The sequence below is a fragment of the Betta splendens genome, chromosome 10 (assembly GCF_900634795.4).
Source record: "Betta splendens chromosome 10, fBetSpl5.4, whole genome shotgun sequence".
NCBI classification, from domain to species: Eukaryota; Metazoa; Chordata; class Actinopteri; order Anabantiformes; family Osphronemidae; genus Betta; species Betta splendens.
In genome coordinates, this window is record NC_040890.2 from 4,137,461 (window position 1) to 4,209,391 (window position 71,931).

The following is a 71,931-nucleotide window of genomic DNA, read 5'->3' on the forward strand; positions in this document are numbered from 1 at the left end:
TTGCTGGGATCTGCACCACGTCCACCTGTCTCTCTCTGTCTCCTTAGAGACTGAAGGGACAGTTTAGTTCTGACGTATTTCTGGATTACATTTTGTCATCTGCAACTTTCGTTCTACACTGGACTGGATTTTAAAAGTAAACCTTCCTGCTCGTTAACTCGTTTGCCTTCAGATGAATACTAGCTTCCAGGAGTCTTCGAGTTCAGCCCTTGGATCAATATGCGTACTGGTCTCAACAGCGCCCTCTGTTGTCAGTCTTAGTACTCACCTGCAGGGACGTGCACAGGGGGGCGAGGGCCTCGAGCCACTGCCCGTTTGTCCTCACAGTCCGAAGTGCCCTTAAAATGGGAATGTTATTTTTTCCTACTCCACTCCGGGTTTTACTTTTCTCTCAGAGGCCGAACGGCCGCTGTCTGTCTGTCTGTCACGCTATACACCGCTTTTTTATTTCCCACTCACTCCCAAACACGAGCAGTCAGTCAAACAGTCACTCGCTTCGGTCAACGCTCGAGCTTTTTTGTTTTGTAACGAAAGCAAGGAAATTTTCGAGTCTTGTCTACTCAAAGTGTTTTTGGATGTGTGTGCCTTCACGTGTGTGTTGTATAGCAAATGAAATTGCACGCAGTTGACTTCATTAAATATGAGGCAGAGGGCGAGTCAGAGAATGAGGCATCAGTCAGAGCAGGCAGTTACACAGAACGCTGTAGCTCACACGTCCAAAGTCCAAACACACATTTGCTCCACACTGTCCTTCTGTCTATCATGTCTATCATCTCATCCGTCCATCTGTCTGCGGTCAGACTAGTTTATTTCTTTTTGTCTGACGTGAAATCAGATCAGTTCTACTTGAGTCTGTATTATCAATATAATTTGTTTGCTCAATGTCAGAATAATGACAACAAGAATTTATTAGAGAAGTTTTATTTGTACTTTCTTCTAAGTCAGAAGTTTACAAACAATAACATTTCCTCATAATGACTTAGGAACCTTCTAATAGGAATAGAAGCATTTACTATGGAAGCCAAAAAAGTTCATGCATACAGGGACACAGATGATGAACTAAACTAGAACCTAACTGTTATATTTTGAAGAAAAAGTGGAAGCGCACAAAGATGAGAATGGGAATTGGAAAAAAGTAATGTCATGTTTCCTACTAGCCAGGTTTTCTGCAATACTCCACATCAGTTTAGTTCCTGTTTTATCATGTCTGGCAACACAGAAAGCAGCATATGTGCTGTAAGTTGTTCAGTACGTCCTACAGATGATTGATCAGACTTGATCAGCTGGTAAGTGGCAATCAGATCCATCCATCCATCCTTTTTCTACTGCTTATTCCCATGCGGGGTCTAGGGGGTGCTGGAGCCTATCCCATCTATCTATAGGCGAGAGGCGGGGTACTTCCTGGACAGGTCGCCAGTCCATCGCAGGGCGGCAATCAGATCAACAATGTTATTAAAGGCACAATAACGCTGAATGAATGCCATGGGTGTCAAACATGGGCCAGAGTAACTTCTATGTGTCCAGCTCTCTCCTGTTTTCACTAACAAACCCCAGATCTGCAGCTTCAACCAATCAGCAGAGGCAATAAGGACTTGCACACAGCATCACATAGGGCTGTGGAACATTTGGTTCTGGTTGGAATCTGACCAATGACATAAAATGCACCATGCAATGTTGTCCAAGAAAATCAGTGACCACAAATGTAGTTTAATCCTGCACACATTTAACATGCTTTGCAATAAGTCTGTTTGTACGCATGCGTGTTTGCTGCCTGTCCTTTAAGCTGCACCTCCTGCAGTGGCATCTTCCTAAATGCTGGAATAATACATTATGATGACACACTGCATTTGACAAGACAAATGTGGCCTAAAGGTCCCGTCCTGAAGGGCCTTGCCGTCTGGGTGAGGAAGCACCTGGAAAAAAGCTCTGGTTCAATAATGTTAGACACTATTGGACCAATCATGTCCTGCGTGGGCCTGGGACCACCACAGTACAGTTACATTACTGGATACATTAACACTTCACTAAACTGACTAAACTGATTACTATTACAGTATATGTTGCTGCTCATACACCAATGATTGTTTTCCTGCACTCAATCTTTGGCCGTTGTCTTTTAACTCCTGCTGCAGAAATTATAAGTCGGGCAAATGTTATGGGCAAAATATGTTTTGTATCAAAAATTAAAAAAACAAGAAAACACAAACCAAAATTCTGATAGCTTCAACTAAAATACTGAGAAATTACAACAAAGATGAATAAATTAAAAAAAAAAAACACAAGCTAGCCTATAAGTAAACACCTGATGAGGTGACGGTTTGCTCTCAGACTGACTGCACGAGGCACTGGACCCGGTCCACTTCAAAACAATAACTCATCAGTTGAATCAACGGACTAATGTTAACAGGAGTCAGACACGCTTTCACTGGGTTTTCTGCATTTGACCCTCTCTCCTTAAGGTCTGACTACTCCCTCATGTGGCGAGAAATTATTTATAACATTTCACATTACAGCCGCTCCATCTGTTCTGTAGTAGGTGAAATGTGACTGAAATCATAACTGCATTTCTTCCAAACCAAAGTTCCACATAGATCATGATGTAACAGGAAATGCTGATAGTCCGCGCCCCCAAGAACAGTATTTCCAGGAATCCCCCTTTCTGATAGGTCAAGGGATTCCTGGGAAAACTGGACCCCAGGAGAGAGGAGAGATGGCAGGCAGGTACTGCAAACCTTTTCTGATTTCTGATGAGATAGTTAAAAGAGTTTGTGGCATTGAAAGCATGTGATTATAATTTCCTGTGTATGGAGACATTTGCTGTCCAGTGTCCCGAGCTACAGTGCTTCATCTCAGACTACAAACTGACCAGAGATGCAGCACTGCACCATGGGCCACAGGAATGGACGAGGTGAGCTGCAGACAAACAGACAGCATGAGCATCATTCCCTACACGCAGTAAAGAAGGAGGAGACAAGTAGTGTAAATGTCACCATCGGCTGTAAATGTGAGGCAACGGAAACATTTTAACACTTAGCAGGTCTCTGGTCTGGACGGATCAGTGTGTTCATCCTGTCCGCCTGAAACCACAGCATCTGGATCTGAAAGAGACAATAACAAACAAATGACTTCACCTGCACAGACCAACACGTTTCACTCACCAAGGCTGAAAAGACTAAAGTCACAGCAGTGGGAAGGTAAAAAACAAAAGCAGGAAATGACTGAATCCCAGCACGTCTAAGTAAAACAAAGCTCCTTAATAAAATCCTTAAAATGATCCTGATGCTGATCTTCATCACACCACAGTTTGGCATCTCTGGGTTCCTCCATGTTCCCACGATGAGCGTCTGTTGCATTATGTGACAGTGTGGATGTTTGTGTTTTATGTTGAAGAACTCCCTCGTTTTAGCTCAGCGACACTATTCGTCCAGATACGTGTAATTTATATCCTCTATCTATCTAATAGCTGGTAAAGTAAAGAATTCTGGTGCAGAACAGAGGTCTATTGGGATTAAACAAGGTTCAGTGTGGGACACTAGTTTTTTCATGCTATTAATAAAATAAAGCAGTAAAGTTTATTTTTGATAAACAGCTATATTCAGAGACAATAGCAGAAGTTCTACTAAAGTTCAAGTAAACTGACCGAAGTATAACTGCAAAGCAGACGTCTCTTATCCCGGATCCACACGTCTGCTTGTCCATCTGCCACAGCAACACCTGATATAAAAGAGCAGTCAGCCAAACCAAACGTTACACAAACTGAAAACCGTATCCTTTGACATTTGGTCTTAGTGACTTTGTTTGAGTTCAGCTGAGGAGAAAGAGATAAACAGAGGCAGAGCAGGAGTTTTCCAGGAATGCTCCCCTCGGCTCCAAACTTCCAGCCGGCCCATATAAGGCCTGAGAAGCTCTTTTATTTTGAGGATCATGGAAAATGGGATCGCTGCTTTAGATAAACATTCCCTCTTTTAGGCTGCGATTGCTCCCACTGATAGCCTGTCACCAACACCCCACCCCCTCCACTTCCTCACAGCTGGCTACATACATTCCCTTTTCTAGGCACAGCCGAAAAAGACTCTCTTAAAAGGCAGCAGCTCCTCAGCGCGTCTCCCACTGCCCGGACCCACCAAGTCCATATTAAGAAGAAAAATCGGTTCTCTGTGACATCAAGCTGCAGGCATTCCTCTAGGGAATACTGTCCACGTGAAACTTCCTCTGGAATTCTTCTCATTAACTTGTTTTCTCTATTCCTTGAAGGTTGACTGCTTCTCTGGATGGTTCCATGATCAGTTCCCATCCACTCAGCTGTTGTGTAGTAACATCTGGTTCAAAGCTATGCCGTGCGCAGCAATCATTTCCTGCATTGGCTGTGTCGTCCTCATGGATCATACTTTTATATTAATTCGTTATTCAATCATCAGCAAACACTAACCCATGATTGGGCCTAAATCAGACCCAAAGCCTGATGCGGACAGAGAGAACGTACAGAGAATGACCTAGTTCATCCGGCTGGTGAAACGCTGCCTCGCTTCCTTCAGTTGTTTATATTATGAAAAAGCTTCTGACAAAGAATAAACCTCAGCTTCTGAAGGGTCAGTCTATGCTGTGGTGGATTGTTTTTACGTGCTCAGTCTGTGATTCATTTTAGTTTCCATTTTTTAGCCCTGACTAGCAAAGAAAAGGTATGATTAACATGTAAGAGTCATCGTTTGAAGCTAATACAGACACAATAAGATAATTTCGCTTGAATGGCAACAAATATATGTTAAATACACTCTACTATTAGCAACTAATACTTTGTGAGTTGGATTATTGTTCCATCGTGTTTTTATGAACCTCACTCACTCACTCACTCACTCACTCACTCACTCACTCACTCACTCACTCACTCACTCACTCACTCACTCACTCACTCACTCACTCACTCACTCACTCACTCAAAACACTGGTTCACACCAGTTCACACATTTTACTGTTAGATACTAGAACTTCTAATATATTTTTTAAAGACACCTTCCAAATAAAATCTCCATTGCTGAAGAGAGATCCCAACTAGACCCCATGTGTGATCTTAAGACTGATAAGTGTAGTTTTTCTCCCTCCTCATGACTTAAAATTGTGTAGCATGTACAAGCAGAGTAAATAAAAAACATACACTGATACTGATATTTGACAGAACTTGTGTAAAAGCTCATTGGACCTTGGTGTGTGTGTGTGTGTGTGTGTGTGTGTGTGTGTGTGTGTGTGTGTGTGTGTGTGTGTGTGTGTGTGTGTGTGTGTGTGTGTGTGTGTGTAGAGCGAGCTAGGCATTGCCTAATATGGTCGTCTTTCTCGTTTGCCCTGTCTCTATGAAGTTACTCAGACAGATGCAGCTCAAGACAGACGTGACAGAGGACAGAAATGTTTCAAATGACAAAACATGACGAGTTAGACGTCAACAGAAGATGGAAGCGTCCAATAATCTGTTAGACCAGTTGGATGTGTCAGTGTTAGACACTGGATGGACAGGAGACATGTGTGGCTGTGCAGAGAAACGAGAGGGGGCTCAGGTGTAAGATCCAGATGCAAATCTCACATCTGGAGCTGAATCCTTCAGATTCAGAAGACGATCCTTCTGACTTTTTGGGTTTTAAGCAGGAGGTGTCAGAAAAGTGACCTTTTCAGAACAACAACGTTGTTGAAGCAGTGACTCAGAGCTGATCTCTTCCTCTTCTCTGTCCATCCTCACACTTCTCTCACCTTCCCTGCCTCCCTCTCCCCCCTTCTCCTCCCGTGAGACATGGAGCATGGGAATCACGGCGCTTCACTCCCACAGTGGACTGATGTGTGTGAGAGGTTATGTGAAAGTCTCCCTAAGCCAGCACCCTAAGACCTTGGCTGCCTGATAAATAAATACAGCATTTCCTCTTCTACTCCCACTTTCTCATCGTCTGCTATTAGCTGGGGAGCACAGCGCTGTGGTTAACTGGAGAGAAAAGGGTCAGCGGTCACTGCACAGCCCCAAATATGTCACATACGTCTCAGAGTCACACGACAATAATGGAACACGTATGCGTCAAGAAGCAAACTGTAGCAACACACACACACACACACACACACACACACACACACACACACACACACACACACACAGACAGACCTATAGGAAACAGGCTGAGTGAGTGGTCACGCAAAGGTCAAAGGTCAAACAGAACCACCACTGTCATTCTAGTTGCATGCTAAATGGTTTTATTTGAGGCTGATGCTGGAGAAGTTAGAATCTTAGGACAGAAAAACATCCTGTTTATATGTATAGAGGAGAGAATTTCCCTCATTAGTCCCACAGAGGGGGAACTTCCTCTGCATTTGACACGTCCCCTAGCGTAAAGTGTCTTGCTCAAGGACACACCTGGTGATTGAACCGACCCCATGTTCTACCTGCTACCAGGCAGCTAGAAGCTGCTCACAAGCAGAGGCGGCGTCAGCTGTAGACTGATACACGCAGCCACGTAATTGGACAGGTTGGATCTATTATCAACATTTGGCATCAATTCCTTGACTTTACAAAACAATGTTTCTTAATGTAGATTTGATCAGCATGCAGGACAAAGAATGCACATTGCGATTATAAATATTTCATTAAACTGTGGAGTTACTTTGCATTGTGAAGCGCGGACATTTAGGTTGCACCTCATGGTCCGACAGCGAGAATGACAAACACGATCAATGATCCCTTTAGAAACAAAGTGTCGCCGTACCTCACTGCGTCTTCTGCTGCAGGTCAGTGGTCTGATGAGGCTCCCACTGCTGGTCAGTGAAGCAGAGGGCTCCACCAATGTCCTACCGATCTACTGCCAGTCTATGAAGGCGTCCAAGGGCTTTGACTTGGCGGCCGCTCATCAGTGTGGGACACCGTCGCTCCGCGCGTCTCTCTCTTATGAAGCACATGCAGAGCCAAGCCAGGCATTTCTCCGTTACCTTGTATGGTCAGTGGGGGGAAGGCCTAACAACAGAATGTCCCCCCAGACATGAGTGATTGGCTGATCTCAGGAGTAGCAGGAAGCCTGGGAAAAGTAGGAGACGGGAGCCTAAACAGAGGAGAAGCCGTGACAGAAAAGCTGAGGTGACGTGAAGACGGACGGGTGTTGGAGCGGAGGAGCGCTGCTCATCCCTGCATTCCTCCCTGCCCCGTGCAGCTGACTGGATGCTAACGGTAACGCCGCGCGGAACTTATTACATTGAAGGTGGGGGAGGGGCAAAGAGCGAATCAAACAGCAGTTTGTGGATGTCAGGGGAGCAAACAGGCAGCGTTTAACGGAGATCCTCCATCAGGGGATGTCACACATCCACTCATGTTATAGAACAGGAGTCATTCAGCATTTGAGTAAAGAGTAAAAGTGTTTCATTTATTTTCATTTACATAGTCAAATATGAACTAGAACTATGGACTGCCACTTCAATTTCTATTAATGTAGAAGAAATGCTTTATTATTTATTTATACTTAATAAAGAGCATGACCTTTGACACCAAATCAATGTGTACTTAAGGAGAGTGGTCCTTTTCTAAATGACTCTTTTACCGTTTGCTTGGTAACGTTCACTGTAAATCAGTTGCTTTGAGCTTTGAGCTTTGAGTGCTCACAGATTTTACTGTCTGTTTTGTTAATGATTCAAACCTTTCACTTATAAAATAAAGACAATAGTCTTTTTAAGTCTGTGTCTCTGAGTTTGCGTCAGTAGAACTCCAAGCAGACGGTTTCCTTTCTAACGCCTCCACGCTCAGTAATGCAGCTCTGACCTTTAGGGGATCTGGGTTATTCCCGTAACTAACAATGGACCAAAACTAGTTTCTAAAAGCAAATGTCCAGAGGTTCTTTGCCACATTTCCTTTTTTAGTAACGTCTCCTTGTTCTAATTTAGCTTCATTTGCCAGCCAATAGTGTGTATGTACTGTAAACTATCACCAGTCTACTTGTCCCCACTGCTCTGTACGGTGGAGGTTTACAGGCACACACAAAGATTGTTCTTTTAAGCATGTTATAAAAATATTATATCAGTGTAATTGTGTGTTTTGTTACAGGGCTTAAGCAAATACGATCCCTCCACCTTCAGCTCAGGCCTGAGGTGCCTCAGCCTTCATCATGGAGGTCCATGCAGAGCGATGGCTTCTCCGTCTCGTGTCTTAATATGGTCATGTTTGGAGATGGTGCTCACAGTGTCCACACAGACACACACACACACACTGACTCGTTCTTCGCTGTCAGTATATGTAAACAGGGTGAAGTTGTCCAAAGGCCTTTGCTGTTCCACTGCACTTCCTGTGAGACTAAACAGCTTCTCAGGCCGTGGCACAGTATTAGTCCTTAGAGTTAGAATGGAGCTATTTGAGTGATTGGCAGCATAAAGGGCAGGTAAAGGTCAGAGCTTTAATGGTAATAACTGCTCTCAGGATTCGGGGAACGACACAGCTCCACCTGCCAGCACAGGTGGAGGGGAAGTCCAGCTCAGGTCCATTCCTGTAGAGCCACTTCACAACAAACGTTATCTCAAGGTATTTCAAGGTTTAAAACTTGACACAACGAAACCCAACCATCCCCCAATCAGTAAATCGTACAGGGGACATGGGTCAAATTCAGGGGACACAATTTCTTTAAGGGAATCATTAAGTATGTTTTTCTTATTTTATTCAGCTTTATTCAGGCAGAAGATATTTAACCTGTATGATTGAAGATACCTGTAGGTTTTGATCCTTAGTTGGATCGCCTCCACTGGCCTTCCTGAACACGTGCGCTTCACACCCTGACACAGCAGGCAGCTTCTAGGGTGTGTCAGTTAGCCTATAGATGAGATGTGACCCCACGCCTCTCTGAGGAAACTCACCCGCCGTAGGAGAGGTCAGGTCGCAACAAAGCAAACGTCAAATATACTGGGTGTCAAAGGTGGGCGTGGCATAAAAGGGAACCTCTGATATTATAAACCACGGTTCCTCTAGTGTGGAAAAGGTCCTGGTTGGCAAACTTGTCCTCGTCTTACACTTTCTGTCTTTGCCTGCAGACAGTTGAGCCCTATGCAAAAGATTTGAGGTTGGGCCCTACACTATAGAAGGTGTACTGACCATTGCTGATTAACTGAGCATGTTGGTGTAGTTGGTGTGATGTCAGTAATACCAAGTGCAGGATTTAGTTATTTGTTTTGAAACCACTTATCGGCGAGGAGAAACGCAAAGCAGCGTCTATAGTAAATGGGAGGAATACAGCGTAATTTAGTCTTGTTGATAACTATTTCATATAAACTTGTGATATCCTATATATTAGTACTAATAATGTTATTATTAGTTAAGCTGGTCTCTGTGGGCCCCTTAACGTTCTCCTCCTGCCTGAATGTCACGACCTTTGTGGCCTGTGACAGACTGTCTGCGCGTGGACCTGGTCTCAGGCTGGCGACAGTTGCAACAATAAGATTAGTGAATGTGTCAATGACACCCACACGTCTTTTCACTGCCACAGAAATACTACAGGTTCAGGGCCAAAACAAGAGTCAAAGACATGAATCATGCGATGCTTCTTTTCTGAGCATTGGAAGAACAGAACACTCATCTTTAAAGTCCAGCTCCATCTGACAAACAACACAGAACCTGACACTGGTCTGTTCACCACAGCAGCACCTTCCTCAGTACTTTATATTTGTGAGTTAACAGGAAGTTCTCCCCTTCTTCCAGTCCCAGCTGTTACAGTTCATCAGAACCAGATTCAGTCACAGCCTGGTAGAGACTTTATAAATAGGACGTTCTTCAAACTTTGATTGACATCTGTCAAACTGCCACGCGTAAAAGGACACACGCCTCACGCACCGCCGGGGCTCCATTCACGCGCAGGGGCTGCGCTTTAAAATGCTGTAATACAACAAATGTAATAATAGATGTGTTTGGCGATGTTTAAACCGAAGCCCGATATTTACTCAATGTCACGCTGAAGGTTCAGCGGAGGGTGAAGGTGACGTCACGGTTTCCACGCTGACGGTCCCACGATGTTACGAATACAGATGGCGCCGGCGCCTCCGCGACACAAACGCTGTATCCCGTTGTTAAGACGTGAATGTTTGACTACAAACGTGGCTCAAACAATACAGCGCTTGATGAAAAACACAACCCTGGCACCAACACCTCACGTTGTTAATGAGGACAAAAGCTCGTGCGTGACGCTGCAGTGTCTCTGGGACCCCCGCCTCCCAATGTCTGGGCTCGATTTTACGTTTGGATGAATGCAAAAAGTTCTCCGGCACGAGTTTACTCGCGCGCTAACGAGTCCAGGTCTTCAGCGGGACTTCCTGGGACATTTCATCATCTACGTAGATAAACGTTGAGACGTACCTTCAACCACAGTCTGGGGACAGGAAGCAGCCGCGTCCCAGCTGATGACACTCACCTTCAGGAGCTCGGACGTGATTTAACCGCAGCTTGTTTGAAGGCACAGCTGCAAAAGGATGTTTGAGATTCTCACCAGCAGCAGCATGAACGTTTAATGGACGTGTTCAGTAAAGTAGAATAATGGTTGTTGAGCATTCATAGTTTAAGATTCACATTTCCATTCAGGCTCTGTACATGTTTAGGATCCTGCTGGTGGCTGAACTATGGCTGGACCCTGAACTGACCGTAGTTCTACCTCACCTACTGTATTATTCAAACAATTATATTTTATATTTGAGTCACAAGCACAGCTTCGGCACAAAATAGAAGTTTCACTACACCTGCCGATCACACCACTACTCACTAAAGCCTAACCAAACACACAGAGTCTGTGTGAAATCAGCTTTGAGTGCTGTGGCCTGATCAAACATTAGAGCAAGTAAGTTAGTTGATCACTGAATGCATGACGCATTTATGCTGAAAACCCTGATCTCTGTTCAGACAGGAAAAGGAGCCTGTCTTCCTGTTTAAGACACTCTATATGCAAAGATAAGTGGTACTTTAATGAGTCTTCTCGCTTAGTCCTGTCAAGCCATCCGCACTGAGGTAAACCATGTAGATTGGCCAACATGCCTGCATGCTGAAACAAAAACAAGGAGCTAAACTGAGGACACTGGACATCTTCACCACAAGTGGTTTAAGGCCATTGATGTTGGTGACTGGTGTGGACAGAGGTAGGCAAACTGTGGCAGTACACACACGGACACACACACGGACACACACGCATACACCTCCCTCTCTGTGCTCAGTGTGTGTTCAACATGACAGTTGGGGTCAGTCCTGTCAATAGAGGCCTGAAACAGAAAGCTCCAGGTCTTAAGTGAAACCAAATTAAACACAACTTATCAGATGCTTTCAATCAAGTCAGTTCATTAAATCAAAACGTAACTTAATACTGAACTTGGGCTTCTCATTTCTAGCCTCACACTTTCATAATAAAGTAAGACATGTGGAACAGAACTCTATCAAACAAGGAAGCAGATTATTTTCACATGTACATTCTTTGAACAAACTTCCTGCTGTCCAACTCATCTTCACAAGTCACCCCCATGAAGCTAGTCCCAGAGACAATGTGGGTAAGACTCTGCAGATTCACAGGGGACAAATCAGTCAGTGCTCCATGAACTGGTGTCCGTTATGTGGCGTCTAGATGTAGTCGTCATCTACAGGTTCTCCTCGTGTGTCACAGTGATGAAGGAACAGCACCACCACTCTCTGAAAGACTCCTCTTTTGCTCTGTCGCCGTTCTGAGATCTCCTCTCCAATGGTCTCCATGCAGATGTCAGCAGACAACTGGCCTTTACGCCGCGGGGCATAGATAGTGGCTAAACCGTAATACAAGAAGACGCAATGAGCTTAGAGCAGAGAGGGCATGCAATCACACCCACTATGTACATAATCAGCACTCACTGCTTTCATCATCCTCAAAGTCATAGCGGGCGTAGCTGTTGGGATTAGCTGCTCTCAGAGTCCGTAGCCAGGGGAAATCTGTCACCATGCTGTAAGGAGCTCCATCCACCACTCCTACACAAGACACATGTTTTGATAATCTGCAAGATCTGGTTTTAATGGACCTACGGAACCCAGGAGAGGACAGCTGCCTTCTATCCACATGCAACAGGGAGCCACCTGATTTACACTCTGCTCTGTGGGAAATATGTCTACAGGTAAACAGTTAGAACTCTGAAATGTCTACTGGACAGTTTCAGCTTTAGTCAGGATTTAGGATGCTGGAGTATGGATTTACTGAACTTGTCAAGTTAAAGGTAAACTTCACCGATTTTCAATGGGGGTTAACCCAAACGATGGCGGGTAGTATATAAGAATGAAAGGACACTCAGATTCCTCCATATTTTCTATCCGGAGAAATTATCATTTATTCCACTACAAAAGTCCCTTGAGACGTCTCAGGGGATTGATTGTCATGTGCTTCCAGACTACAACCAGTGCTTCCTGTTTATGACAGGTAGGTCTAATCCAGAGGTTTTCATCCTTATACTGCAGCTCTGCGTGGCTTGGAAAACTAAATTGAAATGTGTTTTTTTTGTAGAAAACAGGTTTAAATGGCTCTTTGGGTGTTTTGGGTTGCTGAATCCTGGTCTAATCACTGACGAATCGCCGAGCTGCAGAGTGCAATGCATTCTGGGTGATGTAGGATATGACCATTTTCAGCCACAACACACATTACTTCTGTTTTCCCTGTTTCCTCTGGACATAGACCATCAATGTTAAATGTTGTTGCACATTTTTGCTATTTTCCATAAAATGTACAATTATAACAACTTGCTTTTCAGTGCTTATCGCTTTAAGCTGTATCATAAACATCTATTTGGCCAAAAGAATCCATACCTGTGTAGCAACTATCCTTGAAGTGAAAAGTCACTATGCTTACAGGACACGCAGACATAAAACTGAGCGGGGAAAGAAAACAACCCCTCTGGTTATGGGTTGCATTATGGGTGACCTGTACGTACAACTGGAATGTCTTGCCAAAACATTAGCACATATTTTCCCACTACTAGTCACTTGTACACATGTATAGTGGTTGATATATGTATACATTTAGGAAACCAAATAAACATGCCTGGTACGCCAAGGGGAGACACTGTGCTGTGATGGGTATGTACCACTGCCTAAAAAAGTAAATTTATACTCCAGCATCCTAATTTCTGCCTTGTCCGTCTACAGCAACCTTATGATTAAAATCAAAAATTATCTACATGGTTGCACCCAGTCTGGTGGTGCTCATAAAACACTCTTCGTGGTGTAACTGTTTTACCCTCCAGGGTGTAGATGTCTCTGCCCCAGGGGTATCTGGGATACTTTTTCACATCCTCTTCGGTTCTGGTGGCTTCTGGGAAGAACTCGTACTTTATTAACTCCCTAAGACACAAAAAATGCGGATAATTAGTTAATTTACTCAATCAATTAATTATGAATTAATGATGTAATCAATAAGCAAAACTAATTCATTATTTAGGCTGGATTTTTACCTCCCATCTATCAGATTTGTCAGGCTTCATTTTTATTAGTTTTGGCTACATTTACTTCTATTTGTCTGTGTATGCATTTCATTTGTGCATAATGAAAGCCTGTGAAAAATGTTTTCACAATGAACATATGAACTTCATGACGAGACAAAAAAAATGAATGCGGCCATGTGCAACGAATAAATAAAGATCTCGGGTACAACTAAACATGACTGCAGCGTTATTGTACACAAAGTCTAGTCCATAATCCATAATCTAATCCATAAATTTTATGTTCATCACACAAAACTGTCACACATGGCAAAGTCCCACTTCTTCCCACAACAGAACTATAGCATAGTCCAAAGGAAAATGCTTCCATAAAACCAGTAACACATGAAGAGTCAGCTTTGATCGTTCCTGTTCAGTCAGACATGCATCTAGCAGAAACTAGCAGGAGGCTGCTTTATCTATACTCACTGGCTGATGTTGGCTATGGTGTCCATCCAACTGCGAATGCGAACTTTGTTGCGTATATTTGGGGGGTTGCTAAATTCGTGCACTATAGCGATGTGGTAGGGATATGGCCCCTGGAAGAGCTGCCGCTCCAGTGCTACAGAATCAATCTGCAGGAACAGGAGTCACACAAGCAAAGACATAAAATACACTGGTAGACCTGTAGGTTCAGTATCTAACCTGCAGTTCATTGTTCAGCCATGAGTGGTCACAACTACAGTAATGATACACAGTATGCTGTGGCTGCACATGCAGGAAAGCTGGCTGGTGAACAGTATACCAGATTCCTTATCTCTTACAACAGTGCAGTGCAACTAAACTTCAATTGAAAAATAACTTTGTACATAACTACTGCGATGTTGCACTTTATTAAAAAGGTGTAGAGACCAATTTATGAAAAATGGAAAAGATTTATGTAAAGACATGAAATGATTGGTGTTGAAGTCTTCCAAAGTTCAAACAACTAAGTTTGGATTAAGGTCCTACTAATTTGTCTGTTTCAATCCTATTACTGATCAAAGTAATATTAAGAGGTTGCCACGTTATTACAGGAGCAGACCCAATCTATAACAGAAATGAATTCTAAATGATCTTAACGTCTTATATGGAGACAGAGTCTGACAACCTGCCCAAAAGTGACAACTGTTCTGATCAAAAATCTTATCGAAATGTATAAAACATATTTCATGCATTTCAATTATTATACTCATTACTTATTAAAAAAAAAAGCATGAATAGCTTTCTAATGAAACAGACAATACCACAGAGAGGCCGACCTGGTGCATAGGACGCATGTAGATGATGCGGTTCCTCTCAGGAGGCATCCTCAGGATCTGATCTAGGACCTGCTCCATGTCCAGCTTCTTACACTGAGCATAATCAAACCGGTTCAGTATGGGGGTGCTTTCTACTTTCAGCTGCTTCAACACTCGACATCTGGTTGCTGCAGAGACAGAGAGGACTTGCTGAATGTGGTCTGAAAAAAACTTAACATCTAGAGAGAGAATGGGTTTATTTCACTTGTTTCACAGCACACACACTTAACTTGGTCACATGAGCATCACTCCACATGAAATCAATTCTAGGTACGCTATGAGAGAAATTATTAAACTGTACTCTAGTAAACTTCATGAAAATGCCTTAAAATGATACTGATCTGCTAAAATGCTGAAATGAAGGCTATTATTTATACTAACAAAACCATTTGACTGAGGTTACATAAAAAAACATTTAATACAATGACTTGCTCATCATTAGCAGTTAAATTGATAGTTTGGTTGAGTACATTACACAGCTGAGAGGACATTAGTTTGGATTACCATCGGTGTTACTGACAGTGGAACGTGTACATTACACAAATGCCAACAAGATGCACTAACTTCAGCATAAGGGCTCAAGGCATCAGCTCAACAACTGGGTGTTAGACAAACCAAAGCATTTCAACAGAACATTGATGCATTTTGTTTTATTCTTACGGCTGGCTGGATTTCACCACTGGCTCACACCTCACACGTACACCTCAGGGTCACCTTTACGCTAGCAGAGCTGTGTGTTGTGTGATACCATACATACTACTTAATCAAATACCAGTGTTCTGATCTGTGCCTTACCATGAATGAACATCATCTTGGGGCATTCTTTCAGAACCAGGTCAGTAATTCCGCAGTTGGTCAGAGTGATGCCAACCAGATTCTTACTCTTCAAAGACAAAATCTGGAGGCAAACAAACACACCAGGCATGGTAAAAACGTTCCTGAGACACAGGATAAACTGCTCTTCACATGTGCCCCATGGCTCAGCAAATTAATCAAACTGCATCGGTATTGTATATTTTTCTAAATACCCTCATCACTAGTTTCTTTCTCTAACTATCAGATTCCTCCTCTGCCTCCCACAGTAGGAAGCTCCCACTGAACTTGAATAAACACTGAATGGGGACTATACCTGGACATGGTCATCCTCAGTGACAGGGTCTGAAGTGCTCGTGGATTTGTCAGCCATTCGTTTTCTCTTTATTCCTACACGAGGCCTGGCTCTCGAAAGATCTTGAAAGTATAAACACAAAACACCTTAAAGACAATGCCTCCCAGAAAAGCTCGTAAAGACACAAACACAAAAGCAAAAATATAAACAACTATTATCACGAACGTACACATTTTACAGACAATCAATAATCATGAACCACTGATGACGTATCCAGCAAAGAGCATGGAGCCAATTTAGGGACAATAAATTTGTGCGTGCGTAACCAAATCTTTATTATTTAATGTGACCCTAAATCAACTCCTTAAAAGGAGCTTTGAAATGAAACTTTCTGTAACGGTTTGAAAAGTCATCATAACAGACTAATTCAGTCAGCTCTATATGCCCCAAAAGTTGAACATAGTCAACATAGTCAAGAATTTGACATTCAATAAATGAGAAATAAAAAAGACTGCTGGAGAGTCTTGTGTGCTTTTATTTGTGAAATCTAGCATTGCTGGGATTGTTTTGAATTTGGTTTGTGGAATAAAATATATGCAACAACCCACGCCAGGGTAATATAATAAGAATACAGAAACAACCATACCATTTAAAACATAAGCCAATGAGCCCATTTCTGGGTATAGTCCTGTTTTGTTTGGTCCAGAGGACTGTACCAGAGTTTGCCTAATGATTTGGCTCAAGGTTGCCTCTTTAGCTGGGTGTCAGAGTGGCTATCATATTACCACGAGACAAAAAGGCCAATCAAACCCTGGTCATGAATTTGTTAACTGTGCTAGGTTGAAGTGACCAACAGGTGACCAAAATAACCAAAATAAGCAAAAAAGCTGATTCTCACCTGTCTCAGGTACCAAAGGCACGGAGGACATACGGGTGCACGACCGGGTCAGAGGGCGTCTGGGGAAGAAGTCCTCATCCCGGGCCAGACTCTGCTGTGAACTGGAGTCAGTCACAGCAGGATGTCTCTCCCTCTGTCTGGGCAGTGGTGCTGGTCCCCTGGCGGCACAGTTGATGTCCATGCTGCCTTGATTGGCGCTCTGCCTCACTCTGGCATCTCTCGTACAACTGCTACCCGCCTCCACGTCATCATCAGCCCAAGCAGGTCCTGTAGCTCTGTTACTGGTTGTGGTTGTTCTATGGGTGGTTGCTGGCACCACCCTTCCACATGCACTGACCGGCCTGGACACGGCTGGACCAGCGCCGCTGCCACATCCAATTATTGGTCTCATACCGGTCCTTCCTCCTGTTCCCAAGTTAGCAGCCTGTACCACCCCATTGGCCGCTGCTGGCCTTGACATGGCCTCCCTGGGTTCAGTGGCAACTCCTTTACAGCTGGTCCTCCTGCTGTTCTCTGCGGCAGCTTTCATGTCTGCCTTGATCTGTTCACTGGTCACCTGACAGCTCTTCTCACAGGTGCTCTTTGACACAGGCGCCTTCGTCTTATTCACGGACACAGGCACAGCACAGCTGTTGCGACGCAGAGGAGTCTTTCCTTTACCTGAAAGAACATTCACGTGATGTCAGTGATGCTGCTTATTTTTTTATACATTGACATTGAGTTAAAATGTGAAAAAAAGCCTGCAAGAACCAAATCAAAACTACACTTAAGCACTTCTTCACATCCCAACAATAAATCATAAGTCTGGTGCGCTTCAGGCCTGAAAAAAACAGACGCAATGTATAGATGTGAGCCACACAAGCCTTATTTTTACAGACTGACGTTTTGTTGTTTGCTTTATTTCACATACTTTGTTTAGTTAGAGATGGAAAAGCAAATTCATCAGATACAAAGCATATCTGTTGATGGTTTGTTCAACGTCTGCCTCATGCATTTTGATCCCATCTAATCCAGTCTGTATACTTGTTAAACCTTCGATCTAGCCATAATTAAAAAAATAAAATGTTTCTGTCGTGATAAACCTGGGATGTTCAGAGCTAAGGATTTATTCAGTCTGGTGCTCCCCTTGAAACAGTGCATTCTGTTGACACGGTTGTGATGGGACATGTTCTGTGCCTCAGGAAGACGCCTCTGTCCACATGTACAGTCAGTCATCTCATGTGCCAATGTGAAGAGTCTTCTCAACTCCTGCTTCATGCTGACTTGAATGGATGGTCTGACAGCTATTTGTACCGAATCTCACAATCATAGTCATAGCTTATGAACCTCCCAAAACTAACAGAGTCTTAAAATCACTTAGCATTCATGACGCATCTGTCCACACTCTCCCCTAGTATAATGCTAAAATTTACACTGGCAGCTCACTCAGGAGGCATGATCAAAATGACAAAGTTTGTGCACTTTCTGCACATCTAGTATTGTTCTGTAAGACAAAACCCTAGCCATCTTGTATCGTGTCCCAACATAATATCAAGGATGTTAATACTGACACTGTATTACTGGCCGTCTTTTTTGCATGAAGTGGCCTCCTATTACAACAACAGCCTTCATACTTTCTTAAATAACCAGGCTTGACGTAAGGCTCCATTTGTTACTTTTACCTGTTCCACCCATGTGTCTAAAAAGAAGGCCTGACTGTGCATGAGAAAATGTATTAGAACCATGTTCATTCATTATAAGAATTGTGTTATCATTGGCTGCATTCAGCTGAAATCACTCACTTCACCCCCACTCACAGTTACCACAAGTGTGCCCCGTGGTTCTGTACTGAAACCCCTGCTTCTATCATTTGCATACTCCTCATGGTCATATTTGTTCACTTTCACTTGTATGTGGCGGCCCTCCAGCTCTATATTTCCAACAATCCAACCATCCCTTTTACTGACTGAATCACTGAAAAAAACATAAATGTTACTTATAGGCACAAAATCTACCCTTAACTAATGTGGGTTTTACAATATCAACTACTTCCAACCTGTCCCAGCCTTTGTCTTTTTCTTACACCCCACACCTCAAAAAACCATTGACAGCGGTTGTGTCGTACAGTCACCTTCTGTATGGGCACTTTGCTGCTGCACACAGGAATCTGGCCTTGAAGGAAGCCGGTCGTCTTCTTCGCTGTCCGAGTCAGAGATGACCAATGGGTGCCGGGGAACAATAACACCAGCTGGCCTGCACTGCTGGACTAAACCACTGGGACCTGGTGATGCAGAGGAATAGCGAACAAAATGTCAAAATAATAAATATGGCACACACGTTGACAGAAAAAAAGAGCCTGACTAAATCTCTGTAATTAGGAGAGGAGCAAACAAATCTAAACAAAGACGAGCAGCCTTGAACCTGCTTGCTCTTCATCAGGAGGTTGTGGAGTTCCAGCTGGACAACTGGGCCCTGGACACACAGCGTCTTCCACTCCCACCTCCTTTTCAGATCCTTTTAGCTCTTTCTGAGGCACATCCTCCATGATCTCCTCTTCCAACATCACTTCATCCTCGTCTTCCTCCTCCTCCTCATCTTCCATCCTATTTACCTCTACTGGGGTTGTGAACAGAAACAAAACGTCTTTACTTACTCCTAGCAAGGTTTTAACTGTCGTCTTATACATCCATGTTAACTGGATTTCTTTAAGCATACCGTCATGAGTGCTGCAATCAAATATCTCAGTTATGAGGAGCCTGACCTGCCTTTTTAAAACCGTACTACTGTATGTACTAGTTGTTCTCTATAGGTTGCTGACACCAAAAAGTGAAGACAAGCCACAGTTAAGTTGTTGTGCTTTTACTTCAGCTGCTCCAATAATTACGAATGGAGGTGGAACTTGCCATTATTCTGCTGCTGCTGTTGTTGCTGCTGCTGCTCGAGCCTTTGGTGGTTGTTGTTGTTGTTGGCAACAGGTGGAGGAGCAGGGGGCAGGTGGGCATCGTTATTGTGATGATGATGATTGTTGTTATTGTCATTGTTTGAGTTCTGGTTGCTGACAAGTGCTGATGAAACACCAATACCAGTTCCTGCACTCAGGCCCACTCTGGCACAACCCTACATAGAAAAGATAGTAGAAAATGCATGAGCCTTTAATAAGCATAACAAGTATTATCAGTGGTTCATACAAAAAAAAAAAGACGTTTCTGCATTTTCATTTTAAATTATTTTCCAATTTTACCTATTGAAAAAGTCCATTCTTACTTTCATCTGTGTATGAAAGAGATTCAGCACTTTTTATAACCTTTGAAACCGTTGTGATAAAAATTCGTAATTAAAATTAAGATGAATTATTGATGAATAAACTACCCTTCGGTACATGAATTGATTAAACTTTGACTGTTATGTAGACAAAATGTTGCTTTACATTTATATTTTTCTGTTTATTCTATCTTCTAATGTTTATTCTATCTTTTCGTTTGTTAATGTACTATATTTTATAAATAAAACATTATAAACTTCATTCTAACATGTAAAATGCATCTCTTTGTTTGCTTTGTTGCGGAGCTCTAACATATTTATAGAAACTGTCCTGAATTGAACTCTGTACAAATTAAACAAAAAAGGGGGTAGACAAATATACGTATGCACTTCCTGGGTGGAGCACCTAAACAAACTCTATGCATTATTCAAAATACATTTTCAAATTGGCCAGTTGTCAACTCAGTGTTGATGCAAAAACCTCATATGGTACAGCATATTCACCACCATAGAGCATGACTGAAAGTATGGGTGTGGGTTCATGAACAATACCTTTGGTGGTTCTCTGAACATCTGCTCTAAACAGATGAACTCCAGGCTGGGCAGTAACTCGATGAACTGGGAAAAGGACTCCAGTTTTATAGCATGACAACGAATAAGAGTGAGATCAACAAGACGGCTCCATCTCGACTGATCTGGTAAAAAAGAAAAGTAGAATATGATGGTTCCACAACCTATATGGGCCTTTGTTCTTTTAAGTCTCAGAGTAAAATATGAAAGACAAAAGCAAAAGGAAGGGTCTACAAAACATGCTGAATATTCAGTCTAGCTGTCAGATAAGTGAGTATGGAGGTTGCATACCTGTGACCCAGTGGTGGGGGTTATGCAGGTGAGGACAGTTGTAGATAAGCAGATGTTTAATGTTAGTGAACACCTCATTCACCACTTTTATGCCAATATCAGTGATGATGCCTGGGTTTTCAATGACGTCGGCCAGGCCGTACTTCACCAGCTCCGAATGGCTCATCTTACCTGAATTGAATTCACACAAACGTATGTTGCACTGAGAAAATAGAAACTGCAACTAAAAAAAAAAAAAAAAAAAACCTGTGACAAATTCTTTTTTAAAAGTATCCCCAATGGACAGAACGCTGAATATATGTACTTGTGTTTTCTTGGTTTAGTATAAACCAATGTCGACTAAAGGTGAATTGATCATGCTGCATGTTAAAATTACTACAAACACTAAAGACAGATATCTCATATCTCACATATAAAAATGTGTAGACAGCAGCACATCTATTCCCTCAGATATACAAAGCAGATCTGTCCTCTACCTTTTTACACCTTTATCATATGTGAAAGCAAAATGTACAAAAAAAATGCCTAATGAAGTGTCCAGCATTAATTACCCTAGTAATGAGTTTTGAAAAAGGAACTAACATTGTAGCAGGAACTCATCCACGTATCCCAGATGTAGCGTCTCAAACTGAGGAAATTCTAGTTCGGCCATTTTGAGAGCGGAAAAAACACCATCTTTGGTCAGCGATGGCTGGATACGCAGCTCATGAAGCCTTTTAAAACACACAGAATTTATGTCATTAAATACATGACTTTTTTACATTCTACAGTCTAATAAATCACTCAATGTCAGCTATTTTCTATAACTTGAGATTGTGCTTTACTGTATCAACTGTATACAGTACGTGATGTGAATAGATAGCTCAAAAAAACTCCAATGTGAGTGTTGAGCTTGACAATCTCAAATGTAGCTAAAAGTTTGATTTCCGGATGATCTTATTTAAATCTGGTATAAAAACATTGGCCGACGTGTCCCACAAAGAACAAAACAGAATTGAGTGGTTACCTGCGAGCAGCGGTGATGGCCAGGTAACCCAAGTCCACCTCCAGGGCGTTCTTACAGGCTCCAAACACAATAGTGTGGAGGTTCCGAAACCCCCCTAGAACACAAACACAGAACTACAATTAAAATTAAATTCCACTTTGGCGTACGATGCAAATGATCAGAAATATAAAGTCCAGACACTTTGACATCAAACACATTAAACATTAGAACATGTCAATAATCAGATTGTTTCCCCTGACAGTGGTATTCTGATTAGACTATGTAAAGAAAACACAATACACCAATGCCAATAACAGGTATGTGAGTAAATCCACAGCCTGATAGCAATAGTATCACTCCATTGAGGAGTTTTAACACCTACTGTTGTCCCCCTTGCTATGTACATTAAAGATAGAAACCAGATTAAGCCCCTACTGCATTTGAGTCAGAGGAAACCTACAGATTGGAAACACGTGTTTGTCTCACCTGACCTCCAGCTGTCCTCCACTACATGCTGAATCAGCCCTCCAAGGAAGGGAACTCTCACTAGCTCCAGCTGCTCCAAGTTCCGAGCTGATGCTAAACCAGTTACGAGGGGAACATATTTGAGGGAGTTGGTTGGCCCTGCACAGTTACGCATAACAAAGGTTCTTAGGCTCACACACAGAAAGTCCTTAAATGGTTGTGGCTTTGTGAGACGGACCCACTTCAGGTAAAGATGACGCAGCATGGACACACAGGGGATCTCTGGGACGTTCACACCTAAAACAACCACAAATACTATGTAAGGCCTAACAATAAAACTGTGACACGGGATGTCTGAGTAAGCATAGAGTCTTCAGGCCTGTTGGTTCAACACAAATGTATTTATTAACAGAGATGATGGCAATTTACAGCCAGAATGTTTTATTTGTTTACTCTATTGTACTTTAGGCAACGGTAGAAAGAGTTGGTTTACTGTAACTGAGCTAGGGATGGTGTGGGATTATTTCAGTTCACTATATCTCATCACACTAGTAAAACCAGTTTCTAGACAGCTGCAGGGAAGGCAGCTTGCCCAGTAGCTCCCCGTGTCAGAGACCACAGTGAATCTCAAGCTGCAACCCCTGGTTTAAGAGAAGCAGGCAGTGAACTGTGACTCTTACTTTTGTTGAACAAGTTTGGGTTTATTTTCCATGAAGAGAAGCCAAGCCTCCACACCACAGGGGCACTGCATCGAACAGCTGATCAGCACCACTCAGAATAGAATGAACTTCAAGTCTGAGATTTCCTGCATTGCTGCTGCTTGACATTTCACTCACTCAATGTAAAGTTAAGACAGGCGTTTGCTGATTAGATCATTTGGTGGCACTTGTCAAACTAATAATAATCTAATGTACATGAACCTCCAGCTTTAAGACTTTGAAATTAAGACACCAGCTGTAATGTTTTACTCACCAACTAGATGTAAGGTCTGGATCTTTGCTGTTATAGGGATGGTCAGTTTATTCTCAGCAGGAATGGGAAAAGCCCCATTACGATTGCGAAACTTCCCAAGTATATGAACTTGGGGCATGTAATTCCATATGGCTTCCACAAGCTCCAGATGGGAGGTCTCCACACCCTGATACAGGTTCAAAATGAGTTATTAGCCAAACAAATCTTAACAAAGACTCAAAAGGTTTCTCCATTCAGATGGGTTTGCAGTTTGATCACTACTCTAAACTTGCGTAGTTGTAATGGTGATAAGTAGGATGCACCTCTCCAACTAGTACAGGTTCAGACTGTTCATTTTCAACTTTCAACAAGAGACTAAATGGAATAATTTTGTCAAAAGAATATCTATACAAGCAAAGACAGTAGCACAATACACCTGTAGACGCTTGGTATATGTGAAGTGTGACTGTAAATATTCCACCTACTGACCAGTAGATTGGGACATGCTTGTAGTGCCTCTAAGACGCCAGGAATACTAAAAGCCTCATAGCCACGGACCCTTCTTCTTGCTAGATATCGAGGGTGAAGGCCATATAGCTGCTCCAAATCTGGCATCTTCTTCAAAAGCATCAGAAAGCTGTTGTCGGTAAAACCTAAACAAGAAAACAACAAGATGTACCAAACTCCTTCTCATACTCCGCTCACAATCAAACACTGCTTGGGGCAGGGAGAAATGGAAAACCAGCAGGACACTGGCTCATCGAGAACCAAGGTTGCAGACCCTTGTTCTATCAGAATAAAACTTGGTCCTGTCCATGACTAAAGCTACTCTAGTGTTGACATCTAGCTCAACAAAGTGTCCTGTTGAGTCCATGCTTTGCTCTCCTGAGAACAGCCAAGTCATTGGTAACTGATGAAAGCAATTGTGCTAACCTGCTCCTCACCAGAAAGTGTTTATGTGGAAATATACATAGAGTTCCTTAGATTCATGGCTTAGTTTGTGCTGACATCCAGCATGTAGCATGGAACTTTGTATACATGTGTGCTCTTAAAGGATCAGTTTTCTCCAGGTGGGCTTCAGTAAAGACTGAAGCGACTGGTCACAAGGGAGAGAACAGTTTGTAATAGGGAGATTTTCATTCTAATATTCAATACAACTTGCAAAATGTACAGGGTGCGCTTATTTCCTAATTCTGTTTGTTCTTGGGTCTCTGTCTAATCATACATTCAGTGTAGCCTAAGTAATCTTTTGGTCAATTTCGTACAAATACCCTCTGAGCATTTGCACATGCACATGCATTGAACTTTATGTAACCGGTTTGTTTTTTATAGATGTTTTACCTGAAGGCATATACTCCCACCAACGACCAGCACATAAATCAACTACTTTGACCACTCTCAAGTAAAGAGTCACAGCTTCTCGAAGCTTTCTGGAAAGGCATTCCATACACATGATGTCCTTCATGGGAAGGTACCTAAAACACATAATATTTCATGGATTAAACCCTTTGTAGATTACATCACATGTTACTAGAAAATGTTTGGTACTAGCAGCAGACCTGAAGATATGGCAAAGAACCTCATGGGACAGCTCGTTGATGTGGTCTTTGTGCTCGCTGGTTCTTAGGACCTCGCTGGATCTCAGGACCAGCTCCATGCCTACACTGCCCCCTACAGGTTGCATTTTAGAGGCCTTCCTCCTTGGGCCCATGGCTGCAAGGGTTTAGGTTTTAGGTACACAAACTCACACTTCCTCCCTTCTTCAGCCTAGAAGCTCTGCATTTCAGTGCATGGCCCTCAGTTCTGGATAAATAAAAAAGGTTAATGTGTAAGTGAGAGAAGACAATGCACTTGTGCCATTTGTTCAAAAAATTGTAAAACATGAGATTGTTCCTGTACTACATTAGACCGCCACAAACGACATATACAATACAATCTATGCAACCTGGATGCCAAACAACAAAAGTATACAGAGATTTGATTTGGACAACCAAATAATGAGTTATGATCATCTCTGCTGTGCGATGACCCTATCCTTAAAGATCAGGTTTGTTAAATCAATCTCCTTTTCAGAGACAGAGAAATGTTTAGGGAGAACAGATACTTTGCGTCTACTAGACTTTAAAGATGTATTGCATTGGAAATTCGTGTCTCAATATGTCTAGAAAGAGAGGATGGTATCACTACTGGTCAAATGTTTTGGATACATACACACATGCATTTAAAATGACCAAAAACCCCAATTTACAAGCAATACAGTACAAAATACTTCTTAGAACACAATAGACAATCCAGATTCTCCCCACTCACTTAAGCACCTGCTCACACTGTACAGGCAACACAGCAAACAGCTACATGGACATTCTAGTCATGTCCACCTATGCAAAAGGTCTGACAGGGAGTATGTGAATCATCGTGGTTAAGGTAGCCTATCCCAGTGGTTTCCATGTTATGCTATTTAAGCTGACACATCACATTCAAAAGAGCAATCCATCCTGAACCAGCTGCCTGAATTAGAAGAAGCAGAACAAATGCTTTAGGGTGAAGATGCAATAGATAAGTAGTTCTGATAAGTACATGTATAATTATTTAGCCACTTTGTCAATTTGGGAGGCATTGGGTGTTGAACAAGTAAAGCCAGGAAAAAAAAGGTAATGAAACCAGTAACCAGACATCACAGGCATGTTTAGTAATTTTGTCAGTAAAACTTACTTACTACTAATTAAGTAATTAATGAGTTTCAGTGGTGCCTAAATACAAACTAACAATTATAGACTTCACACTTCTCACTACATCATAATATCTTCAAGTTCTGCAGATTACATTAAGGGCCTATTTCCAGTTGCCCTTATTTTTTTCCCAAAACTATGCTATTTGTATATAGCAATACCATTAACTACTACAGTAGGTGAAAATCTTTTCAGTAATTGATATTTTAGTGAAGCGTTCTTGTAAACCAAAGGTAGCTCAGAAGACAGCTCCAGCATCATTGCCCTGTTTCTACAACACATCCAGTGTTATTCACTCTCACACTATCGTCTAGTATGCATAATTGGCAACATCAACATGAAAGTGAATAAATACGCTTTTATGTTCGGATTTACAAAATATTTTCTTTACACACACACACACACACACACACACACACACACACACACACATTGTTCGATTATCACATTTGTCCACGTGCTGGAAGCGGATGAGTGGTGTGTGCCACTGTTAATACGTACATACGCGCCAGCGACTCCAAAACTAAGCAAAAGTCTCAAACAACAGCAGAGAATGCTGCTGGTCGCTTTGCAGAAAAAGGTCGGAAGGAGACTTTTGTAAGTCGCCTGGTTAGCGACACAACTCTACAGCCTAAAGTGAGTCAAAAGTCCTCTTTTGGTGTCCCAACACAAACTAAACCGGTGACTGAATTGATCACGCAAATACTTAACCACTGTGTACGCCAGAACATTTGGAAGGACTGCTGAAACCTACATGAAAACAATAGAAAGTCAACAGCACCAGTAAGCAAGGTATGCGCACTAGTGTACGTTCGCCATACAACGACAGGAGATCTGTTTTCTGGGACGGACAAACGCTCATTTACAGTATGAAAACTCAAGATCTACATAAACGACACTTGATGTTTATTGTTTTTATGCTAAAACTAAAGTTGAGCCATTTCTTCTTCAAGCTAACACTAGCTTAGTTAGCACTAACAGCTAGGACTACATAAAGATAAAACTACACCAATATGGCGAACGCACTGACTAGACAAAGCGTAGCAGTGGCGGTAACGTACCGTCTTTTTCAAGTTGCTGTGGCTGCTCTGTACCCATGCCGCGCATAACTTACAATAAGATGAGTGCTATAAACGATGATCTGTTCATGAACACTACTGTCATCGTTAATACAATCTTCCTCTTGTGTTGTTACCAGCTTTTAAACCAACAGAACGTTGAATTACCGCCACCTACCGGAGAAGTGTGGGGCGGGGGGAATGAGCCGAATCAGGTTTATGACAACGTTTGTCATAAAACGTCAACGTTTGAAAAAATGTAAAAAAAAACTTGTATTATAAGATAATGTTTGCAATATTGGTTAAGTTTTTATTATATCTTTGAAAAGATTTGGCCTCATCGGAAAGTATAGCCGCTGAAAGTTGAAAAGGTAACATACCAGTAGTTGGCGGTAACGTACATCTACGCTTGTCAACCGTCAAACAAAACGACGAAGAGGAAAACTCGCTGTGATTGGCGAAAAAATGACCAATCGTAGACTGACAGGAGATGGTGTGTGTGTGAGTCGACATTAGTGTCACAAAATGTTTAGAAAACTTTTTATTTGTGTGTTTGCGCTCGTATTTTTCTACTATGGTCCTACTGACGCTCAGAAGAAAAAAGAGGTAACACGTCTTTAATAAAATCAGCGGATACGGTTTTTCCAAATGGGGTCTAATGTTCACGACATTTTAGAAGTTGTCTCCAGCGACAATCTCGGTGGCTACGTTGATCACAGTCAGCGCTAATCGTTTAGGGTAGGTGTTAGCTGGTTAGCAAAAAACCGAAGTTTGAAACGAAAGACTTTAGTTGGTCTTTACGTAAAGACTAGGACGTTTGCATGTCATAGCACTGTAACGTGGCGCAAATGAGCCATTCATTGGAATTCCACCTGGATTTGTTTTCAGGACACATCGACCGACCAACTTAACGTTAGCTACGCAACTAAGTGGACACAGCGAAACAACAAATGGCAAAGTAACCGAATCACTGTAGACGTTTAAAGTATTCTCGCTCTAAATAATTAATTCCTTTGCTTGTTTAATTCCCTGTAAGACCTGTCAGGTCAGCGAATGTGTGTCCGAAACCGCTCACCTCTGTTGACTGCGGTAAAATTAACCGTCACTTCTCAGATCGCTGTCACAGCAGCCGCCGCTTTGTTTTTAATGCGCCTCTGTTGTAGTTGTTACGGTACGGATGCTTTGAGCGACCAAAATGCAGACGTTCAGACTTTCAAAAGAGCGGAATAATTATAGAATAAAATATAAGTATCAATTCGTATTAAGGGCAGTATTTTATTACAGAAATCTGGTCGTAACTGAGTTTTCAGAATGTGTTCATGTATTTAGTGATGTCATCCATTTTCCACTGGCACTAACTACTGTACAATAACACAAGTGAAAACTATTATTTATAGGCAGACACCCATTTCCAAGTCGCTGGTCTGCCCACAGCATCATTCCTCATACAAAAAATTACACCTGTTACTGATTCACACATGTATATAGAGACATACATAGTAATATACACCATTACAACATACAATCTCAACCGTTTACCCACAAACAGTGTCAGTGTTACTGACTGAGTTAAGGAAACACATATAAGACACACAGTAATGTACACCATTTAAACACATCAACTGAATAAAAATAAAGTATAAAATATAGTAAAGTAATTATAAAGCAAGTAAAAAGCTAAATACTCTGAATTTAACTCTTGCATTTATTTACTTGTACTTCTGCCTAGTCCTGCAAAAAAGACTAAATGAAGATATTCTTAAATAATGATTATAATGCTTATAGTACATTTTATAATTACTTGTGTCGTGTACATCTTTACATCTTCGTAATTGGGCTCTAGATTGTTTGACACATTAGTGCAAAAAATGCAGCAAAACTGCTCCTAAAAATTTTCCTAATCCTTTGAGCATTAACTGCCAGGATTATTCACTCCCTTCAGCCATAATTTTTGTTCATGTTCGCCTTTAATTAAATTCCCTGCGTCTCCTGAATCCTTTGGATGTCTCAATTTATGTTTCCCTATAATGTCACACCCTTCTATGGGACTAGCACAGGTTTAAGGATGAATCTGTTTTAAAATGTCATAGTTGAGGTGGAATGTAGTTGGTCACGTAGTGCCTTCATAGACTGTATATTGTGTTTATCCTTCTGATTCTTGCTATGTAATGTGCATTAATGCTAGTTTATATAATTGGTGCTCCCTTGTATTTGTCCTGTAATGAACTAAAGATCATTCAAATGATCTTGCCTTACTTCTGTCTATTGTTGTTCTTGTGTCATTTCATACCCAGCATTGTTTTTAGTTCTGGCTACATGATCCTTCCCTTTGTCTTTATATGACCCTCATGTTGAATGTATTGGCTGATTTGATGTGTCATCAGTGTCAATCGCTGTCCTACGCCCATTTTGTTTTTTTAGATACAGTTATGGCTTCTTTGTGCCATCACTGTACTTCTGATGGGAAAATGATTCTGCATTCCTTATAGCACCTAAGTGTATTACTGTCACACTCTCTTTCACAAAAGGTTTGCCTCTCACTGCACAGAAGGGTAAGGTTACATTAAATGGTCTCTCAATATAAGGTGGCGACATCTTTCATGGAGACATCTGTTTCTGGAACATCATTTCCAGAGGTTAATGTTTAAAAATGTTCCTGTAGCTAATCTTTGTTTTTTCCTTGTTCTTATTGCATTGCCTCCTATATTATCCTGTCCATTTAGTTTCTCCAGCACTAGCAGCTACTTTCTTTGTGTGTCTCTTGTAGACTCTGCTGTCAGAGAAAGTGACACAGATGATGGAGTGGACCTCTAAGCGATCAGTCATCAGGATGAATGGAGATAAATTCCGCCGCTTTGTAAAGGCTCCTCCAAGAAACTACTCAGTGGTCATTATGTTTACAGCGCTGCAGCCACAGAGACAGTGTGGGGTCTGCAGGCAAGAAACAGAATAAATAATCACAGTTACTTTTCATTTAATGTGATTTCTTACTAATAAACTGTCCTATTTTTCAGACAAGCTGATGAGGAGTTCCAGGTGCTGGCTAACTCCTGGCGTTATTCCTCTGCCTTTACTAACAAAGTCTTCTTTGCGTCTGTTGATTTTGATGAAGGATCAGATGTCTTTCAGATGGTGAGACAACTTCTTATTTCACAAATAACCTTTTTAAGAAGTGGAGTGCACTGACACAAAATAAATACAGTTACGTCAATACAGTTGTATTGACACACTATGCCAAGTAGCTGCTTTGTTTTAAGCCTGAAATAACAAAAAAAAAAAAAAAACTCTTGTTACATTTTCTGGGTAAACAAATCAATAAACTGGATTTTTGTTAAATATGTATTAATAAAAATATCTTGAACAGACAAATATACAGGTTTGTGAACACTAGGTCAAACTAACTAACTTTTAAATCATAAACACTATTTCAGAGCTGGAGCTTACCATCACCACCTGACCACAAGATGGCAGTGTTCCGATAAGTTTAGGTCCCACATGCACAGGCAGAGGTTTTAATAAAATAATTAGGAATTATTGTTCAGAAATCTACAAATGAAAACAGAAATATACAATAACAAACTAACTGAAATAATCAGGAACTAAAAACACAGCAATAAACGAAGGAATATGGAATAAGAACCAACAGGGCACAATTACTGAGCTGAAGCTAAAGCAGGAAACAGGTTACTTAATGTTAAGTTACTTAATGATTGAAGTAAATAGAAAATATCAAGATACTAAAAAGAGCAAAAACACAATTTAATTAGAAGTGTACAAACAATCAAAGATGAACTGAGAAACAAACCTGCTAAGCGATTAAAAGCAAACAAACAAGGTGGTGAAAGTAAGAAGTCTTCAAATCATCTCTTCAATCCAGGTGTATGCGATTCATTGATTAGTCCAAAAAACAGGAACTGACGTCAGAGATGAGTAACCAATGGACACAAACGAAACACAAGCACGTCCAACGGCCAGAGGACCGACCTGTCACAACTATGCCTTAGTATAGTACAGTAATAACAATCGTATGATATGTGACACCATGTTTTAAGGAAAATCTTACTGAATAATAAAATTAATAATTAAAATATTAATAAAAAACAAATCTTTCTTTTATCATTCATTGGTTTGTGCTGAATGTGTATGTGGTGCATTGATGTAACTAAAGCCCCCATTCACCTGTCAGCCAAATACCCAAGGACCCAAATACATAAAAGTTTCCTGGCTGTTGTTGCTATTACAAAACCACAAATTGCTCATTCAACGAAAGGAATCTCAAGTTATCTAACAATAAGAATTCAAGCATACAATCAAATAAATACATTTTTAATTTATAAACCAATAAATGCATTTATTGAACTTTACAGCAGTCGTTTGCAAACAAAGTGTAGTTAGCGTGATCTTAAGGAAGTGTGGTCTTTTAGTCCACACCATAACCTTTACATTTCCTGTGTTGTAACTAATCTCTCACTAGTCTCTCCTTTTTTTCTCTAGATAAACCAGTCACTTATTTGCAAATGCAAATAAGTACAAATAACTTCCTTGTATGAGCTGTGCTATTCCTAGAACGGAGATAAAACCTGTGACTTCTTAAAAAAACACACATGTACAGGATATCAAACCTTTGTCTATATCATCCCCCCAGTTCCAACTTGTTTTGGATGCTAGACTTTATGTTACTAATGAATGTGGGCTTCAATATAGAGAAACTGTTCCTTGGGGGCTCTGTTCATTGGCTATAGAAAAGAATCAACCCCCTATAAAACAATTATATTTTGTTGCTTTAAAGTCTGAAATGATGGCACACCATTTTAGTTGTTTTCAGCTATACATACTCACTGCAACTGTACCACCAACATAAGAGAAGAAAAATACCTGAGTTACTTAGGGTCAGCTTCAGTTTCACTCCCTCTGAAAGGGGGAGTGGTTGTAAGTTTGCTCCTTGCAGCCAATTGGCCACTGACTCCGTTCGTATTTCCTGACTGGTTGTACATAGATTATGCAAGATGTGCAGTGAGGCCAGTGTTTTCTCTGGTAGGACAGGTGACTATCCAGTCCTGATATTACAATGACTGTTGAGTGTTGCGTGTATACTGTATGCTGGTCCCTGTCCCATTGATAACTTCACGTGGAACACTAGCATTTGGTCTTGGTTGAATGCACAGTAAGAATCAGTGGCTCTCAAATCATGTTCACAGATGCTTACAGACCAGGGTTAGCTTTACAAAGCTGCTTCCATGAAGATTGCTGTTTAAATTGCAGCACTCCACAGTAAGCAGGCTATGATAAGTCAGTTCGGGAACAAAACACAGACTACTGGGCGCTGTAGCCTCCACCAGAACAACAATACAGTACCATTACATTTACTATACGCCTCCTGTTTTCTCACCTCAATTGTCCTTCTGCCGGCATAACCACAACAAACCTTTCTCCCTCTGCTCTCATCTAATCACTGTCCTCTGTTGCTTTCAACCAACGCTATTAGAAGACAAAGGTCACTAAAACGTGTGATGTGTTCAGACATTATAGAAAGGGTTATTTTTACGTGAACAAATGTAAAATTAGGGCAAAAGTTATTATCATTTGTTCATATTTTGTGTTATTATTAGTAGTTCTCATGACACAGCGTGGTAGTGGTTAGCATGGTTGCCTCGCATGGTTGGCCAGGTGGCTTTCTGGGATTTCCATAAAAACAAAACCAACCAATCCCTGGAGGATGATCCACAAAACTCTGTAATACATATAAAAACAACGAGGAAGCTAATGTAATAATATAATAAACTATTGTGATGCATGTAGTTATTCAGCCATCAAGCATATTGTATTTAAATATCATAATAATATTACATTTATCATATAATAGCGCAAAAAAAGTGCTTGGGGTTTTCTTTTGTTCAGTAAGTTCAGTATTACAGACGTGTATGAGTTACTTCCTTTGTTTGTATTTTAAAATGCTGTTGCTGTCCAGTGCTACACTTTTAAAATGTTCACATTTGCGTGTTGCAGCTGAACATGAATTCTGCTCCGACATTCCTCCACTTTCCATCCAAAGGAAAACCTCGCAGGTCTGATACGTATGAGCTCCAAGTCAGAGGATTTGCTGCTGAGCAGCTGGCTAGATGGGTGGCTGACAGGACTGACGTGCAGGTACGGTTGAAGAATGAAATAGAAAAGGTGCTAATCGTGACAATAAAGATAATAGTTTAGTAGTTATAAACTAAATAAAATAGTTTAAAGTTAAAATAATGGTGGATCTGTGTGTGTGTGTGTGGGGGGGTTGTTTTGTGGGGCTTACTATAGAGAATAAACCTTGTTTGTCAATAATATGAGCAAGAATGTGAGAATTAATGCACCTTCAGTTCTAGCACAGGGACCAGGTCTAATTCAAGGTGACCATGGATCCTGTGTTTGCTGGAGTTAAATAGACTAATAAATCTTCACTCATTCTTAATACCCACCCTCAGGTCTGCTGTCTTGTGTTTTAGATCCGGGTGATTCGTCCTCCTAACTACGCTGGGCCTCTCCTGCTCGGCTTCCTCCTGGCTGTCATTGGTGGACTGGCATATCTGCGAAGAAATAATTTGGAGTTTCTTTTTAATAAGAATTGCTGGGCCTTTTCTGCACTGGTAACATCAGCACACAATGAGCAGATGTGAAATGGCTCCACAAGCCGACAATACTTCACTGTAGAAGTGACTAGAGAAACTGGACAAATTAAACTGGATGGTTAGGGTGCTTAAATACAGTAGCAACAAAGTCAATATTTTGCAAAATGTGTAACTTCTACAGTACATACACGGTAACTGTTGTCATAGGTCAGAAACACGTAAACTAATGATACATCTATTATCATATTGTGAATGCCTATAATGACATTGAAAAAGCAGTCATCCATTCTAGCTTCCAGTGATAACATATTTTGTGTTACAGTGCTTTGTGCTGATCATGACTTCAGGCCAGATGTGGAACCACATTAGAGGACCACCGTATGCACACAAGAACCCAAGTACCGGACAAGTTGTAAGATCGCTAGACTACAGTACATCCTCAGTCAGCATGGGAACAAACTTTTAGAGTGTGTGTGTGTGTGTGTGTGTGTGTGTGTGTGTGTGTGTGTGTGTGTGTGTGTGTGTGTGTGTGTGTGTGTGTGTGTGTGTGTGTGTGTGTGTGTGTGTGTGTGTGTGTGTGTGTGTGTGTGTGTGTGTGTGTGTGCTTTTTTTCAGAGTTACATCCATGGCAGCAGTCAGGCTCAGTTTGTGGCTGAGACACACATTGTGCTTCTCTTCAGTATCCTTTAGCTGAATTTATATATGGAGTCGTCACACTCCGAATGTCTAGGACACATCACACTGTCCTCACTTCTCTGCCTTTGCAGCTGTATTATATGTATTAATTATTTTTATTAGGAAGGAGGAAGAAATTCCCTTATTAGTCCCACAGTGGGGAAATCTGTTCTCTGCTTTTTTACCCATCTCCCTGGGGAAGCAGTAACCTGCCACATGAGCGACGCTCGGGGAGCTAGTGCGAAGTGTCTTACTCAAGGACACACCTGAAGGAGGAGGGCTTGAAACTGGACCTTCTACCTCCCAGGCCAATGTTCTACCTACTACCTACCAGGCCATCTTATTACTTTATTACTACTTTTAAAGTAGAAGTATACTTTACATTATTACTTCATTAATTAAGTAAAGTAAAAAATAAAAGTAAAAAAATAAAGTGTTATATGCACTGTCCATGAGCAAAGCATGGCATGTTGCTACTTATAAAGCAATCAGTGATTTTTTATAGTAGTCTCTCTAGCTCTGTCCAATGCTTCTGACACATCCTTTTAATACATGTCATACCTGACCACCACACACTTGAACAGGTTGCTGGGTTGCAGTAGTAGTGCTTTGATTACGGTTGTGAATAAAGTGACATGTCTTTCTGGTTTGAACCTTGACCCTAGTGTAAGATGCTGCTGTTACCATGGGGATTGTGTTGCTGTGTGAGGCTGCTACCTCTGACATTGACATTGGAAAGAGGAAAAGTATGTGCACACACTTTGGTAATCCTACCTAAACTCTGTATATATATTTTTTTAGCATGTTTCCCACTCAAAAACTCCAGTCTCCTTGAATGCATGGGTCTATTAAGGAAATGTCATCTAATCTCTTTAGCTTTTCAAGATAGCATTTGATTTATTTGCAGTTTTACATAGTACAAAGTACACAGAACTAACTATTCCAGCTTGGTTATCTGGAGACAAATCAATAAGAATATTAATTTTGTATTTATTTCATATTTCTGTTTATTTTTATGTTGCCCATTTACACCAAAAATAATTTGGACTTCACACTTTTTATGAGTGCGTAAACCTGCAGTACTTTTCCTTCTAAATCGGTTCGACCTCTGATCTCAGAATAAAACCACTGAAGCACAGAGCTGCGACTTAGCCAGCTCACATCTGAATGGTAGCGCAGGTCCCTGTATTCAGGGAGCGGCAGCTAAGAACATTTGAAATTCTCTGTTGTAACGTGGTCATGCTCGAATTATGTTAACGGTTTCACAGCAGTGTTCATCGCTGTTCAGAGCTTCTTTGTTGGATGATAGAGTGCATTTTAACTGCCTCACCTTTGCTGTCCTGCATCTTGGCGCACACCAAAGAGGCCATTTCTTTGCAGCTGTCATAGCTGGCGCTCCATCCGTTGTAACCCTACACAATTCATCCCAGTCTTATCTTGTAATTTGCATTTGTTACAGCTTCAGAAATGTGTCTCTTGAGTTTCTTTGGGTTTGTCATTTTCAGTTTGTTTTTTGTTTCAATTTGTTGTGGGGTAATTAAAAATACATTGCGTGCCGCAGTTTGAAGACCCCTGGTTTAATTGTTTAATTAACAGTCACACAATTTGGTGGAACCTGCTTTCTGTACTGCGTTGGAGCTCCCAACAAACGTAGCGACAGTAATATTCACATACAGAGCAGACAACCGTCCCACTATTAGTTGAACCTTCGTGTTGTGGTGGGTTTGACCTCCCATAAGGCACCAGTGTGAAAAGACAATGATGGGTCAGAGGTGGTTTTTATTACTCATTGTATTGTGTTGCTGTGGTAAAATGTGTCAATGGATGTTAATGTGGGACCAGGGGCTTTAGATTTTTCTATTATCCACTGTAGATCTTTCACGTACCAGGCTATTACAGAGGTGAGCAGTGTGTAGGGTTTTGGGAAAGGTCAGTCATCAGTTCCTGTGTTTGTGATAGGTTAGGGACAGCAAGGAGCTAAATCTATAGCTACAGGCTTCAACTAGCCTGTAGAAGTTATATATTTGGGCAAAAGAATTCTATTTTTAAAAGTAGAGATGGCATCACGCTCCTGAACCTAGACTGGGAGCTGGCACCACATGAGCTGAATAGCTAAGGTCTATACCTCCCATTTTCAATTTAATAACTTAAAGATTACTTAAGATAGTCTTTGCACTAACTTGAAACTACTTGTAGTGACCTCCAGTCCTGCCTTAGCCAGCTTTGGGCACAGGGAATCATGAGGAAGATGCAGTTAATGTCCAGGTGTGAATTGTGGTAAGAAAAGTGAATGTATAAATAGGGTGCATACGATGGAGTCTGCATTGATGTAGTATGACCTCCCTTCACCAAAAACCCCATCCTGTGAGTGTGGATGGCTGAAGTGTGGCTCACACATTGCTGCCAGTCAGGAAACAATATTCGTCAACAAAGACAAAACAGGGAAATGTTGGCTTATGCAGACTTCTTCAAGATGCTATGGCATTTGTTAGCCTGCGCCTTCCAATGTCAAAGGGTAGGTGCTGCACCTTCCAAGGTCAAACGTTAAATGTCTGTGTGTGTGTATGTGTCAGTTATGTGTGTAGCAGGGATGGTGCTCGTGATGCTGTTCTTCAGCTGGTTGCTGTCCATCTTCAGAGCCAAGTACCATGGGTACCCGTACAGGTAGGCGATGGACCATAAATAATAGTGTGTATTTTGTTTTACACGCAAGTGAAATGTGTATGAAAGTTTAAGCATTTTCTCTTCTCCTTTGTAGCTTCCTGATAAATTAGATTGGACAAGCATTCTTCAGCTTCATGGCATTAACTAGCAGGATCTTCTGTCAAGCATGGAGCTGCCCGTGGCTTCAATGGCCTCAAATCCAAGGCATCATTTGACTTCTGGTCTGACGTACTGTATCGGGATAAGTGTGCGTATCTGTGCCTTTACAACCATTCATACCCAAGGTCCAGTCTACGTCGTCTTTGCCAACCCACTACAACACCTTAGGTGCTTTATGACAATAAGACTTTGGGGTTAGTTTTCCACTCTGAATGTGGTGTGTGTTTGTTTGGCTGAACACGTAAAAGGACACATCCATTCCTTTCCAACAAAGTGTAACATTGTGAACAGAGATTTCTAATGTGAACAAATACTTTGTCCTGCATCTCATCATTAAACACTTTCAGAACACGAAAAGTTGCCCGCTAATGTCTTTTTTCAGGCTAAAAGAACTTTGCATTTCATTTCATTTCAATCTCTCTTTTTTCAGTCCACAAAACCTTGAGACACAATAACCTTAACCAAAACACTTTCTGTTGATTCACTTCATTGTTTGAGGTGTACCAAAGTAGTGTAGGGCGTTGTTTTCTTGATATTTTTGCTTTCTGAGCATTTACAATGAACCTCTATATAACATGCTGCAAATAACAGCCAGCGTGTCTTTGTTAGATCTTGAGACCGACGCAAACATTATCCGTTTTATACAGTTATAAATTCCGCAATATCCTAGATTCTAGTGTGTCTTGTCCTGTTCTAGATTATAATTTTATATTTAGAATTTAGAGCTTTCATATAAGTGTAAATTTGTGATGTTTCTCTGAGGCCTCCCATGGTTGATGGCTTTGTGGCCCATTGTTCATTGTTCTTTCAGGCTTCTAGGTTTACATGTAGGCCACAACTTCTATGGCTCTTTGTTCACAGCAGAAATCAGTTTAGCTGAAACATCTGCAATTCTAAGTCATTAATTTCAATGCATTTCTATTGTGGGAAGAAGAGGAAGTCAGTAATGTGATGAGATAGAGAAACTCTTTGAAAGAACTTCTGGCTTGTGAGGAGGTGCCAGGTTGACGTCTTCAAACGACCTTTGCTAGACTAGTTTATAGTCTGGAATAGTACTGCCAAGTCAATGTGCTCTTTAAAAGGAGCACAAAGTGGTGGCAGCTCCAGGGATTTCTTTGGCACAGTCTAGAAACTGTAAGTGATCCTACTACTGCTGTTGCAAGATGTGGAGAAGCATGCGTATAATGGTTGAGTGTCTGGATGTAGACAACTTTGATCCTGTGGCTGATGAGGCTCTGGTTACTATGAAGGATGAATACTAATAGTGCACTCAGCCAGCGTTTAGTGTGAACATGCAGCTATTGGTTTGTTACTGCTCTGCCCTCCTTCTATCTTCCAGGGACACTGGCACCCCCATCATGCAACCATGGCAATAACTGCTGTTAACTAAATTGACCTTCAAAGGATTTATTAGGTTATGTGGCAGAAAGTGGCCGCTGGCACATTTATCCACTAACTAAAAACATCTTGGCACATATTGACCACACACTGCCTGAGGTACTGTAGCATAAGTTGTCCCTTCCAGAAATTAACTGAACAAGGAGTAAGCGAGGGAATGGGCAAATACTGCAAAATAGAGACGTGCAGTATTATTAGACTCGAAGCCTACAAGTTAGCCTGGTCCTAAAGTAGAGAAAGTGTCTGCTTCTCGAACCTGAACTACAGCTGGTTCCACAGAGGAGCTTGGTGGCTAAAGGCTCTACCTCCATTCTACATGTAGAACCTCTAGACCTACCTGTCTACCTCTCGACCTCCTGTCGACCAGCTCTGAGAGAGAAGCATGAGGAGCTGTGAGAAGATGAAGCTGCAGAGTTTAAGAGCTTCAAAGGGAGGAGAAGGGGTTTGAATTTTATCCTCCAGATTTTTTTGTCATTTAAACAAGTTTGTCTAATTCATAGCTTAATATACTGTAACCATGGCCAACCATGAAAATGTGTGCATAGCAGCGTAGCACACTGGACCAAGCATGGAACTCAAAAGCTTATTTCTGTGGAGCTGGACTGTTTATTTTGGTGGGTGAGACTGGTGAGTCAGCTCTGCCATCAGTGTGGGACTGTGAGTAAATGGGTGAATGAGAAGCAGTGTTTAAGTGCCAGTAAGGTCTAAAGGTACTATATAAGTGCAGGTCATCCACCATTTGACCAAAACCAGTGTGGGCTTCTGGTCTAAGAAGGGTTTCAAGAGACAAACCCTGTAACGGATGGATGCTGCTTTCCAAATAAACAGAACGCTCCTGCGTAATGGCTTCAGGCAGAGTTGGTGGGAGCTCGTTACCAGCAGCCACTCATTAACAATAGTTAAATCACTTCGGAGTTTGATCTGTGACACACACAGGAGATACAGGCATGTCGTTTTAATTAACATGACTCATTAGCCCCAATCTAACTAGATTAATTAAAAGGGGGATATTCCAATTAATTATTGATTCCATTAATTAAGCCAAAGCAAGTAAGAGGAGGGATGAGAGTAATTAAGCTAAATGTTAAATTTGTTGCTACTTATGTTTGTATTGGAGCAAGATGATGATGGTGTGAAGGGGAGATGGGGAGGAGCCATGTGCCTATTCAACTGCGAGGATTCAGCCCTTTATTAACTGCTCTCAGAGTAATAAAGCAAATAAATGAGAGTTTAGATTTCTACAGATTAATGTCCAACTGATTCATAGTAATTGATCATTTTTTACAGGACCAAACCTCAACATAATTCACCTTAAGGTACTCAACAAAGCTCAAACCATTGAGGGCGTAATAATATAATGCTTCAGGCCCAGACTGGTCTTGTACAGACTGGGAGGAGACAAAACAGGTGGTCACTGGATACTGAAGGTACTGCAAACAGATGAATTGTGATTTCTGACTTACACAGTTTGACAGGGTTGATTCTTCCTCTTCGTATGTGTGTAATGACACACACATCAGGGTCGTCAGCAGCGCACACATTTTTCATTGTGTTTTCACACATTGGCGCAGCAACGGCTGTGAGCCTTTGCGTTTGCTGTTGAGCTGAGGCGGCAGAATCTTTGTGTTTGACAGTGGAGGAAACTGGGCCATCGGCGATCAGAAATCGAGGCACGCGCTGCTCAGTGCTGGGGCCGCCACCCGTACGTACTGTCCAGTCACCTGCTGGCGTGAAGTCCAAGCCAGCATGTGCCAGATGTGTGTGAGACAGAGGTCCTGAAGCTGAGTCCAAGGCCAAAAAGACCAAAGAGCACAGATTCAATCAGCCACGTGCAGAATAAGGTGTTGGGCCCTGAGCTGCTGGTGTTGCTACACGGCTCACGTCCCCCCTCCGCTGTAAAGTATTGATTTATTAATTAGAGCTCGCTTGTGGGATTTGTTGTATATTTAAATTTGTAAGGTGTTAAATCTGACTTGACCGGTGCCTTGAGGTCAGTTCACGGTTTGTATTTATCTGCACTTATTTATAAGGTCTCGTATCTGTTCAGACCTTCAGGAGTAATAATATGTTTTACTCCATATTAACGATCATATTTTATTGTTATTATTGTCCATTATTCAACCTAACAGGGAAAAATACAAGACAGCGTTGCAAAATGACCCAGATGTAACACTCATAAAACAGGCGCATGTAGTCGAGTCTGCCTTAAAAGCATTGATTGGAAGGAAGTGACTCTCGTGTTCCGTGTGGTGTCCACCATCACACATGACAGTGGTGGAATCAGCCACAGAACAACACACTGCGTAATGAGCTCTATGTCTGTGGCTGTATCTCTACACTGCACTCTTCAAGTACTTCCTCTCTGTTACTGGGTGTTTGTTTCACCTCAGACTGACTTGTCTTGTTCAGGTGTGTGAACCTTTCACAAACTGCCGTGTTTGAGACAGATGCTGCAGGAACGTAGATATTAGACTGGGACCTGGCAATTGTTGTCCTTCCTTTCTATGGCAGCGACTCTGTGCCTCACAGACAACAGACGTGGACCCAGTGTTTGTCTTCAGACATGACTCTGGTCCCCGTCGCTTCTCCTCGTGTCGTGATCCGCCGTGTGACGTCGTTGCTTTTGACGCTCCCACCTTAGCCCCTCCCCCTGTCAGGTTCCTCTCCCCGTTCCTGGTTCCCCGTCTCATTCGGTACCCGCCTCATCAGCTGACCATTTTTACATGTTCCTTTTGATTTTACTGCCGAGCCACAGTGATCTGCTGTGATCATCAGCCATGTTCTGACCAAGAAGCCAGGTTCTGAGTGCTGTTCTGCTCCTGCTGGATCTCGCTCAGGAGGATAAATGCTAACGATGAGGAGAAACGATGACCAAGTTTGAGTGAATGTTGTGCCGATTCTTGTGTGTCGGACGTTTTCCTGGACGACCCTGTTTAAGGAAAGGCGTTTAACTTGTTTTGAGAAATGTTTGCTCCCAAGATGGGAAGAGTGAGGGGTGCAACCCGGTTTATTAGCGATAGGGGGAAAAAATAAATACAGAAGAAGAAATAATAAGAAGGGGCTCCAGGTTTTTTTACTATCAGGTATGAACAGCTACAGTAGGCTAGTGTTAGAACAGATTTTGGGTTATTATAACAAATAAAGGTATAACCTTTCTGTCTCTCCTCCATGGCCTGTTTATGTCTGTGAGTGAAGCTTCCACTGATGCTGTGTCTCGTGGACATGATTCTGGACTGAGCACATGGATACGGAGGCGCACAGTGCGCTCTGTGTGCTGTAGTGCTGTGTTTGTCCACAGGGGGGCGCACTCGCTCTATTCAACAGTCATAAACCCACTGATCTCGCTGTACACGCACAAACGACCCGTTAGGCCAAATGAATTGTTGCTTCACAAAAAGAGTGGACGAAATGAACAGAAGAGCGGGAGCTTCACCTCGGCCGCGCTGCCGAAGCCTCGTGGTCCTGGTGGTCTTCATTAGAACACTTTCACCATGAACACAGCACAGAGTTCAGACCCAATGATAACGGAACCAGCGAGCCCACGAACGACCGTTCTGTCCGCAGATCTCACGTAGTTCTGACCTTAATGCGGAACCGAGCCATTACTTGAGTTCCGGGCGTTTGGTCTTTCCACAAACCGCAGCCAGCAGCGCTCTGGACCAGGTCTGCTCCCTGGATCATGTGAAACACGCTCTCACACCGCGCCGTTGATAAACGTGGCCGCTAGGTGTCATGTGAGGCGCGCGCAGCTCCCGCTGGCCGGAGGAATGAATGATAACGTCCCCACTACTCCCCGTAATGATACAGTCCGAACCTGAAGGCAGCGGGTGAATGGCTCTGTACATTCACATAGAACGCGTGCAGGCATTGACCCAGTCCGGCCTGTTCAAGTCAACAACTTCTCTACACACTGTGGACCCACTGGTTGGGTTTGGTGGAACGTGGAACCAGCTTCTGACCCCGATGGCGTCACTGTCATGACGCACGTGCCGCTATCTACCTGCCGTTTAACCTGGGTCAAGTATATTAAAACGATGCGCGTCCGAGCTGCGAGGGAAACGGACCACGGCGAGGGAGACTTGTGCCGAGCGGACGTTGACGGGCACCGCTGTCATCCAATCAGGGAGGGCTCTCGGCGTGATTTCCAGTCGCGGGGGCAACGGGGAGGCGGGACGATGCGGGGGAAAAAAAAGCAAACAGTTGAGTGAACGGCGGCAGTGAGGAGCGGAGTGGCGGAGAGCGCAGCGAGGCACGCGCGGTGCGCAAAGGAAGCGGACGGAGAACCAAGAGGACACGTCTGCCGAAGCTTTTCAAACCAGACACCGGCACACAGTGAACGCGCGCCTGCTGTTTTTATACGGATTATTGTTTTATTCCAACTTCCCAGCGTTACTGTTTTTTTTTTTTTTGCGCTGCGCTGCATTGGAACGTGCGCCGTCGCTGCCCCGAGACTCCGATAAAAAGCAAGACGGCACAGCTATAATATTAATAATAGTAATAAAGACTCTACAGTGATTTTTTAAATGATTGTACATTAATGGGACAGACGTCCCCGCACGTCAAATGCATCTCGGAAACTCCTTTACGCAATTTGGAGAGTTTTACCTCCAGACTGAAATGGGCGATGGAAATTCCCATTTGACCGTTAACGGGGAATAAAAAGTTTTTTTTAATCGAAGTGCGCTTGTTTTCCCGGCGATGATTGTGCTGTTCGTTGTCCTGTGCATCACGGATGGAGCGCTCTCCCAGATACGCTACTCTGTGCCGGAGGAGGCGGACCACGGCACCTTGGTGGGGAATATCGCCGAGGACCTGGGGCTGGACCTCACGAAGCTCGCCTCCCGCCGCTTCCAGGTGGTGCCCAGCTCCCGCACCCCGTACCTGGAGGTCAACCTGGAGAACGGCGTCCTGTTCGTTAACGAGAAGATGGACCGGGAGCACATCTGCAAACAGGGCGCCAGCTGCCAGCTCAACATCGAAGTGTTCTTAGACAACCCGCTGGAGCTGTTTCGGGTCGAAATCGAGGTGGTGGATATTAACGACAACCCGCCGAGCTTCCCGGAGACCGACATCACGGTAGAAATCTCCGAGAGCGCGACTCCGGGCACGCGGTTCCCGCTGGAGAGCGCGTTCGACCCGGACGTGGGCTCCAACGCTTTACGCACGTACGACATCACCACCAACAACTACTTTTACCTCGACGTGCAGACCCAGTCGGACGGAAACAAGTTCGCCGAGCTGGTGCTGGAGAAGCAGCTGGACCGGGAGCAGCAGGCGGCGCACCGCTACGTGCTGACGGCGGTGGACGGCGGGCAGCCTCCGCGGACCGGCACCGCGCTGCTGGTGGTCAAGGTGCTCGACTCCAACGACAACGTGCCGGTGTTCGACCAGCCCGTGTACACGGCGAGTCTGCCCGAGAACGCGCCCGTCGGCACGCTCGTCATCCAGCTCAACGCCACCGACCTGGACGAGGGGCTCAACGGGGAGATCGTCTACGCCTTCAGCAACCACATCTCCGGCCGCGTCAAGGACCTGTTCGGCATAGACGCGCGCACCGGGCGCGTCGAGGTGCGCGGCGAAGTGGACTTCGAGGAGAGCAGCCTCTACCAGATCTTCGTCCAGGCCAAGGATTTAGGACCGAACGCCGTGCCCGCGCACTGCAAAGTGCTCGTCAAAGTGGCCGACGTCAACGACAATGCCCCGGAGATCCTGTTCAGCACCGTCACGGAGTCGGTGAGTGAGAAGGCGGCTCCCGGTACCGTCATCGCGCTGCTCAGCGTGACGGACCGGGACTCGGAGGAAAACGGACAGATCCACGTGGAAATCCTCGGGGACGTCCCGTTCAAGTTAAAGTCGTCTTTTAGAAATTACTTCACCATAGTGACCGACGGCCCGTTGGACCGGGAGCAGGCAGACTCCTACTCCGTCACGGTGGTGGCGCGCGACAAAGGGACGCCGTCGCTCGCCACCAGCAAATCCATCCGGCTCCAGGTGTCCGATGAGAACGACAACGCGCCCACGTTCACGCAGCCCATGTACGACGTGTATGTGGCCGAGAACAACGTGCCGGGGGCCTACATCCACTCCGTGACGGCCCTGGACCCGGATATCGGGCAGAACGCGCTCATCAGCTACTCCATATTAGAGTGCGACATTCAGGGCATGTCCGTCAAAACCTACGTGTCCATCAACGAGGAGACAGGGTACCTGTACGCGCTGAGGTCCTTTGATTACGAGCAGCTGAAGGATTTCACCTTCGTGGTCCAGGCCAGAGACGCGGGCACCCCCGCGCTCTGCGCCAACGCCTCCGTCAAAGTCATCATCGTGGACCAGAACGACAACAACCCGCTGGTGCTGGGCCCGCTGGGGAAGAACGGCACCGCCAAGGAGCCCCTGCCGCGCTCAGCGGAGCCCGGGTACCTGGTGACCCGCGTGGTCGCCATGGACGCGGACGACGGCGAGAACGCCCGTCTGTCCTACAGCATCCAGAGGGGCAACGAGAACGGCATGTTCCGCATGGACTGGAGGACGGGCGAGCTGCGGACGGCGAGGCGGGTGTCGGCCAAGCGGGACCCCCACCAGGCGTACGAGCTGCTGATCGAGGTGCGGGACCACGGCCAGCCGCCGCTCTCCTCCAGCGCCAGCGTGCTGGTGGCGCTGGTGGACAGCGTGGCGGAAGGCCACGGCGGCGGCGGCGGCGGCGGCGGCGGGCGCCAGGAGGGCGCCGCCGTGGCCAAAGACGGCGCCCTGGACCTCACGCTCATCCTCATCATCGCCCTGGGCTCCATCTCCTTCGTCTTCCTCCTGGTCATGATCGCGCTGGCCGTGCGCTGCCAGAAGGACAAGAAGCTCAACATCTACACGTGCCTGAGCAGCGACTGCTGCCTGGGCTGCGGCGTGTGCTGCTCGCGCCAGAGCCGGGCCCGCAAGAAGAAGCTCAGCAAGTCCGACATCATGCTGGTGCAGAGCGCGGCCGGCGGCAGCGGGCCGGGGGCGGCCCAGGTCCCCGTGGAGGAGTCGGGGAGCTTCGGCTCCCACCACCAGAACCAGAACTACTGCTATCAGGTGTGTCTGACCCCAGAGTCCGCCAAAACCGACCTCATGTTCCTGAAGCCGTGCAGCCCGTCCAGGAGCGCCGACACCGACCACAACCTGTGCGGGGCCCTCGTGACCGGCTACACGGACCAGCAGCCCGACATCATATCCAACGGCAGCATTTTATCAAACGAGGTGAGATTTCCCCCATAAAAGCTGTAAAACACTGTGATTAGCTGAGTTTTTGCTTCTGAAAATCCTCGGGGACGTTACGGAATTTATGCTTGTGAGTCTTTGAACTGATTAAAAACCAAGAGGGAGACAAGTTAGATAGTGTTGGGTGGCTGGAGGCTGGTCTCCCTGGAGACCAAGCGGGCCACTCCAGAACCGGGCAGCTGCGTCTCCTCCTCCACACGTCCCACTGGGCCCGGCTCAGGCCCGTTCGCCGGCCGGCCGGCGCCGCGCTCGCGTCGCGTCTGGCCCCTCTCCCCCCGCGCTCATCGCGTTACGTAAGCTGCGTGAGTGACAGCTCCCTCTGTTTCAGACCAAACACCAACGGGCTGAGCTCAACTACCTGGTGGACAGGCCGCGGCGCGTCAACAGGTGAGCGCCGCCGGTGAGCTCGTTGACCGGCGTCCCACCGACGTACAGTAAAGACACTCTGTGCTGTGTGCTTTCAGCTCCGCCTTCCAGGAGGCCGACCTGGTCAGCTCCAAGGACAGCGGCCACGGCGACAGCGAGCAGGGAGACAGCGACCACGACGCCACCAACCGGGGCCACTCCTCGGGTTCGTACGCCGCCGCATCGTCGCGTTGTGTGGAGTTAGTGGAGGTGACAGAGGTGTGCGTCTGCTGTGAGGGGCGGAGCCTGTGCTGGCGTGAAGGGCCGGGTCAGGCCGTCCCCTTTGTGAGGGGCGGAGCCTGTGCTGGCGTGAAGGGCCGGGTCAGGCCGTCCCCTTTGTGAGGGGCGGAGCCTGTGCTGGCGTGAAGGGCCGGGTCAGGCCGTCCCCTTTGTGAGGGGCGGAGCCTGTGCTGGCGTGAAGGGCCGGGTCAGGCCGTCCCCTTTGTGAGGGGCGGAGCCTGTGCTGGCGTGAAGGGCCGGTCAGACCGTCCCCTTTGGTTCGGACGCACGGTGAACGAATCCCGCTGCAGCCCTTAATGAGGAGCCTGCTGCCTGTGAGCTCGGCCGCATCAGAGCCGGAGGCCGCTCCGGGGGACGTGAGCGGCTTTTCAACGACCACGGGCCCAACAGGTTGTGGCTGCAGCAAACAAAACGCTCGATTCACTGGTCCCTTCGTCCATTCACCACGCGACACTGCTGCGGCTGGTGTGCTCCTCCTCCTCCTCTCCCTCCTCCTTCTCCTCCTTCCTACACGACCATCGTTCTCTGCCTAAACGCTTCCATCACAGGTCGTGTGCTGAGTTCTGGCCTTCATCATCAGCATCATCATGGGGCTCGTGGGACAGAGAATAGCCACCACATAAATACATTTCTTAAGAGAAGTAACCATAAGGTACAGAGCATGTTGCTGCAGCTGGTGGTGCTCACACTGAGGGAGCTACATTCCCCCCTCCCTCTCAGCCTGGCGGAGCCTCCTGTACCTGTGCTGCTGACTTTGAGTACCCTTGGTGTGGCAAATAGGATTCGGTTACTTGTTGCAGAGTTATCGGCCAGATTAGTGCTTTAACCAGATTATTTGCTGGACCTTAAGTCTTTGTTTGATCAGGATAATTGATAGCGTGGCTTAGCGGCCGGCGGTGCTGGGAACGGGACGCGGCCTTCGTTCCCTGTGCCATAATCAAGTTTGCCATTCCCTTGAATTGCATCATGTTTAATAAATGCTAATGTTGTGCGCGTGTAATCCATCACTGCGCTTTGTTCGCCTCCTCTCCTCTTCACCAGCGCATCGGCCTGATCCTTCTTTTCCAGAGTCATATTTTGTTTGTGTAATCTGATTTATTGGACCATATTGTTGTCTGGACGCACTAAATTAGTTTGTTGTGAATTACAGCGTTCACGTGAAATAATATTGGCAGACGAATGGGACAATAGGATTTGTTTAAGCCATTAAGCGCGGTTTACCCTCAGCGCCCGGCGTTTCTCTGCCCGTTCTTGCTTTTGCTCGGCTTGTCGTTGTGTTTTGTGTTGACAAAGATTTGCGTTCTTTCTTCTGCTGCTGGCTGCGTTTTCCGCTGCTTCAGGCCATGCGCGCGCTGCCTCCCTGATCAAAAGCCAATCAGTTTTACATCAAGCGCGCGGCTAAACAGGATATACGTAATTATAGAGAACAAGTCACCGGCTGGACACAGCTGCTAATGGAAGCGTTTCCCGTGTTCAGGTGATGCCGTGGCAGCGCTTTCTATTTATTCCGCTTAAAACACAATGACACACACATATTCCTGTGCTGCTACGACAGCACCGCCGCTGCTGCTGCCGCTGCTTTATCTGTGCTGTGCTGTGGAGTAATCATGGTCCTTTTGCCTTTTTTAAACGTAATTCTGCATAAAACAACAAGGGAACAAACGATTGCGTGACATGAGCAGCTGAAATGTTTAAGGTTTAAATGAATTCAAGAAGTGCAAAAAACCACAAAATAAGCACTTTAATACAGAAAATGGTGATTAATTACTGATCTTTGTGGCTTTTTTTCTGAATATAACAAATGTACAGTAATTGCTCTACTTGAATGTAACATGCTGGACTGGGATTGTTTCCAGTCACCAGTCTGATAAATCTCACATCAGAAATCGTTTCTGTTGCATTTTTTTGTGCAAGGCTTTTTTTGCACGTTCCGTAGCAGTCAGGACATTTTGTGCTTCCTTTTTGTGCGTCTCCTTTTCGTCTCCTCTCATCCCCGCTGCCTCCGGCATCCTGTGCAGATGCCATTAAACAGTCCCGCCACGTGTGTTTATTGCATATTATCAGTGTTACTTATCAAAGGAGGCAATGTCACACACTTGGGGAAGATGGAGTCACAGTTAACCACCCCCACTCCAGCACTTGGCTTGCAGTTCATGTTATCACCGTGGTAACAGCTCACTAATCTGTAATTCATTTCTCAGACCTCTGCATACCAATTACCAAATGAAGGTTATTATGGAGACTTTGCATTTGCCCTGCACCAATGCTGTGCAGAATGCTAAAAGGAGATGAAGCGTCAGAAATAACGAGGGTCAGTGAGCTTTAAGATTGCATTAGACCCCCCCTCCCCCCTCCTCCCCCTTCCTCCCCCGTCGGCCGTCTCTGCTCGCGTCCGGATTAGTGCGAGTCGTGTTTTCAAGTGCTCGGCACATACTGTTCCCTGCAGGTGGAAGCAGCTTCATACCAAGTGTTTGCTCTGAAAAAACTGAAGGCGATAACAGAATTAACCATAATCTATATCTACATTTTAAGCACAGCTCAGGGTTTGCGCTCGGTCCATTATGTAAAGCATTTCCCTAGCAGAGTGAGGACATTCGGCTGGTCCTGACTGAGATGAGCCTTCAGGTGTAAGGTTAGAATTAGAGGTTAATGTTGGTAAATGCATCATGTCATCACAACAATAAAAGCAGAGTGCACCTGAACGTCACGTCTCCTGTAACGTAATGCAAACGTTATGGAAACTAGTTGGTTTGTTGCTTCTGTCTGTCTGATGAAGTGTGTCTGTGCTCACGCTGTGCATTCAGTTGTTTGCTCCTGTGTGAGAGGCCGTATTAAAATGTAATGTGATGGCGTATTTATGGCGTGTTGGTTAATATTTAATAAGAAACCCTCTCCTCTTGATAGGACACTGGGCACTTTTCCAAGCTGTTAGTGACGGCAAGCCAAATTAATCCGCTTTGTAACAAAGCAAATTCCCCGTTTGCTGACTGCTGCAGGCAGCGCGCGCGCACACACACACACACACACACACACACACACACACACACACACACACACACACACACACACACACACACACACACACACACACACACACACACAGCTTACTGAGACGCAGCGGTCTTAGCCTAATCAGTCTGTATTCATAGGGATTAGCGGCAGATAGCCGAGCTGGACAGTACAGATTTTAGCCACAAACAGCGACTCAGACACATACACAAGCGGATTTAAGTTTCAAAAAACATGCATACGCAGGATCTAGACCCTGCACCAAAAAACATATGGGGCAATGAAAACACTGTTTGGCGTAAGGCTCACACTCGACCTAAATAGCCCAACAGCTAAGTCCTGCTAACTCAGTTCGTCTGCTTTGATCTTTAACAAATGATTTTCTCAAACAATATCAGTTTTTATATCTATATGGAAACTTTTTTCCTCCTCCCTCCCCTGCAGGCGCTGACCTTTTCTCTAACTGCACAGAGGAGTGTAAGGCCCTGGGCCACTCCGATCGCTGCTGGATGCCAAGCTTCGTGCCCTCCGATGGGCACCAGGGCCCAGACTACCGCAGCAACCTCCACGTGCCTGGAATGGACTCGGTCCCAGACACAGAGGTATTTGAAAGCACCGAGCAAACGGCCGATAGGTCGTTTTCTACCTTTGGCAAAGAGACATCTATCAGTCCAAACCTCCACCATCACCCAGGTCTCCATCACGGCTCCCTAGAGAGGACAGAGTTGGAGGCTATTTTGCCTAGCTCCAGGGCTTGTTTAAGTGAGTATTGCTTAGCCGGGGCCTAAATGCCCACTTTGATTCTGATTTGGTGTTCGGTTTAAAAAGGGATTCCAAATTGAATGTTCCTGGGTTGGCTCGCATTTCACTTTAACTCTTAGTGTTTGACTCTTCCAAAGCAGTTATGTGCTGGAGGGCTGCATTTCCCCTCTGTTGGTGGAAAGGATGCTATGAATTGTCCATCAGTGACGCATGTTCTGCTTTATATAGGGGTGTGTTTGAATCCAGCATTAATGCACTGTGTGAAGGGCCTTTAAATGTAATGAGTTACATTTATTGTGAAACTGCGTTATGTAAATAAATTGAACTGAATTAAAACTACTGCATTAGAGCAGAAAATCAAAAAATGTTTTTGAATTAAGGAGAAAAAAAAAGCAAACTCCCAAGGAATCACTGTTTCTCAACTCTCCTTCAAAGGCCACAAAGAGATTCATCCTCACTGCAGTTTGGTGATAATACTTAATTATAATTTGCCTGAGGAGTCCCCGCTCTGACGAAGCTTAGACTGTTATCACACTCCAACACCGTGGTTCCAAACAGCGGCTATGTGATGTTAGGACGTGCAGAAAGAATTTGGTTGTTCTTAAATACAGTAATGTTTTATTATTTTGCATATGTATTATAAACATTCACATCAACTGATACTGGACTAAAGGTTCGTTGCAGGACACTCATTCATTTTATGAATCCCCTCATCTTTAAAACTAAAATTATTATGAATTTTTAGTTATAAGATTTTCTTTTAGGAATATTTAGATTTTTATACAAAAAAAAATCATTATTATTGAGTGAAGCACCTGTACAAAGCAATTAAAACCAGCCGCAGTTGCACAAGCTGCTCTGTTGTTGTTTAAAGTTGTAAAATGTCTTATTTCATCATCTAATCTAAAGTAGAGATCTATGCGCATCCATGTTTTTCAGCAGTGGGACATTCTACATTGTAGTCTATTATTATATGCAGTATATATTACAGATATTATTAGAAATGCTTTTATTCTGTCCCTTAGGATGGAAGGAAGTAATAAATCCAAATATTAAAATAACTAATAATAAATTCAAACAATCCAGTTTTAGTGCTTGTTTTACCTCTGACTGTTCTAGAGAACAGATGTTTTTACGACTCATTGAATTCATCTTGACCAATTCATGGATGTGAGAGATGAGCTGACATGTACAGAAAGTCTACACACGATAAAGAATGAAGTCAATTTTATTCTAAACAGACTACAAAATTATTATGTCATATGTGGTGAGGGACGAATACAGACATCAGTCGTGTTACGGTTGTAGGGACGTCTGTGCTGATAATGAACATAAAACCATAAGATAAGATGAACCTTTGTTCGACCCACAGGGGGGATATTTTAACGTTGGGTCAAAGAATAGAGAAAATGAGTCAAGACTGATTAGCTGTAACATTTTACCAATATTAGACTAGAGGTAAGAAACATATTCACATGTACACATTATTCATACAGTATCTATTCAGTAGTCCAATGAACCAATGAATGGTTGAATCCACTCAACCATGAAAGTCCTTCTAAAAGATCTAATGTGTCAGATCACTTACAATAAACTAAACTAGTGAAATGTAGGTGAGGATGGAAGCACCACTTAAAGAACGATTAGATGATGAATGAGATCAGAAAGGAATGAATGCGCAGCTGCAGAGCATCTTCTTCGCAATGAGTCATGTGACCCAGTGGCTCGTTCTGCTGGAGTCGGTCCTGAGTGACACAAATAAAAACCATCTATGTCTGATCAACATTTCCTGTCAGCAAACATCAAACATTGAGCAGTAAACAAGTTCATGTTGTAAACGCTGATCATTTCTGTTTCCTTTCATCTGCTCAGTTCCCCTTTGATGCTTCTGACGGTTGCTATGGTTCCACTTATTAAATGCTTATGTTGCAGCACTTCAAGTGAAGGGCTCCTAATGTTGCTGCCTTTCCCACGATCACTGCCACTTGTTCGTCCCAGAGCAGATCACTGAGGGGCTTATACTAATGAGTCCAGGGAGGGGTGGAGGCTGGAGGAGGGGGACAGTCACAGCCTGGGTGGGTGGGGGGGTTTGGGGAGGAGGAGGACTCAATGACCAACCTGGGGCCAGGTCCGTTTCGAACTGAGCAGTTGGGCTGAGAGGCACAAAGGATCCATTACCGTCACGAAACCCAGGCAGCAGTGAGGAGAGTCAGTCACCATTTTACGCCCCTGCTACTCCCATGTACAGTCACACATTAGTCATTTCACATTAGTAAACGGAAGCAGCTGAGCGATGTGAGGGTGAACAAGGCCCGATGCTCCGGCTTCTGCCACTAACCCGTGCTTTTGTTTCTCTTTCTGCAGCGGGGAAAAGGCTTTGCTAGCTCCTTTCACATGGACTTTTCGGACACTACGTGACTTTGTATAATCACTCCCCGACAACAAAGGCCATAAAACAGAACCTTGCCCTCCATCACACACATCCTCAACCAGTCAGAAATCCAAACCATTATGACTGCAAACACAACAAGAAACGACCCTCTCAAGGAAAAAAGTCTCTGGAATTTCTTGGATCACTGCCGGGCTGAGGAGGACGGACGCTGAGGAGGACGGACGCTGAGGAGGACGGACGCTGAGGAGAACGATAGATGGAGCCTTACTTACCTTTATCTCAGCAGGACTGAGAAGCATCACAAGGAGTGTGTGCCTGTTTACAGTATTGATGTATACAAATAAACTGATCACTGAACTCAAAGCACCACTGAGCCCTTTAGTGTGTGTGTGCTCACAGAGAGACGCCAAATTGTACAGGAACATGTTTGTGCATTTCAAAATGCAAGACCACAGTTTAGGTTACGTTACTAGGTTCTGTGGTTCGGGTGTCTCTGTTACAATCTACTGTAATTTGTAAGGAACTCATTCTTTTCTTGGTTTGGTTTGGTTTGGTTTGGTTTGTTCACCACATTGTGGGCTGCGACAGTGTTTGACCTACACTCTTCAGTAGTTTCTATCATGTGTGAGATGTGTTTATTATACTCCTTTAAAAGTTTAAAGCTGAATATAAAAGTCCATATACAGATTTATCTATATCTGTTTGTTCTAAGGGAACGCTCCATTTGCTGGGTTCCACTTTCTGATTCACAGGTTTGACTCTAGGCCCGAACACAGCGTGTTCCCCCAGTGGGAGCCACAAAGTGAGACAAAACAGCCTCAGCCAGCGTAAAACCCAACGTGTCATTGTTTGACATTTCATTCTTTTCTATGTCTATAAATAAAAACAAGCTGCCACTGGAAGCAGGAAGTTAAAGGTCCATTTAGAGCCTGGAGAATCAACAAAAAGATGTTTTATAAAAGCCTTTGGGATCCAGTAAATACATGTTCTTTTCTCACATATTACACACATTATTAAACACGGTATACAAACATGCCGATATGTCAACAATAAACAGAAAAATGCAGGAAATGGAGGTCTCATGCTTTTATTTGAGGGACTTAGCTATTATAATATCAGCTTGCACTAACGTGGCTTCTCAGCAACCCCCACCGGCCCACGGCTCATTACCCAGGTTGGGTGTGTTCAGGTACTGTAATCAGCAGTTGGAAGATAAGTAGCAGTTCTGCAGGGACCGCTGGAAACCAGGCAGGACACGGTCCCTGAGGACCCGGGTTCAGAGCCTCTGGTCTCACTGTGTGGAGGGTTTTAAAATGGGATTCAGAGGCCTGTTGTGTAATAACAATTTTAAACTGTACAATAATTTTACAATAATAATTTAAACACTTTCTGGCTCTATGAGCTTACCATTATTTCTTTAAAAATGTGTTCTATGTTAAAATATTAGGTACAAACCAGTATAGGTATGTATTATGATAATATATATATATATATATATATATATATACATATACACACACGCACGCACACATAAATACACTCATGATTGGAGGCAAATAGATGGCGGTGACCTCAAACATGTCACGCGCTGTCAAATTGAGACGCGTTCTGTGACCCACTCAGAGCAGCAGAGGAGGTCTGTGTGTTCATTAGTCTGAAGTTGATGCAGCTGTAATAAAGCTTTGATACAGATGTTGTCCTGCTTAGTTTCCTCTACACACTAAATATTCATGTTTGTTAGACAAAGTCTTTGTTGTTTCTTCACACTAAGAAATCAAAGTATACCAAATATACCAAATACAATATATATACCAATATACCAAAAGACCACACAAGCTCTGTCGCCCCAGAAGAATCCTTACGGGGCACACAAGTACAAAAGTACCCTCTAATTAACTGCTGCCCCCTGATGTAATACCTATGTATTTCAAGTATCTGATTGTCTACATTGGGTTTTTCAAGAAACAAAGCTACAAAACCTTGTACCCTTTTAGGTACATTCCTGTACTTTGATTTTTTAGTGTGTAGAAAAGTGATGTAATGTTGACCATAGTCTGACAAAAAGCAGGAAGCGATGATGTGAAGTGTTCCGATGCGACGGAACAAGGACGGAGCTGGACAAAGGTTGGGCCGAGTATAATTACATCTATGTTCTGTTATATTTGACCTCTACTCAATGTTAATCTGTCACAAACCAAATGCTTGAATTCTCAGACACACTAGGCTCCAAATGAGAAAAATCAGTGGAATATAATGAAAACCAATTTAGGAGAAGAACAAAAAGAAGCAGACTTCCCCTAATTCTCCAAACAAAGATAGTGAAGCGAGCTGGAGTCAGAGACAGAGACTATTGTGTGTGTGTTGAGCTGCTTGGACTGGGGGCAGTGGAGGACGTGATACCAAGTTTACAAAGGCAAAGGTGCTTTTAGGAGCCTGGACTTTTTCTGCTCTTTTGCAGATGCCACAGACTGGATGGTCTGCGTGAAGGGTGCTTATGGAGAATTCAGGAAACTATTTTATCATTTGGCATCTGACTCATATTTCGTAACTTTTTTCTATTCTTGGCATTTCATTTATTACAGTCACAGGACAATACTACACTAAATACTAAGGTGGAGCTTCCTGAATGTGCTTAGTTTTATTATTAATCTACTAATTACACTGATTTTACTGACAGGAAGTTGTTACCAATTTTTCTATGTTTAAAGGATTTTCTGTTAGTTTGAGTTTTCTCACTGCAGGTTGTGCAGCAGGTCAATTACATGCAACATTGATGTGATGTTTACAGAGCGCTTTTCCTACAGTTCTATTTCTCCTTGCTATTTGCGACACATCAGATGTGTAGAGACTGGCAGACAGACCAGTGTCGTAGTTGCAAAGAACCTCATTCGGTAGCTGAAGGCTTGAGAGCTCTGACCAGGGTTCTGAGCTCGTGGTGCTCTGTGATGGGAAACAAGGTGACTCCACAGCTTGCCTTTTGAGAAATTATCCCATTTATCGAGAATAAATTCACAGACGGTTGTTTGAACCTCATCACTGCGTCCTTTGAGTCGAGTAATCTCAGTCCAACAATGACACAGTAATCACATCAAAGGCCTCCAAAAAAGACAGAGCTGAGATGTGGGGAAAGCAGGAGCTGAAGAAGAATAGAGACACGGATAAGTAGAGCGAGAAGGGGATAAAACAACCTGTGTTCTTCATTAAACTCAGAGGAGGAAACATAAACATGCTGGATGAAGAATGTTTGTCAAGTCATCAATTTGAAATTACAGTCACAACATTTAACAAAAAAAAGAAAATGGTACAAAGAGCGAAACCTCCAACCTACTGTACCTGCTAACACAAGCAGGGCTCTGGAGGCTGGTGGTGGTTCTGCTTCATTGGGCTCCTCTGTCACATGTTACCAGCCAGGCCTGACCTCCATGAACATGAACGGGTCCAGTGTGTGGGTCTGAGCTTGTGGATGTGGGTGTAGGCTGCCACCACCAGTTTCATCTCTGCTTAGTTACCACGTTAGCAACAAAGTCAGTTTAAGCAATGTTAATAAAATTCTCTGGCAGCTGCAGGTAGAAGGAGGTCCAGTCTGTGGGAGAGAGAAGTAAGAGCAGTGTCATCACAGGGAGATGGAACAGGTTCAGTAATGACAGGTAACCAGTAGGTCAAGTAGGAAACACAAGTCGCACACAAAAAGGTAGTAGGAGGAGCTAAGCTGTGGTGGAGCTCTGCTAAGTGCAAACCAAAATGCTAGTAAGGAACAAGGCATTAATCCAAACAAGCAAAAGGCTGAAGTTTATGTTAGTATTGAAATAATAATAGATTATTTGACAAAACTTCCTCCATTTTTAAAAATTCCCTCTAGTACTGCACCATGTCCTTTTAATACTACCACCATGTCCTTTCAAAATAAAAACACACATTTATCACAATGTCAAACAGCTAAATATTGAAAGTTGTGCCTGTTAGACATTAAGATGGTTGAACTGAGTGCTTATTATCAACTGGTACTTCAAATAAAACAAACAAAGAAGCTTATGGCTGAATAATTGTGATTATTTCCATTTACTTTTATGACCCTGATTTCCTAAAGCCACATAATAACATCTTGTAACTGAAGTGAATGCTGAGAAATGTTCCCGCTACTTAAACATTGTGCTGGTTACAAACAATGTTTGATACTGTATGAGTATCACCTTGTTTAAGATTTGTTTTATGAATTGAAATGGCTATTCAGCTAATTTCAGCAAACCTGGAATGTCATTTCACCAAGTCCACCAAATTATTTCAGCTTTTTCCAATTTAAAATGTAACAATTTTTCCCTTCCATCCTCTATCTCTTTTATTTTCTGTTCAGCTACTTTCATCCATGGTTTTGAGGTTTTTCAGCTTTCAGTAATTCTCCAGGATCACATTCGATATTTCAACATTCACAGTGATTTTTCTGCAGGTAATCTTTTTTTCTATTTCTTTATTCTTTAGCACATTTTCAGCACCCAACTACTGCCAAAAATGCTGAACTATAGAATCATGGAAGTATAAAAATGTTATATGTTATTAGTGACATTATTGCTTTTATTACATTTTTGTTATTTTTTTGTCTCATTGAAAGAAATAGAGACACTTTTCTTTTTCTCAGGCTTAGGATACAGACGCCATTTAATACATTATACAAATCTCAAGACATGAAATTTTTCACTCACTTTTGTAACATGGGATGTTTTTTATTTTCATTGGATGGATAGATTGCTACAGAGCGGCTGTCACATCCATACATACATCACTTAGTGGTGGTCATACTTGTATTCTATTTGATGATGCTCCCGAAGAAGCCATATATATATATATATATATTCAGTTATTACAATTTTGGCTTTGATGGCAAAAGCCTTTTTAGCAGCCTTCCAACTCAGCCTTCACCCTTCACTAACAGTTTCCATGACAACAGCACAACTGTGAGAAGTCGTCAAGATGACAACCTGTTTAACAATACAAATGACAGGTCAAATGCCTGACACACACGCATGCACGCATGCACGCACGCACGCACGCACACAGACACACACTTGTACTTACCTCATACCTTTTAAACTTTTAAAATAGTGCAGAAGTATTCATCTAATCCTGCTCCAATACCCCTGTCAATCAATAAGCTCTCAAATAGCTAAACTGAATACTGAGATGTCTGCCTATTGCTTGGACATTTGATTGGTCAAAAACTGTAGCTGTTAGTTAGATCATGTCTAACTAATACAGGCCTGTAGCAAGAAATCTAAGTAAGGGATGCACTTCTAGAGAAACTCACTTCAACTTCAAGGAGTATAAATCTCCCAGGGACAAATACAGATGGACCTGGCCAAGACGCGGGCGGTGAACAAGTGGCCCGTGCCTCAGTGTCGTCGGGATGTGCAGCGCTTTCTCGGATTCGACAACTTTTACCATACCATTTTTTTTTTGAACAGATTTCATTTCCACCTCTCATATCGCCCAGGTTCCAAGAACGGCAAACCCAATGCCTTGTCACAAATCCACAATGTTAAGAGATCCAGAAGACCCTGGCTTCATTCTCCCTTGCGGCTGCTTGGTCCGGGCTGTCTTCTGGTCCATCGAGAAGCAAGTCTAGGATGCCATCTGGGGTCTGCCAACCTTACCTTCTTGCCCACCTAACCGCCTCTTTGGTCCTCCAGGGAAAGGTAATTTCACCCGGACGGACACCATTCGTGGTGGGGAGCCATTTTTGGGATCCATCCATGAAAAGGGATGTCCGTGAGTACGTAGCTTCATGTCCTACCTGCGCTGCTCATAAACCCATGCATCAACGCCTTGCAGGGTCTCTCTGGCCCCTCGCCGCCGTGGTCCCATGGCAAGACTACTGTAATGACTGTTGTTGAGCATTTCTACCGCCTGGCTCATTTCATCGCCTTGCCCGAGTTGCCCTCGGCTAAGCAGACCGCCCAGGCCATGCTGGAGCACGTATTCTGGCTTCACGGGTTCCTGAAAGACATCGTCTAAGACAGGGGGTCGTGTCCCTTTTTTGGAAGGAGTTCTGTGCATTATTAGGAGCTGAAGTAAGCCTCTTCTCCGGTTACCAACCTGAAACCAACGAACATACGGAAAGGGTCAACCAGCAGTTGGAGGAGGTCTACGCCTTTTTTCAGCCCGGAACCCCTTCATCTGGTCACAAAAACTTGTATGGTCTCCACCGGTCTGACGCCTTTCCAGTGCGCCTACAGGTTCCAGCCTTCGTGTCACATCAGCACACCAGTGACTGCGGGCTCAGAGGACTATGCTTCAATCACAGGCCAGGTACAAGGAGGCAGCTGACCGTAGGCGCTACCCTGAAACAGGTTACAAGGTTGGAGATCAAGTCTGGCCCTGCAAGGGACCTGCACCTCAAGGTCCTGTCACATAAGTTGACGCAAAAATTCATAGGATCTTTTATGATTGCCAAGATCATTAATGCAGTTTCTGTTAGGCTCTCCTTGACTAGATCCCTGTGAATCCATCCCACGTTTCACGTGAGTCAGCTCAAGCCGTTGACTAGCCTGTTGGTTCCAGCTAACCTTCTTCCTCCTCCTCCTTGCATCGTTGCTGGCAGCCAAGCATATGCAGTGAAAACTCTGGACTGCAGGTCCAGAGGAGAGATCATGGATACTGGCCAAGGATGTTTTAGACCGGGACCTCATCTGGGACTTCCATCATGCACCGGAAATTCCTGGCCCGTCTGGGCTCTATGATACGATACAATACGCGCAACACAAAGACGGCTTCCAGCTTCTGGATTGACCCTCTCAAAGTCTGACTGCACGTTGGTCCTTATTTTCTGTAGCTACTCATTGAGGTGATGGTACTGTATGTCACAAGGAAGACGATCAGCTTGAACTTGAAGAGCCTGACAAGGCTTTGCTTCTGTGTTCTGTTATAGTCAGTCACTTCCAGGATCTCCACCACAACACATGGTCCTGATAGAAGCGTATTCTATACAAATCCAGCGGGTACTAAAACAGAGGCTTCAATGAAAAGCTCACTGATAATTTGTTGCCTTAAGCATAAACTGCAGAAGCTTAGGTAGTTTCAGCAAAAGAACTGTACACCAATACACATTTCCCACAGCGACTGCAGAATGGCTGCTCTGGCGTTAGCTGCACCAGTGTTACCTGCACAGGCGTTAGTTGACCGGGGTTAGATGTTCCGGCATTAGCACTTCTCTGTGTTTCTCTGTGGTTGTAGTGATTATGCCATCATTAGTTATATTTTTATTAGGAATACAGTATATGCTCTGATAGACGCCCCCAGCGTTTTTTGCAAAAGTAGCCTCGGCTCCTGGCGCTTAATTAGAGACCAGCCATTATGAACAAAACCTTCAGAATGTAATATTTATTTTTCAAATAGGTAGCCTACTTTCTTAATTACTTACTTACTTGAAATGCAATAACCACTGGGGTTGAAAAATGCCGTGAGCGAAGCTAACTAGTTAACTACACAGCTAACCAATTATTCCTAATCCACATCAGTGGGATATTCATGCTTTATACACCGCACCACCCCAGCTATCTCGTACCGGGAAAGGAGAAGGAGAGTAGATTGCATTTTTTCCATTTAGTTTTGAACCATTGAACCTCTAGCAGCACCACGAAGGTCACCTATGTTAACACCATTCTCACTCATGGTGCTGCACAACACACAGAACGCACAGCATCCCATGATGCGAAGTGACCCGGAAACGGACCACTACAGAATTTACAAAACTTTACATACAGGATTCACAAGAATGTTAAATTGCAATGTCTGTGTTTTTCACTTCTATTTGTCATCCGAAACTGCAATGATGACTTTGTTGTTCTCCAGTTCGCTATAATGTTCCTCTTCTTCTTCTGTCACTGCGCTTTGTACTCTTGCTGCAATTTCTGTCCTCCTTCACAACATGGCTGATTTTCTTTGAGACAATGAATTAATGATTCCCCAAGCATTTCGTTTGAGATTTCATCCCATGCAGAAATGATTCATGTCAAGCCAAGCATCAGGCGCCATGAAGGTGGGTGCAATGAAAAGATGTGATTGTTATATTGACTCTTCCATTCTCTGATTCTTTTCAGATCAACAGCATAATGACGAGTGGCTGCTTTACCAGAAGTTTCTTTTGCGTTTTCCACAGAATACGAATCTTACTTACAATGTCGAACGACCGCTTTAGTGTCATTTTGAGGGCAATGTAAAGTAGAATCTGCAGTATGTGAAAAGAAAAGCTAAGGTAAAGGTGTCTTCCAAACTGAGCAATATTTTACAGTTTCTCAAAATACCAAAGTTTTTAGAGGGTGTCAGGGTGTATAGGACCCGAAATATTTCCCCGCGTTCCATCCGAAGCCTGGCTACTACTAGAAAATGACTATAATTTGCCGCATCCCCTCTGAAACGGCGCTTATTAGAGACAGGCGTCTATAAGAGACTCTGTGTCTATTGGAGCATATAAGGTACGTGGATTTAAATGATTTGAATGATCTTGTAGCTTGTGGAACCATTTTGGACAAGAGGATGATGAGTGCTGACCTGATGTAGTGACGTAGACGGAAGCAGTAGCTGCAGCCAATTGATCCTGTGACCAGGACTGAAGTTTCACAGCTACAGGTGTAAGTTCGACATTTTTCTAGTTAATGATCTTTATTGTGATGTTTTGCATTTAATGCATTAACACTTTTTACTGAGGTGTAATGATTTGGAAACACCTGGTGCCAAATAAGAGCGATAAACAGACACACACAGGTCCCCTCACAACATGGATTGATTGACTTCAGAGGAAACAATTATGGAAAGAACAATTGATATGCCATTCTCTGAGCAGCACTTCATCCATCACTGTCCACAGGCATTATTAGTTCTTCAGAATTCCTAATTCACCCCTGGGATGAAGACGTTGCTGCTAACTTTTATGTTCATACGGACGTTCTTATCTGTAGCGTCCTCGTTTACTCACGCACTCATGTAGGACTCAAGCCCTTAGACACACACACACACACATACACACACGCACGCAAACAGATTGCAACCAGATGTCCACACACACATAACGAAGAAGAAACAATTGCAAGCCATCTGCACGTGCTCTGCGAACTGATGGAAAAAGGGTAATCAACAGCTTGTCAAACTGCTCATTACTTCTTCATTATAGAGTGGAAACAAACATGAAACACCTGAGCTCAGACAAAGAGCTTAGCACCAACCCTCTTCCTCTTGCATGCACGCACACACACACACACACACACACACACACACACACACACACACACACACACACACACACACGAACGCATGCAAAGATTAACCAGACATCAGCCATTTGTGCGTGTTCTCACTTTGCACATGAAGATTATTGACAACGTTCAGTGTGTTAGTGTAAGTTCAACCGTTTCCATCAGCCACTCACATCCCATCCTCACCAGTCCTCGTTGCCAGCACACAGCATGTGGAACACCTGACCTGTAGGTACAGGTGCAGGTGTAGCTCGAGCACATTGTCAGGGTTTCTGAATTGTTTTCAAACGTTAATAGTTCATCAAGTTTGACTTCCAGGTAGTTGGAAATGTGTTCAATGAGTGGTGACCAAGCGTTTATGGTCAGGTACTTTAGATGTGTGATTCACAAAGAAATAAAACAGGCATTTAATTCACAGCGCATGACAGGAAGAAATAAACCCTCCTGGGCAACAACATGACAAACTTATTTGATAGGTTTGGGTCAGTAAAGTCGATAGCTTGATCAGCTAGGAAAGCAAAACATAAAGTGAGCACACATGAACCTAAGGAGGTGAAAACAATTAACTGTGTAAAGCACCAATGTTAAGGGTGAGCCCAAACTGGAAAAAGACTTCCAAAATAAACTGTTACCTACATTGCAGATGGCAATTATGGAACAAAGAGTGAATCAGAACCAGAACAGGCTGTTTCCTGGGTTGGATCCACAGTGAAGATGAAGATGAAGCTGGAAATGAGGTGGCAGTGACTGGGAAGGAAGAGGACTTGCACTTGCACACTAGATTCCTCTTTTTATCTATATACATGAAACAAGTGCCCATACATATACATGACAATAAAGAATTATCTTCCATTCATCCTGCTGTTTATTCATTTGTTCATATATTGTGTTGTATTCAGTCAGCTGAATGCATGATGCTTTGGTTCATACAGTATGTGCATTACAAGTATTTGGAACCTGTGAGATTATTGATCAGTTACACTAATGTACTATTAGTGATTGGATATATTTTTCTGTTAGCAGCCAGGTTCTCTGCAGAGGGTGGCTGCTCATCTGGTCCATGGAGGAGATTTTTCTTGGAAAGAAACCAGCCGAACTGTGTTTTAGTCTCTATGATCAAAAGGAAATGATAGAAGAATCGAAAAGATTGCTAAATGACAAGCGAGCGAATCTGCTTCCATTTTCCGCCACATTTGATTAACCCTGGGAGGAAGGTTGTTCATTAGAAACGCACCATCATCTGGGCTATTAGTGTTCAGTATTGGAGTTTCAGTGTGCTCTGCTGTAAATGCGCTACTTCATGTTTTTCGCTGAATTTTTATCAATGCCTATATATGAAACATTGTAAAACTCGGAGATGACACCTACAACTGAATGAACGTCTCTGGAGTTATTTGAATGTGTTATTCTTACTGAGTGAGCAGTAGTACCACCCTCCATTTTATCCATGTGCCTGTAAATGCCAAGAAGTTAATGAATGTTTAATTAGAAAGTTTTTTTCCAGCTTTGTGCTTGAGTTAATTGTAGATGACGATGTGTTTTCTGTTGCAAAGTGTAATTATTTCCTATTTTCAAATAAGTCTAACTGCCAGAAGTGATTTTGGATTTGGAAAGTAAGGTTTTGTGCACTTCAGACGCACAAGGGTAAATTCGCGTCTCCAGCTGGAACAGAATTCTATTGTGTGAGTCAATCAGAACAGAGCCACATGTTGTTAACCCCTCACAGTACCAGCACATGGAAACAGAAGAATAAAACAAAAAGGTTTAATGACTACACACTCAACACAGAACCAAACCTTGGAGGTTGTTGAACACGTTCCAGAACACGACTCGTTCTACGGCATCTCTACATGGCTCCTAGTATAATCTTTCTCATGACTAAACACAGATTCTTAACAATGTCAGAAAATCTACCTAAAAAACAGAAAACTGTCTTGCAGGATACAGTATGAGTGGAGGAAGAAGTCATGAGCATGTAGAGTATGTATGGGCAGGCCGGAGCTGCCCATACATTATATTGACTTCTATCATTATATTGATTTTCTATGGTAAAAAATCGAATGCATACAAATAACATGAGAGAAAACATGGTGGAGGCTTGGAGAAGAAGGGCAAATATCATGAATTGCATCTCTTCCAAAAAACTTTTTTCTGATAGATTTTTAAATTTTTTAATAATTTTAACTTTTTTTGTCATTGATAGTGCTTGTTGGAATATACACAGCAAGCTGTGAAGGTCTGTCAATCCAGCATGGAAAGCGCCCCCTGCTAAAACCTGTCACCACTGGCTGTTGTGGCTGGTTTGTATAGTGTGGAATTGGAGGTTTATGCAGCTCTTTACTGTCAAAGCCTTGATGTACCTTCTGCTACACAGGCAATTGCTACTTTTTTGGCTGTGAAAAAACTTATAAGACCCATCTGTCTCTGAAGTGAGAAGCTGGAGTACAGAAAAATCTGTCTTCATAGCGATGCACTGCAATAAATGCCACACAGTATATACTGTGGTCTTTAATTCAAAAGGGCACAGACAGTCACAGAGTGCATGAATAATGAAGGCATGGGGCATCTGGGATGACTCCTGTCATCAGACCTACTTCTGACATAGTTTCTGTGCTGGGATATTTTTCATAATTCTGTTTTAAGCGTGCACAGCAGAAAAGCAAAGTGCGATTGATTTGGTAATCTTGAATTAACTTGCAGATCAGCACAATTCAATCAGAGGAATAGATCCTCCTCACCAAAGGCAAGTTGAAGCCAACTGTGTTTCATTACTTTTTTCACAAAGTGTCATACTGTGGGCGTTTCCTACAGCTCACCCAAGCTGTGGTCAGGTTTTAAGGCTGGTGAACCTGGGTGTCTGTCCCTTCATTTCAGAAGGGGACAAGACTCTCACAGTTTTAATTTTTTCTAGGAAAGTCAGTGCCAGGGAAGTGGAGTTTAGCTCATACTGTATGTCACATTCAGGAGTAACAACAACTCTATTGTCTGTGTGTTTGAGAGGGACTATGCCCAACCAGTCCACATAAAGGCAACCACATCCCTTCTCTGTTTCTTGCAGATAAAGTTGCCATATTGACAAGAAAGAGCCAAAAGGCAAAGCTGGTTGGTCAGCGTCCTCTCACCGGTGGTCATGAGCGCTGGGTCATGCTCGAAAGGACAAGCTGCCGAAGGCCCCAGGGAAGAACCAGGACTAGACGGATCAGGTCTGCTAGCTAAACCTGGACGTGTCCAATGAAAGAAAAGTTTGAGGTTCTCTGCTCCAACTACTTTGGCCTCTGGCATGTTACAGTATAGTGAGATATGGTGAGAGTCAGGTGTCCAGCTTCAAATTGTATCTGATTAGTTTAAGTTAGTTTAAGCATGGACAAAACCAGAATTCAGAATCCACGAAACCTCACCTGAACTCATGAAAAAAACAAGACAGTCAATGCTGCATGAAGATATTTTAGACTGTAGTGATGTAATTCCTAATTAAATGCTTTTCTTTACAGTGGTTCCAAAGGTGCTCCAACTGCCTCCATGCAATAGTGTTACCAGTCTATAACATAAGCAGCCTATAAACAATGGATGGGCAACTGTGCAAGATTCACCCTAACTCCGGGAGAGGGTGTGGGAGAAAGGAATGACAAACGCTGGAGCCTCACAGCAGCAGCTGCTGCTTCGGTCACTGTTATGATATGATACGATATGTGCTTTCACATCGAGGTCTCCAAAATATGAACAGTCTCCAAGCTCATGAACGATTTCCTAACCAGATGAAGTTGCCAGGTTTGTCACGAGAAGCTTTTGACAGAGAAAATCGCCAAAATGGGTTAAAAAAAATCAGCAAATGCAAAATTTCACAACACGTATCTGAACCTGACTTCTGATTTCTGACCCTGCTTCTGTTTGACCACTGATCTAGGACTGTCAAGTCTGTGAACGGCTCCCTACTACGCTACTGTATACAGAAACACTCCTTTAAATAACTAAAACCCTTCAGAACAGTGCACGGTGACACCTTCAAACACTCCCTGGACTCATCTCAGTGCTGGCGTCTTGGCTGCACTTTACAGTCACATCAAAGTACAACAAATGGAATCCCCAGTCCTCCCAAACTCCCCAGCTGCTCTCTCAACTCCTTGTTCCTCCTTCCCTGGAGCACCTTCCCTGCTTCAGTGTCTGCACCCACCTATTCATCCTAAGATCCATCCGTCACCATCCACCCAGGCAGAAACGACAGCAGCTGCAGCAGCAGAGGCAGCCTCACCTGTCACATTCACCATGACAGTAGTGGTAGCTGCTGCTAAAATGCTGGAGAACCCAAGCATGCAGGAAAAATACTAAAACACACATTAATTTCATTTCATTGCTTCAGCTGAAGATTAAAAAGAACAGATTCTTTCTGCATTACGCACACAGTTGCTTAGGGTTTAGGTTGTGAGTCATTCCAAACACTGCACATACCTTTGTTTGTCACCTGATATTAAACCTTTAAAACAGTCCTATATACTGTAAGGCAGGTAGTAATAAGATTAAAACCAGTCACCAGGCAGTGTCTGTATTGTCATTATATGCATCCTGCTCCTGCTCTGCACACCTGTTGTGTCATCTGCCACAAAATGTTAGCTTCATCAGCATCCACATCACTGAACATCTTTGGAACGACTGAGATATGAACTTGTCTTAGCATTAGTGTGGACCAGACGACTGGGCCATTTGAGCTTATCTGCCAGTTAAACTGACAAACAGACCCAACTAAGGTGGAGACCATTACCAGCATCATCGGGAGTTCAAACGCTGCAGATGTGATGTCACTAACATCACGCACACACAATTTTGTCATTATACTGAACAAAGTGAGAAAAGCTATAACGGTAAAGAAGTCAGTTCCACAGCTCATGCAGGAGGATTAGACCGCAGTGATTGTAGTTGTCCTTCTTGTGTTACCTTAGTCGGCCTGACGCTCCACTTCTGTTAGCTAATGTAGAATCAAAGCAAGTCTCGCTAGTTTGAAGTTGCTTTATAGCATGTGTTAGCTAATAATAGTGACATTCACTGACTCAGATGCTCAGACTTTAAACACTGTACTAGTGGCAGCTCCACCACATCAGCTTCTGACAAGTGATGACCCAGTTTCGTCAACCGTTGAACCCAGACTATTGTCTCATATGTTTTCATTTTTTATTTCCTGTATTGTACCGTGTATTGTAGTTTACTTAGCAGACAGGAGGGTGACGGCAGCGCGGATGAGGAAGAAGTCAGTCATCTCCTTGAATTTACAATAGTTGTGGATTTCAAATATCTGCTGCTTGTTTACATATTTGCTTTATTGTTTGAGGATCTGTATAATCGCGGCCTACTCGCTGATAACCTGCCTAGACGCTACGGCTCAATCAAACTGTCTGTCCTCTGCGATTTCTCTTCCTGACTTGAGCACTAAAATGACTCAAGTCAGTTCTGCTTACAGTACTACAATCATGAGAACATCTCCACTATTTGGAGAAGCTTGTAGTGTGTAATTACAAACACATTTACTTTAGCTCTCACTGTTTTCATCCTCGTGTTTAGGTTTCTACCCAGCAGGTAGGGAGACAATGACTGTGCTACACAAAAGGAAGACTCACACTTGCAGAAACAGACACTAAGGCCATCATTAAGACAATGATGCAACATTTTGCAAGGCAGTTTTCAGACCTTAATCACTTCTGATCCCTCAGCTTCCCTTCGTTCACGCTCTCACTCCTGTTACACAACCACGATGAATCCCTGAAGATGCTGCAGAAGGCCGAAGTGTTACGTCGGCGCCTGAGTGCAAGCTGGCTTCAGCATTTGTAGCTTGTTGCATCAGAGCGGACACAAACACACAGCAGTTCAGGGGAGGAGCTAGGTTGGCTGGGCTGTTTATCACAAAGCCATTGTCCCTTGTGGTAGAGTTACTGTAGCTGTGACTGCAGGCCACACCTTTACCTTCTACCTGACTGCCTCCATGGAGCTTATAGCAGCCTGTGAACCAGCAAATGTCCAGGGCCATGAACCTTCACTGGGGAGTTCGTCCCACTGTGGAACAAAGGAAACCTGGGAAGTGCTGTTAAATGTTTAATTATATGGAAACTGAAATGGAACTTATTGAATTAGACAAACAGTTGCAGCTGCCTGTTGAACTGCAAGACAGGATGAAGACAGAAAAATGAAATGCATCCAGTTGAACCCTCAGACACACAGAGAGGACAGAAAGCTGATGCACCTTTTCACGGCCAGGAAAAAGGACAAAACACTTCAAGATGAATCTGACATCAACCAAAATTGCCTCTCTCTGTGTCCCTCTGTGTCTCCTTCACCTCAGGCTGCTGCAACCATACAATATATACATGGTGAACATTATTATATACAGAAGTCACCAATCGCTCAGCCTAATTACACCAGGATTAATAAAAACATTACATCACAGTTTGAGACAAACCACATGAGGACATAGCAAACACGAGAGGAAGGTTCTCTGGTCGCCCTGCAATAGGCCGGGGACCTGCTCAGGGTGCACCCTGCCTCCACCCTCAGCCTGCTGGGATGGGCTCCAGCACCCGCCGCGTCCCTGCACGTGTGGGAAATGGATGGATGGACTGGTTCTCTGGTCAGATACCGTTTTAGTAAATACAGCAAAAAGCTGTAATTTTGTACCACAAGAGAAAAACACTGGCCAATATGAATCATATTTATGTTTATTTACATCTTTTCTAAAACACATACAGATTTTTATTGTTAAATTAAATACACTACTTTACTACTAATAGACACTGACAATACAGTTTACACTACTTTTGCATAAGCATTTAATTAATTGCTAGCAAACATGACTCCCTAAATGTAGATTTTATTTTTAGTATTATCAGACAGATTATTATCTTTCTTACTCTTACTCTCTCCTACATTACACACAGTAAAATTTGCAATAACTAAGCATTAAAATGTTTTTCAAAAGATATTCACAAAGCTTTATATTGTAGATGCAAAACCTTTTCCAGCTGGCTATGGCAGGAGGCGGGACACACCCTGGACAGGTCGCCAGGCTGGACTGGTGGCCTGTCAGGGCATATCTGCTGTCTCTCGCTGATTGTAGGCTGGGCTAGTGATTCAATTACATTAAATTAAATGCATTCACATTGAATCATTCCAATATTTGTGCCAAAATTGATTATCAAGGAAAATAGTGTGTCTGTGTGCTGCACCACAAGGTGTGGGCACTGTTTGCCCAGGACATGACACATCACACAAGCTGTGCTGTGAAGTCCGTGTTCCAGAGAAAGAACTCAGCAACTTACTCACTGCCTGCTCACCAACATGACTGCCACAGCAGATGCTCTTAATGATACATATATCACAACATTAATAGTGAACATGGACAACCTCATCAACCGCCCCCACTATGTCCGCCTGCAGAACTGTGTCTGCAGCACAGGTGCTCCACAGGAAACACAGTGCTCCATCAACGGATGGGTGCGCACACACACACACACACACACACACACACACACACACACACACACACACACACACACACACACACACACACACACACACACACACACACACACACACACACACACACACTGAACACCTCAGGCTTCAGGTACAACTCAGAGTCCTGTCGCCGGAGGTTCTCTGATGACTCTGCTATTGTAGGATGTATCCAGGGTGGTGATGTCACAGAGTATCAGGGAGTGGTGGACAGCTTTGTGGACTGGTGTGGACAGAATCTACGCCAACTGAACATCAGTAAAGCTAAGGAGCTGGTGATAGACTTTAGGGAATTCTGTCACGCCTCTCACTATTACAAAGGAAGAGGTGGAAGTTGTACAAGTACCTTGTACTTAGGCAAAAGACTGGACTGGAAAAAGAACTCCCCAGCTGTGAACAAGAGGGCTCTAGGGGTGGAGCTGGACCCCCTACAGGCTGTAGCTGAGGGGAGGATGCTGGTCCAACTCCTCTCTATCCTAGACATCACCTCCACCCCTACACAGTGTGTGGCTGGACAGAGGAGCACCTTCAGCCACAGGCTGATCAGTATTAGGTGCTCCACAGAACGCCACTGGAGATCCTTCCTACCGGTGCCATCAGTCTGTACAATTCCTCCTCTCTCTGTAAGGGTTGATCTGTATCTGTGTAGTGTAGTACATGTGTATATGTATGTACATGAAAAGTAATTTGATGTGAATGTGTGTGCATGTCTATATCTGTTACTGTATATAACAGATATAGACATGCACAGGTATATATGTATACATATTTATGCATATGCTACACATGTAAGTGTATGCATATTACATGTCTGACATGGCAATATGTTTTATTACAGTATACTTAATTTTCCTCCTATCTGTGAAAGCAATCATAAGTAGGCAAAGCAATTTCCCTGACTAATAACGTTTTTTAAATCTTGAAAAAAGCAGTGCATGACTTCAACTCAAAACAATCCACTGACAAATGAATCGTTGTAAATGGGAAGCCGTGGCCCGTTCAGCTGTGCAATTATCCTCGGCAATCACCACTTGAAACGTGGACTTGAAACATGGCTTGAGAGGGTTAAAGGCAGAGAAGGTCAGAGGTTCTGGGGGGTTGTCAGAACCTGGGAAAAATTTTAGAGTGAAGAAAGCCTCTATTAGCAGCCCTTGATTTAATAAACCATCAACACACCCACTCACTCACTGGGATTCCAGTGTATGTGTGAAAGGGGTGATAGAGATGGTGAAAGACCAGTACGTGGAAATAAGAAAACACACCTCTTGGGCAAAGTACTAAAGTCAAACAGTTTCTCCTAAACACTAAACTCACAATATTTTCTTGGACAAGAACATAATCCAAAATTACAGACTAAAACATCGTTTAGGTCATAAACACAACCATGTTGTTAAACAGGCCAGAGTAAAAACAAGGCAAAAAACACTCCTAACACGCTATCAAACTCACCATCAGACCTTCACCCCTGGGTGCACACACACACACACACACACACACACGCACGCACGCACGCACGCACGCACGCACGCACGCACGCGCACACACATGCACACACACACACACACACACACACACACACACACACCCACGCACGCACACACACACACACACACACACACACACACACACACACCCACGCACGCACGCACGCACGCACACACGCACACACACACACACACACACACACACACACACACACACACACACACACACACACACACACACACACACACAATGGACTAGGTTAAGACCAATGTCTGGCTCCATTCCTGGTGCAGGTCTTGCATTTGGCCCTTGACATTATAGTTACTGTAAATGTGTGTCTGGTTCAGAACAGATAGTAAACAAAACAACAGGTTGTGGAGTTGTTATTTACCGAGTTACCATCCATCACCTTCGGTTACTGTGACTGTGGCTTATAGCTCCCCTGAGATGAGTTAGGTTACATCAAACACACATGACTATTCACAAAGTGTAGTGTGTTACTCTTTTGGACGTTTCCAGAGGCAGGGGCGGAGCTAAGTGGCCTCGGGGGCATTAAAGATCAGCCTGGCAGGTTCTCTAGGTAATATATTTGTAATATAAGTGACTTAGAGCCAAGGCATCTTCACTGGTCGCAAATAGACCATCTCTATTGAGCCAAACACCTTGACCATCTTTTTATTGCTGTAAAAAGAAAAGCTATTTTCCTACTAAGGTCTGAAGCGATGAAAATCTATAGGGTTATGATAAAAAAAACCTTTAATGAATCTTTGAAATCTCGAAGAATAGAACTGCTGCATCTTTGAGACATGCAGGGAGGATGCAGCTTTGACAGTCTGATCTTCATGAGCACAAAAAAGTCATTTAAAGATCCCCACACATGTAAAATCCTCTTTTTGGGCCTTCTGGTACATTTATATCACTCTCTTGTTCATGTTAACACACTCGTTACACTTGGGCAGTTAATGGGCTGTTAGTTTGCCGTTAGCCATTAGCCCGGCATTAGCCATTAGCTTTAGCCAGACATCAGCAAGCTGGGTGCTATGACCCCCACAAAGAGGAGTGTTGGTCGACTACATGTGCGACAGAGTCCTAAAATAGTGTTTTCTACCAG

At 43.5% G+C, this 71,931-nt stretch overlaps 3 protein-coding genes across 8 annotated transcripts; 2 read left to right on the top strand and 1 right to left on the bottom strand.

Annotated features, from left to right (window-relative positions):
* Positions 1–10,474: 10,474 nt before the first annotated feature.
* Positions 10,475–28,204, bottom strand: fbxo38 (F-box protein 38). 3 transcript variants are annotated; one of them, XM_029165273.3, is made up of 21 exons: positions 28,112–28,204; positions 24,809–25,052; positions 24,591–24,724; positions 23,739–23,902; positions 23,271–23,436; positions 22,320–22,595; positions 21,855–21,948; positions 21,431–21,561; positions 20,849–21,019; positions 20,540–20,682; positions 19,630–19,843; positions 19,148–19,342; positions 18,858–19,007; positions 16,748–17,407; positions 15,871–15,971; positions 15,537–15,639; positions 14,703–14,869; positions 13,891–14,036; positions 13,221–13,324; positions 11,852–11,965; positions 10,475–11,766 (listed from the first exon to the last, which is right to left on the bottom strand). In XM_029165273.3, exons 2-21 carry the CDS (start codon positions 24,958–24,960, stop codon positions 11,588–11,590), a joined length of 3,564 nt encoding a protein of 1,187 aa, XP_029021106.1. In that variant the 5' UTR covers positions 24,961–25,052; positions 28,112–28,204; the 3' UTR covers positions 10,475–11,587. The 3 variants fall into 3 exon arrangements, with proteins under 3 accessions (XP_029021106.1, XP_055368427.1, XP_029021105.1); XM_055512452.1 differs by lacking the exon at positions 28,112–28,204 and adding an exon at positions 27,040–27,190 and having other exon boundaries at positions 19,148–19,339; XM_029165272.3 differs by lacking the exon at positions 28,112–28,204 and adding an exon at positions 27,040–27,190.
* magt1 (magnesium transporter 1) lies at positions 27,485–37,499 on the top strand. 4 transcript variants are annotated; one of them, XM_029165274.2, is made up of 10 exons: positions 27,485–27,642; positions 29,804–29,973; positions 30,051–30,168; positions 33,043–33,183; positions 33,522–33,662; positions 33,967–34,056; positions 34,260–34,323; positions 34,991–35,065; positions 36,893–36,983; positions 37,078–37,499. In XM_029165274.2, exons 1-10 carry the CDS (start codon positions 27,562–27,564, stop codon positions 37,091–37,093), a joined length of 987 nt encoding a protein of 328 aa, XP_029021107.1. In that variant the 5' UTR covers positions 27,485–27,561; the 3' UTR covers positions 37,094–37,499. The 4 variants fall into 4 exon arrangements, with proteins under 4 accessions (XP_029021107.1, XP_029021108.1, XP_029021109.1 ...); XM_029165275.3 differs by having other exon boundaries at positions 27,506–27,529; XM_029165276.3 differs by lacking the exon at positions 27,485–27,642 and adding an exon at positions 27,751–27,774.
* A 5,211-nt stretch (positions 37,500–42,710) lies between these two features.
* Positions 42,711–54,291, top strand: pcdh10b (protocadherin 10b). The gene is made up of 5 exons (XM_029165288.3): positions 42,711–45,770; positions 46,120–46,178; positions 46,256–46,362; positions 49,890–50,047; positions 52,572–54,291. The coding sequence occupies exons 1-5, from the start codon at positions 43,239–43,241 to the stop codon at positions 52,623–52,625; spliced, it is 2,910 nt and encodes a 969-aa protein (XP_029021121.1). The 5' UTR covers positions 42,711–43,238; the 3' UTR covers positions 52,626–54,291.
* The last annotated feature ends 17,640 nt before the right edge of the window (positions 54,292–71,931 follow it).

Coding starts and splice junctions, on each gene's coding strand:
- pcdh10b (XM_029165288.3), top strand. CDS start 43,239: ATGATTGTGCTGTTCGTTGTCCTGTGCATCACGGATGGAGCGCTCTCC. Junction 46,179..46,255: donor AGGCCGCGGCGCGTCAACAG/GTGAGCGCCGCC, acceptor GTGTGCTTTCAG/CTCCGCCTTCCAGGAGGCCG. Junction 46,363..49,889: donor CAACCGGGGCCACTCCTCGG/GTTCGTACGCCG, acceptor CCTCCCCTGCAG/GCGCTGACCTTTTCTCTAAC.
- magt1 (XM_029165274.2), top strand. CDS start 27,562: ATGTTTAGAAAACTTTTTATTTGTGTGTTTGCGCTCGTATTTTTCTAC. Junction 27,643..29,803: donor ACGCTCAGAAGAAAAAAGAG/GTAACACGTCTT, acceptor TGTCTCTTGTAG/ACTCTGCTGTCAGAGAAAGT. Junction 30,169..33,042: donor GATCAGATGTCTTTCAGATG/GTGAGACAACTT, acceptor TGCGTGTTGCAG/CTGAACATGAATTCTGCTCC.
- fbxo38 (XM_029165273.3), bottom strand. CDS start 24,960: ATGGGCCCAAGGAGGAAGGCCTCTAAAATGCAACCTGTAGGGGGCAGT. Junction 15,972..16,747: donor GCCTTTGGTACCTGAGACAG/GTGAGAATCAGC, acceptor TATACTTTCAAG/ATCTTTCGAGAGCCAGGCCT. Junction 14,037..14,702: donor ACATGCGTCCTATGCACCAG/GTCGGCCTCTCT, acceptor CTGTTCCTGCAG/ATTGATTCTGTAGCACTGGA.